The 72,089-nt window shown below is 38.2% G+C and overlaps 1 pseudogene; it reads left to right on the top strand.

The window, feature by feature from the left end:
- The first annotated feature begins 47,659 nt into the window (after nucleotides 1-47,659).
- On the top strand, nucleotides 47,660-68,493 carry LOC132650926 (vomeronasal type-2 receptor 116-like; annotated as a pseudogene).
- Nucleotides 68,494-72,089: the final 3,596 nt, after the last annotated feature.

The following is a 72,089-nucleotide window of genomic DNA, read 5'->3' as shown; positions in this document are numbered from 1 at the left end:
AGGGTTAGGTGTTAGGGTTAGGGTTAGGGTTAGGGTTAGGGACTAAGGGTTAGGGTTAGGGTTATATTACTTTTCAGTTTTCCTGTTATAATAATTGAACAGGCGTCATATATGTGAATTAGTTTACAAAGTTGTGCTTTGCCTTTCTGTTCTTTCAATGGAAACTTGTTTCTGTGCCATACAGTGCGAGATAACACTTTTCAGTTTTCCTGTATTCCTAATTGAGCGAGCGACACACAGGTGATTCCATTTAAAGGTAGTTCTTTGCTTTTCTGTTCTTTCATTTGAAACTTGTTCCTGTGCTGTACAGTGTGATATATCAGTTTTCAGTTTTCCTGTTGTAATAATTGAACAGGGGACACGTATGTGATTTAGTTTACAAAGTTGTGCTTTGCTTTTCTGTTCTTTCGATGGAAACTTGTTTCTGTGCCATACAGTGCCAGATAACATTTTTCGGTTCTCCTGTATTCTTAATTCAGCGATAGACACACATGTGATTCAGTTTACAAAGTAGTGCTTTTCATTTACGTTCTTTCGTGGGAAACTTGTTCCTGTTAGGAACAAGTTCGGGTTAGGGTTAGGATTAGGGTTAGGGTTAGGGTTAGGGTTAGGGTTAGGTTAGGGCTCGGTAAGGGATATGGTTAGGGTTAGGGTTAGGGTTAGGGTTAGGTTAGGGCTGGGAAAGGGATAGGGTTAGGGTTAGGTTTAGGGTTAGGGTTAGGGTTAGGGTTAGGTTTAGGTGTTAGGGTTAGTGTTAGGGTTAGGGTTAGGGACTTAGGGTTAGGGTTAGGGTTAGGGTTAGGGTTAGGGTTAGGGTTAGGGTTAGGGTTAGGTTAGGGCTCGGTAAGGGATAGTTTTAGGGTTAGGGTTAGGGTTAGGTTAGGGCTGGGTAAGGGATAGGGTTAGGGTTAGGGTTAGGGTTAGGGTTAGGATTAGGGTTAGGTGTTAGGGTTAGGGTTAGGGTTAGGGTTAGGGACTAAGGGTTAGGGTTAGGGTTATATTACTTTTCAGTTTTCCTGTTATAATAATTGAACAGGCGACACATATGTGAATTAGTTTACAAAGTTGTGCTTTGCCTTTCTGTTCTTTCAATGGAAACTTGTTTCTGTGCCATACAGTGCGAGATAACACTTTTCAGTTTTCCTGTATTCCTAATTGAGCGAGCGACACACAGGTGATTCCATTTAAAGGTAGTTCTTTGCTTTTCTGTTCTTTCATTTGAAACTTGTTCCTGTGCTGTACAGTGTGATATATCAGTTTTCAGTTTTCCTGTTGTAATAATTGAACAGGCGACACGTATGTGATTTAGTTTACAAAGTTGTGCTTTGCTTTTCTGTTCTTTCGATGGAAACTTGTTTCTGTGCCATACAGTGCCAGATAACACTTTTCGGTTCTCCTGTATTCTTAATTCAGCGATAGACACACATGTGATTCAGTTTACAAAGTAGTGCTTTTCATTTACGTTCTTTCGTGGGAAACTTGTTCCTGTTAGGAACAAGTTCGGGTTAGGGTTAGGATTAGGGTTAGGGTTAGGGTTAGGGTTAGGGTTAGGTTAGGGCTCGGTAAGGGATATGGTTAGGGTTAGGGTTAGGGTTAGGGTTAGGTTAGGGCTGGGAAAGGGATAGGGTTAGGGTTAGGTTTAGGTTTAGGGTTAGGGTTAGGTTTAGGTGTTAGGGTTAGTGTTAGGGTTAGGGTTAGGGACTTAGGGTTAGGGTTAGGGTTAGGGTTAGGGTTAGGTTAGGGCTCGGTAAGGGATAGTGTTAGGGTTAGGGTTAGGGTTAGGTTAGGGCTGGGTAAGGTTTAGGGTTAGGGTTAGGGTTAGGGTTAGGGTTAGGGTTAGGTGTTAGGGTTAGGGTTAGGGTTAGGGTTAGGGTTAGGGTTAGGGACTTAGGGTTAGGGTTAGGGTTAGGGTTATATTACTTTTCAGTTTTCCTGTTTTAATAATTGAACTGGGCACACGTATGTGAATTAGTTTACAAAGTTGTGCTTTGCATTTCTGTTCTTTCTTTGGAAACTTGTTTCTGTGCCATACAGTGCGAGATAACACTTTTCGGTTTTCCTGTATTCCTAATTGTCCGAGCGACACACATGGGATTTAGTGTACAAAGTAGTGCTTTGGATTTCTGTTCTTCGGTTGGAAACTTGTTTCTGTGCTTTACAGTGTGATATATCACTTTTGAGTTTTCCTGTTGTAATAATTGAACGGGCGACACGTATGTGATTTAGTTTACAAAGTTGTGCTTTGCTTTTCTGTTCTTTTGATGGAAACTTGTTTCTGTGCCGTACAGTGCCAGATAACACTTTTCGGTTTTCCAGTATTCTTTTTTTTTTTTTTTTTTTTTTTTTTAAAAAAAACCTTTTATTTGCTTAAAATTTATAATTTAAACTGAGTCTTTTTTTTATTGCTGGGACAAAATGATTTAAGAACAATAGAGTGTGTGGGCACTTATTTACTTACTCCTTATCACATTTTAAAGTTTATGCAGAATTTTGTACTCCTAGGAAAACAAAATCACCAAATTCAATTGTCATGTCAAGGCTAAGCAGACCCTGGAAGGAAACTTAACTATTTATAGACTTGCTTGGATATGCAAGTTTCTGCTTGAGTTTTACTACATTTGATTTTTTTTTTAATTTTTTATTTTTATTTATTTTTTTTTTCAATGCAGTTTATTCAGGAACATTGAACAATCCTCGGACCCCGGGGAAAGCCAGCCCACAGCTTAAATAGCCTCTGGGTAGCCAACCCAGGCGTGCCACGGGGGCAATGCAGATAGGTCCACATACATGGAAGCAAGCCAGATCCTCGGCCTTAGCCAAATGTGGAGTTGTTCGTGTCAGAGAGCACTCACCATCGGGAAGGTGGAAGGCGGAAACCAGCTCCATCTTTAAGGCATAGCATTCTGCAGCTCTCTACAGTTCCCCCTTTTTGTTTTAGACGCATCAGGCAAGAGTAGAGGTCTGATCTCTGATATTAGAAATAAATTGGGACTTTTCGGTTTTCCTGTATTCTTAATTGAGCGAGTGACACACATGTGATTCAGTTTACAAAGTAGTGCTTTTCATTTACGTTCTTTCGTTGGAAACTTGGAACATGTTAGGGTTAGGGTTGGGGTTAGGGTTAGGGTTAGGGTTAGGGTTAGGGTTAGGTTAGGGCTCGGTAAGGGATAGGGTTAGTGTTAGGGTTAGGGTTAGGGTTTGGGTTAGGTTAGGGCTGGGTAAGGGATAGGGTTAGGGTTAGGGTTAGGGTTAGGGTTAGGATTAGGTTTAGGTGTTAGGGTTAGGGTTAGGGTTAGGGTTAGGGACTAAGGGTTAGGGTTAGGGTTATATTACTTTTCAGTTTTCCTGTTATAATAATTGAACAGGCGACACATATGTGAATTAGTTTACAAAGTTGTGCTTTGCCTTTCTGTTCTTTCAATGGAAACTTGTTTCTGTGCCATACAGTGCGAGATAACACTTTTCAGTTTTCCTGTATTCCTAATTGAGCGAGCGACACACAGGTGATTCCATTTAAAGGTAGTTCTTTGCTTTTCTGTTCTTTCATTTGAAACTTGTTCCTGTGCTGTACAGTGTGATATATCAGTTTTCAGTTTTCCTGTTGTAATAATTGAACAGGCGACACGTATGTTATTTAGTTTACAAAGTTGTGCTTTGCATTTCTGTTCTTTCGATGGAAACTTGTTCCTGTGCTGTACAGTGCGATATATCACTTTTCAGTTTTCCTGTTAGAATAATTGAACAGGGGACACGTATGTGAATTAGTTTACAAAGTTGTGCTTTGCATTTCTGTTCTTTCTTTGGAAACTTGTTTCTGTGCCATATAGTGCGAGATAACACTTTTCGGTTTTCCTGTATTCCTAATTGTGCGAGCGACACACATGGGATTTAGTGTACAAAGTAGTGCTTTGGATTTCTGTTCTTCGGTTGGAAACTTGTTTCTGTGCTTTACAGTGTGATATATCACTTTTCAGTTTTCCTGTTGTAATAATTGAATGGGCGACACGTATGTGATTTAGTTTACAAAGTTGTGCTTTGCTTTTCTGTTCTTTCGATGGAAACTTGTTTCTGTGCCGTACAGTGCCAGATAACACTTTTCGGTTTTCCAGTATTCTTAATTGAGCAAGTGACACACATGTGATTCAGTTTACAAAGGAGTGCTTTTCATTTACGTTCTTTCGTTGGAAACTTGGAACATGTTAGGGTTAGGGTTGGGGTTAGGGTTAGGGTTAGGGTTAGGGTTAGGGTTAAGGTTAGGGTTAGGGTTAGGTTAGGGCTCGGTAAGGGATAGGGTTAGTGTTAGGGTTAGGGTTAGGGTTTGGGTTAGGTTAGGGCTGGGTAAGGGATAGGGTTAGGTTTAGGGTTAGGGTTAGGATTAGGGTTAGGTGTTAGGGTTAGGGTTAGGGTTAGGGTTAGGGACTAAGGGTTAGGGTTAGGGTTATATTACTTTTCAGTTTTCCTGTTATAATAATTGAACAGGCGACACATATGTGAATTAGTTTACAAAGTTGTGCTTTGCCTTTCTGTTCTTTCAATGGAAACTTGTTTCTGTGCCATACAGTGCGAGATAACACTTTTCAGTTTTCCTGTATTCCTAATTGAGCGAGCGACACACAGGTGATTCCATTTAAAGGTAGTTCTTTGCTTTTCTGTTCTTTCATTTGAAACTTGTTCCTGTGCAGTACAGTGTGATATATCAGTTTTCAGTTTTCCTGTTGTAATAATTGAACAGGCGACACGTATGTGATTTAGTTTACAAAGTTGTGCTTTGCTTTTCTGTTCTTTCGATGGAAACTTGTTTCTGTGCCATACAGTGCCAGATAACACTTTTCGGTTCTCCTGTATTCTTAATTCAGCGATAGACACACATGTGATTCAGTTTACAAAGTAGTGCTTTTCATTTACGTTCTTTCGTGGGAAACTTGTTCCTGTTAGGAACAAGTTAGGGTTAGGGTTAGGATTAGGGTTAGGGTTAGGGTTAGGGTTAGGGTTAGGGTTAGGGTTAGGTTAGGGCTCGGTAAGGGATATGGTTAGGGTTAGGGTTAGGGTTAGGGTTAGGGTTAGGGTTAGGTTAGGGCTGGGAAAGGGATAGGGTTAGGGTTAGGTTTAGGGTTAGGGTTAGGGTTAGGTTTAGGTGTTAGGGTTAGTGTTAGGGTTAGGGTTAGGGACTTAGGGTTAGGGTTAGGGTTAGGGTTAGGGTTAGGTTAGGGCTCGGTAAGGGATAGTGTTAGGGTTAGGGTTAGGGTTAGGTTAGGGCTGGGTAAGGGATAGGGTTAGGGTTAGGGTTAGGGTTAGGGTTAGGTGTTAGGGTTAGGGTTAGGGTTAGGGTTAGGGTTAGGGACTTAGGGTTAGGGTTAGGGTTAGGGTTATATCACTTTTCAGTTTTCCTGTTATAATAAATGAACAGGCGACACATATGTGAATTAGTTTACAAAGTTGTGCTTTGCGTTTCTGTTCTTTCAACGGAAACATATTTCTGTGCCGTACAGATAACACTTTTCAGTTTTCATGTATTCCTAATTGAGCGAGCTACACACAGGTGATTCTCTTTAAAAGTAGTGCTTTGCTTTTCTGTTCTTTCATTTGAAACTTGTTCCTGTGCTGTACAGTGTGATATATCAGTTTTCAGTTTTCCTGTTGTAATAATTGAACAGGCTACACGTATGTTATTTAGTTTACAAAGTTGTGCTTTGCATTTCTGTTCTTTCGATGGAAACTTGTTCCTGTGCTGTACAGTGCGATATATCACTTTTCAGTTTTCCTGTTAGAATAATTGAACAGGGGACACGTATGTGAATTAGTTTACAAAGTTGTGCTTTGCATTTCTGTTCTTTCTTTGGAAACTTGTTTCTGTGCCATACAGTGCGAGATAACACTTTTCGGTTTTCCTGTATTCCTAATTGTGCGAGTGACACACATGTGATTTAGTGTACAAAGTAGTGCTTTGGATTTCTGTTCTATCGATGGAAACTTGTTTCTGTGCTGTACATTGCCAGATAACACTTTTCGGTTTTCCTGTATTCTTAAATGAGTGAGTGACACACATGTGATTCAGTTTACAAAGTAGTGCTTTTCATTTACGTTCTTTCCTTGGAAACTTGTTCCTGTTAGGAACAAGTTAGGGTTAGGGTTAGGGTTAGGTTAGGGCTCTGTAAGGGATAGGGTTAGGGTTAGGGTTAGGGTTAGGGTTAGTGTTAGTGTTAGGTTTAGGGATAGGGTTAGGTTAGGGCTAGGTAAGGGATAGGGTTAGTGTTAGTGTTAGGGTTAGGGTTAGGGTTAGGGTTAGGGGTTAGGGTTAGGGTTAGGGTTAGGTTTAGGGTTAGGGTTAGGGACTTAGGGTTAGGGTTATATCTCTTTTCACTTTTCCTGTTATAATTATTGAACAGGCGACACATATGTGAATTAGTTTACAAAGTTGTGCTTTGCGTTTCTGTTCTTTCAATGGAAACTTGTTTCTGTGCCGTACAGTGCGAGATAACACTTTTCAGTTTTCATGTATTCCTAATTGAGCGAGCATCACACAGGTGATTTCGTTGAAAAGTAGTGCTTTGCTTTTCTGTTCTTTCATTTGAAACTTGTTCCTGTGCTGTACAGTGTGATATATCACTTTTCAGTTTTCCTGTTATAATAATTGAACAGGCGACACATATGTGAATTAGTTTACAAAGTTGTGCTTTGCGTTTCTGTTCTTTCGATGGAAACTTGTTCCTGTGCTGTGCAGTGCGTTATATCACTTTTAAGTTTTCCTGTTATAATAATTGAACAGGGGACACGTATGTGAATTAGTTTTCAAAGTTGTGCTTTGCATTTCTTTTCTTTCTTTGGAAACTTGTTTCTGTGCCATACAGTGTGAGATAAAACTTTTCGGTTTTACTGTATTCCTAATTGTGCGAGCGACACAAATGTGATTTAGTGTACAAAGTAGTGCTTTGGATTTCTGTTCTTCGGTTGGAAACTTGTTTCTGTGCTGTACAGTGTGATATGTCACTTTTCAGTTTTCCTGTTGTAATAATTGAACGGGCGACACGTATGTGATTTAGTTTACAAAGTTGTGCTTTGCTTTTCTGTTCTTTCGATGGAAACTTGTTTCTGTGCCGTACAGTGCCAGATAACACTTTTCGGTTCTCCTGTATTCTTAATTCAGCGATAGACACACATGTGATTCAGTTTACAAAGTAGTGCTTTTCATTTACGTTCTTTCGTTGGAAACTTGTTCCTGTTAGGAACAAGTTAGGGTTAGGGATAGGATTAGGGTTAGGGTTAGGGTTAGGGTTAGGGATAGGTTAGGGCTCGGTAAGGGATAGGGTTATGGTTAGGGTTAGGGTTAGGGTTAGTTTAGGGCTGGGAAAGGGATAGGGTTAGGGATAGGTTTAGGGTTAGGTTTAGGTGTTAGAGTTAGGGTTAGGGTTAGGGACTTAGGGTTAGGGTTAGGGTTAGGGTTAGGGTTAGGGTTAGGGTTAGGTTAGGGCTCGTTAAGGGATAGTGTTAGGGTTAGGGTTAGGGTTAGGGTTAGGGTTAGGGTTAGGTTAGGGCTGGGTAAGGGATAGGGTTAGGGTTAGGGTTAGGGTTAGGGTTAGGTGTTAGGGTTAGGGTTAGGGTTAAGGTTAGGGTTAGGGACTTAGGGTTAGGGTTAGGGTTAGGGTTATATCACTTTTCAGTTTTCCTGTTTTAATAATTGAACTGGGGACACGTATGTGAATTAGTTTACAAAGTTGTGCTTTGCCTTTCTGTTCTTTCAATGGAAACTTGTTTCTGTGCCATACAGTGCGAGATAACACTTTTCAGTTTTCCTGTATTCCTAATTGAGCGAGCGACACACAGGAGATTCCGTTTAAAGGTAGTTCTTTGCTTTTCTGTTCTTTCATTTGAAACTTGTTCCTGTGCTGTACAGTGTGATATATCAGTTTTCAGTTTTCCTGTTGTAATAATTGAACAGGCTACACGTATGTTATTTAGTTTACAAAGTTGTGCTTTGCATTTCTGTTCTTTCGATGGAAACTTGTTCCTGTGCTGTATAGTGCGATATATCACTTTTCAGTTTTCCTGTTAGAATAATTGAACAGGGGACACGTATGTGAATTAGTTTACAAAGTTGTGCTTTGCTTTTCTGTTCTTTCTTTGGAAACTTGTTTCTGTGCCATACAGTGCTAGATAACACTTTTCGGTTTTCCTGTACTCCTAATTGTGCGAGCGACACACATGGGATTTAGTGTACAAAGTAGTGCTTTGGATTTCTGTTCTTCGGTTGGAAACTTGTTTCTGTGCTTTACAGTGTGATATATCACTTTTCAGTTTTCCTGTTGTAATAATTGAACGGGCGACACGTATGTGATTTAGTTTACAAAGTTGTGCTTTGCTTTTCTGTTCTTTCGATGGAAACTTGTTTCTGTGCTGTACAGTGCCAGATAACACTTTTCCGTTTTCCTGTATTCTTAATTGAGCGAGTGACACACATGTGATTCAGTTTACAAAGTAGTGCTTTTCATTTACGTTCTTTTGTTGGAAACTTGGAACATGTTAGGGTTAGGGTTGGGGTTAGGGTTAGGGTTAGGGTTAGGGTTAGGGTTTGGGTTAGGTTTGGGCTGGGTAAGGGATAGGGTTAGGGTTAGGGTTAGGGTTAGGATTAGGGTTAGGTGTTAGGGTTAGGGTTAGGGTTAGGGTTAGGGACTAAGGGTTAGGGTTAGGGTTATATCACTTTTCAGTTTTCCTGTTATAATAATTGAACAGGCGACACATATGTGAATTAGTTTACAAAGTTGTGCTTTGCCTTTCTGTTCTTTCAATGGAAACTTGTTTCTGTGCCATACAGTGCGAGATAACACTTTTCAGTTTTCCTGTATTCCTAATTGTGCGAGCGACACACAGGTGATTCCGTTTAAAGGTAGTTCTTTGCTTTTCTGTTCTTTCATTTGAAACTTGTTCCTGTGCTGTACAGTGTGATATATCAGTTTTCAGTTTTCCTGTTGTAATAATTGAACAGGCGACACGTATGTGATTTAGTTTACAAAGTAGTGCTTTGCATTTCTGTTCTTTCGATGGAAACTTGTTCCTGTGCTGTACAGTGCGATATATCACTTTTCAGTTTTCCTGTTAGAATAATTGAACAGGGGACACGTATGTGATTAATTTATAAAGTTGTGCTTTGCGTTTCTGTTATTTCGATGGAAACTTGTTTCTGTGCCGTACAGTGCGAGATAACACTTTTCGGTTTTCCTGTATTCCTAATTGAGCTAGTGACACACATGTGATTCAGTTTACAAAGTAGTGCTTTTCATTTACGTTCTTTCGTTGGAAACTTGTTCCTGTTAGGAACAAGTTAGGGTTAGGGTTAGGGTTAGGGTTAGGGTTAGGGTTAGCGTTAGGTTAGGGCTGGGTAAGGGATAGGGTTAGGGTTAGGGTTAGTGTTAGGGTTAGGTTAGGGCTGGGTAAGGGATAGGGTTAGGGTTAGGGGTTAGGGTTAGGGGTTAGTGTAAGGGTTAGGGTTAGGGTTAGGTTTAGGTGTTAGGGTTAGGTTTAGGGTTAGGGTTAGTGGCTTAGGGTTAGCGTTAGGTTAGGGATGGGTAAGGGATAGGATTAGGGTTAGGGTTAGGTTTAGGGTTAGGATTAGGGGTTAGGGTTAGGGTTAGGGTTAGGGGTTAGGGTTAGGGTTAGGGTTAGGGTTATATCACTTTTCAGTTTTCCTGTTATAATAATTGAACAGGCGACACATATGTGAATTAGTTTACAAAGTTGTGATTTTCGTTTCTGTTCTCTCAATGGAAACTTGTTTCTGTGCCGTACAGTACGAGATAACAATTTTCAGTTTTCCTGTATTCCTAATTGAGAGAGCGACACACAGGTGATTCCATTTAATATTAGTGCTTTGCTCTTCTGTTCTTTCGTTGGAAACTTGTTTTTGTGCTGTACAGTGCATTATATCACTTTTCAGTATTCCTGTTATAATAATTAAAAGGCGACACGTATGTGAATTAGTTTACAAAGTTGTGCTTTGCGTTTCTGTTCTTTCGATGGAAACTTGTTCCTGTGCTGTACAGTGCATTATATCACTTTTCATTTTTCCTGTTATAATAATTGAACTGATGACACATATGTGAATTAGTTTACAAAGTTGTGCTTTGCATTTCTGTTCTTTCTTTGGAAACTTGTTCCTGTGCCATACAGTGCAAGATTACACTTTTCGGTTTTCTTGTATTCCTAATTGAGCGAGCGACACATATGTGATTTAGTTTACAAAGTAGTGTTTTGGATTTCTGTTCTTCTGTTTGAAACTTCTTTATGTGCTGTAGAGTTTGATATATCACTTTTTAGTTTTCCTGTTCTAATAATTGAACAGGCGACAAGTATGTGATTAATTTAGAAAGTTGTGCTTTGTGTTTCTGTTCTTTCGATTGAAACTTGTTCCTGTGCTGTACAGTGCGTTATATCACTTTTCAGTTTTCCTGTTATAATAATTGAACAGGGGACACGTATGTGAATTAGTTTACAAAGTTGTGCTTTGCATTTCTGTTCTTTCTTTGGAAATTTGTTTCTGTGTCATACAGTGCGAGATAACACTTTTCGCTTTTCCTGTATTCCTAATTGAGTGAGTGACACACATGTGATTTAGTTTACAAAGTAGTGCTTTGGATTTCTGTTCTTCGGTTGGAAACTTGTTTCTGTGCTGTACAGTGTGATATATCAATTTTCAGTTTTCCTGTTGTAATAATTGAACGGGCGACACGTATGTGATTAATTTACAAAGTTGTGCTTTGCGTTTCTGTTCTTTCGATGGAAACTTGTTTCTGTGCCGTACAGTGCGAGATAACACATTTTGGTTTTCCTGTATTCCTAATTGAGCGAGTGACACACATGTGATTCAGTTTACAAAGTAGTGCTTTTCATTTAGGTTCTTTCGTTGGAAATTTGTTCCTAACGGAACAAGTTAGGGTTAGGGTTAGGGTTAGAGTTAGGGTTAGGGTTAGGGTTAGGGTTAGGTTAGGGATGTGTAAGGGATAGGGTTAGGGTTAGGGTTATTGTTAGGGTTAGTATTAGGGGTTAGGGTTAGGGTTAGGTTAGGGTTAGGGGTTATGGTTAGTGTTAGGGTTAGGGTTAGGGGCTTAGGGTTACTGTCAGGGTTAGGGGTTAGGGTTAGGGGTTAGGGTTAGGGTTAGGGTTAGGTTTAGGGTTAGGGTTAGGGCCTTAGGGTTAGGGTTACGGTTAGGGTTATATCACTTTTCAGTTTTCCTGTTATAATAATTGAACAGGCGACACGTATTTGAATTAGTTTACCACGTTGTGCTTCGCGTTTCTGTTCTTTCGATGGAAACTTGTTCCTGTGCTGTACAGTGCGTTATATCACTTTTCAGTTTTCCTGTTATAATAATTGAACTGGCGACACGTATGTCATTTAGTTTACAAAGTTTTGCTTTGCGTTTCTGTTCTTTCTTTGGAAACTTGTTTCTGTGCCATACAGTGTGAGATAACACTTTTCGGTTTCCCTGTATTCCAAATTGAGCGAGGGACACACATGTGATTTAGTTTACAAAGTAGTGCTTTGGGTTTCTGTTCTTCTTGGAAACTTGTTTCTGTGCTGTACAGTGTGATATATATCACTTTTCAGTTTTCCTGTTGTAATAATTGAACGGGCGACAGGTACGTGATTTAGTTTACAAAGTTGTGCTTTGCTATTCTGTTCTTTCGATGGAAACTTGTTTCTGTACCGTACAGTGCGAGATAACACTTTTTGGTTTTCCTGTATTCCTAATTGAGCGAGCGACACAAAGGTGATTCCGTTTAAATGTATTGCTTTCTTTTCTGTTTTTTCGTTGGAAACCTGTTCTTTTGCTGTACAGTGAGATATATCAGTTTTCAGTTTTCCTGTGTTCCTTATTGGAGCGAGCGACACACATGTGATTTAGTATAAAAATTAGTGCTTTTCTTTCTTGTTCTTTCATTTGAAACTTGTTCCTGTGCTGTACAGTATGATATATCACTTTTCAGTTTTCCTGTTCTAATAATTGAACAGGCGACACGTATGTGATTTAGTTTATAAAGTTGTGCTTTGCGTTTCTGTTCTTTTTATAGAAACTTGTTTCTGTGACGTACAGTACGAGATAACACTTTTTGGTTTTCCTGTATTCCTAATTGAGCAAGTGACACACATGTGATTCAGTTAACCAAGCAGTGCTTTTCATTTACGTTCTTTCGTTGGAAACTTGTTCCTGTTAGGGTTAGGGTTAGGGTTAGGGTTAGGGTTAGGGTTAGGGTTAGGGTTAGGTTAGGGTTGGGTAAGGGATAGGGTTAGTGTTAGGGTTAGGTTAGGACTGGGTAAGGGATAGGGATAGGGTTAGGGTTAGGGTTAGGGTTAGGGTTAGGGTTAGGGGTTAGGGTTAGGGAGAGGGTTAGGGTTAGGGTTAGGGGTTAGGGTAAGGGTTAGGGTTAGGATTAGGGCTAGGGTTATATCACTTTTCAATTTTCCTGTTATAATAATTGAACAGGCAACACATATGTGAATTAGTTTACAAAGTTGTGCTTTGCGTTTCTGTTCTTTCAATGGAAAATTGTTTCTGTGCCGTACAGTGCGCGATAACACCTTTTCAGTTTTCCTGTATTCCTAATGGAGCGAGCGACACACATGTGATTTAGTTTACAAATTAGTCATTTTCTTTTTTGTTCTTTCATTTGAAACTTGTTCCTGTGCTGTACAATGTGATATATCACTTTTCAGTTTTCCTGTTATAATAATTGAACTGGCGACACGTATGTCATTTACTGTACAAAGTTGTGCTTTGCGTTTCTGTTTTTTCTTTGGAAACTTGTTTCTGTGCCGTACAGTGTGAGATAACACTGTTTGGTTTCCCTGAATTCGTAATTGAGCGAGCGACACACATGTGATTTGGTTTACAAAGTAGTGCTTTGGGTTTCTGTTCTTCTTGGAAACTTGTTTCTGTGCTGTACAGTGTGATATATCACTTTTCAGTTTTCCTGCTGTAATAATTGAACGGGCAACACGTATGCGATTTAGTTTACAAAGTTGTGCTTTGCTTTTCTGTTCTTTCGATGGAAACTTGTTTCTGTGCCATACAGTGCGAGATAACACTTTTCGGTTTTCCTGTATTCCTAATGGAGCGAGCGACACACATGTGATTTAGTTTACAAAGTAGTGCTTTGGATTTCTGTTCTTCGGTTGAAAACTTGTTTCTGTGCTGTACAGTATGATATATCACTTTTCAGTTTTCCTGTTGTAATAATTGAACGGGCGACACGTATGTGATTTAGTTTACAAAGTTGTGCTTTGCGTTTCTGTTCTTTCGATAGAAACTTGTTCCTGTGCCATACAGTGGAAGATTACACTTTTCGGTTTTCTTGTATTCCTAATTGAGCGAGCGACACACATGTGATTTAGTTTACAAAGTAGTGCTTTGAATTTCTGTTCTTCTGTTTGAAACTTGTTTCTGTGCTGTACAGTTTGATATATCACTTTTCAGTTTTCCTGTGGTAATAATTGAACGGGCGACAAGTATGTGATTAATTTACAAAGTTGTGCTTTGCGTTTCTGTTCTTTTGATGGAATCTTGTTTCTGTGCTGTACAGTGCGAGATAACACTTTTCGGTTTTCCTGTATTCCTAATGGAGCGAATGACACACATGTTATTCAGTTTACCAAGTAGTGCTTTTCATTTACGTTCTTTCATTGGAAACTTGTTCCTGTTAGGGTTAGGGTTACAGTTAGGGTTAGGGTTAGGGTTAGGGTTAGGTTAGGGCTGGGTAAAGGATAGGGTTAGGGTTAGGGTTAGGTTTAGGGGTTAGGGTTAGGGTTAGGGTTAGGGTTAGGGGATTAGGGTTAGGATTAGGGTTAGTGTTAGGGGTTAGGCTTAGGGTTAGGGTTAGGGTTATATCACTTTTCAGTTTTCCTGTTATAATAATTGAACAGGTGACACATATGTGAATTACTTTACAAAGTTGTGCTTTGCGTATCTGTTCTTTCAATGGAAACTTATTTCTGTGACGTACAGTGCGAGATAGCACTTTTCAGTTTTCCTGTTATAATAATTGAACAGGGAACACGTATGTGAATTAGTTCACAAAGTTGTGCTTTGCATTTCTCTTCTTTCTTTGGAAACTTGTTTCTGTGATATACAGTGTGAGATAACACTTTTCACTTTTCCTGTATTCCTGATTGAGTGAGCGACACACATGTGATTTAGTTTACAAAAGTGCTTTGGATTTTTGTTCTTCATTTGGAAACTTGTTTCTGTGCTGTACAGTGTGATATATCACTTTTCAGTTTTCCTGTTATAATAATTGAACAGGCAACACATATGTGAATTAGTTTACAAAGTTGTGCTTTGCGTATCTGTTCTTTCAATGGAAACTTATTTCTGTGACGTAAAGTGCGAGATAACACTTTTCAGTTTTCCTGTATTCCTAATTGAGCGAGCGAAACACAGGTGATTCCGTTTAAAAGTAGTGCTTTGCTTTTCTGTTCTTTCGTTGGAAACTTGTTCTTGAGCTGTACAGTGAGATATATCACTTTTCAGTTTTCCTGTATTCCTAATGGAGCGAGCGACATATGTGATTTAGTTTACAAATTAGTGATATTCTTTTTTGTTCTTTCATTTGAAATTTGTTCCTGTGCTGTACAGTGTGATATATCACTTTTCAGTTTTCCTGTTATAATAATTGAACAGGTGACACGTCTGTGAATTAGTTTACAAATTGTGCTTTGTTTTTTGTTCTTTCGTTGGAAACTTGTTGCTGTGCTGTACAGTGCGTTATATCACTTTTCAGTTTTCCTGTTGTAATAATTGAACGGGCGACACGTATGTTATTTAGTTTACAAAGTTGTGCTTTGCTTTTCTGTTCTTTCGATGGAAACTTGTTTCTGTGCCTTACAGGGCGAGATAACACTTTTCGGTTTTCCTGTATTCCTAATTGAGCCAGCGACACACAGGTGATTCAGTTTACAAAGTATTGTTTTTCATTTATGTTCTTTCGTTGGAAACTTGTTCCTGTTAGGAACAAGTTAGGGTTAGGGTTAGGGTTAGGGTTAGCGTTAGAGTTAGGGTTAGTTTAGGGCTGGGTAAGGGACAGGGTTAGGGTTAGGGTTAGGGTTAGGGTTAGGGTTAGGGTTAGTTTAGGGCTTGGTAAGGGATAGGTTTAGAGTTAGGGTTAGGGTTAGGGTTAGGGGTTAGGGTTAGGGTTAGGTTTAGGGTTAGGGTTAGGTGTTACGGTTAGGGTTAGGGTTAGTGGCTTAGGGTTAGGGTTAGGGTTAGGGTTATATCACTTTTCAGTTTTCCTGTTATAATAATTGAACAGGCGACACATATGTGAATTAGTTTACAAAGGTGTGCTTTGCGTATCTGTTCTTTCAATGGAAACCTATTTCTGTGAGGTACAGTGCGAGATAACACTGTTCAGTTTTCTTGTATTCCTAATTGAGCGAGCGACACACAGGTGATTCTGTTTAAATGTAGTACTTTGCTTTTCTGTTCTTTCGTTGGAAACTTGTTCTTGTGCTGTACAGTGAGATATATCACTTTTCAGTTTTCCTGTATTCCTAATGGAGCGAGCGACACATGTGATTTAGTTTACAAATTAGTGATTTTCTTTTTTGTTCTTTCATTTGAAACTTGTTCCTGTGCTGTACAATGTGATATATTACATTTCAGTTTTCCTGTTATAATAATTGAACAGACGACACGTATGTGAATTAGTTTACAATGTTGTGCTTTGCGTTTCTGTTCTTTCGATGGAAACTTGTTACTGTGCTGTACAGGGCGTTATATCACTTTTCAGTTTTCCTGTTATAATAATTGAACAGGCGACACATATGTGAATTAGTTTACAAAGTTGTGCTTTGCATTTCTGTTTTTTCTTTGAAAACTTGTTCCTGTGCCATACAGTGCAAGATTACACTTTTCGGTTTTCCTGTATTCCTAATTGAGCGAGTGACACACATGTGATTTAGTTTAAAAAGTAGTGCTTTGGATTTCTGTTCTTCTGTTTGAGACTTGTTTCTGTGCTGTACAGTTTGATATATCACTTTTTAGTTTTCCTGTTGTAATAATTGAACGGGCGACAACTATGTGATTAATTTACAAAGTTGTGCTTTGCGTTTCTGTTCTTTCGATGGAAACTTGTTTCTGTGCCTTACAGTGCGAGATAACACTTTTCGGTTTTCCTGTATACCTAATGGAGCGAGTAACACACATGTTATTCAGTTTACAAAGTAGTGCTTTTCATTTACATTCTTTCGTTGGAAACTTGTTCCTGTTAGGAACAAGTTAGGGTTAGGGTTAGGGTTAGGGTTAGGGTTAGGGTTAGGGTTAGGGTTAGGGTTAAGTTTAGGGGTTAGGTTTAGGGTTAGGTTTAGGGGTAAGGGTTAGGGTTAGGGTTAGGGTTAGGGGCTTAAGGTTAGGGTTAGGGATAGGGATATATCACTTTTCAGTTTTCCTGTTGTAATAATTAAACGGGCGACACGTATGTGATTTAGTTCACAAAGTTGTGCTTTCCTTTTCTGTTCTTTGGATGGAAACTTGTTTCAGTGCCTTACAGTGCGAGATAACAGTTTTCGGTTTTCCTGTATTCCTAATGGAGCAAGCGACACACATGTGATTTAGTTTACAAAGTAGTGCTTTGGATTTCTGTTGTTCTGTTGAAAACTTGTTTCTGTGCTGTACAGTATGATATATCACTTTTCAGTTTTCCTGTTATAATAATTGAACGGGCGACACGTATGTGATTTAGTTTACAAAGTTGTGCTTTGTGTTTCTGTTCTTCCGATAGAAACTTGTTTCTGTGACATACAGTACGAGATAACACTTTTCGGTTTTCCTGTATTCCTAATTGAGCGAGTGACACACATGTGATTCAGTTTACCAAGTAGTGCTTTTCATTTACGTTCTTTCGTTGGAAACTTGTTCCTTTTAGGGTTAGGGTTACGGATAGGGTTAGGGTTAGAGTTAGGTTAGGGCTGGGTAAAGGATAGGGGTAGGGTTAGGGTTAGTGTTAGGGTTAGGGTTAGGTTAGGGCTGGGTAAGGGATAGGGTTAGGGTTAGGGTTAGGGTTAGGGTTAGGGTTAGGAACTTAGGGTTAGGGTTAGGGTTAGGGTTATATCACTTTTCAGTTTTCCTGTTATAATAATTGAACAGGCGACACATGTGAATTAGTTTACAAAGTTGTGCTTTGCGTATCTGTTCTTTCAATGGAAACTTATTTCTGTGAATGTTTACCAAGTAGTGCTCTGCTTATCTGTTCTTTCGATGAAAACTTCTTTCTTTGCCGTACAGTTCGATATATATCACTTTTCAGTTTTCCTGTATTCCTAATTGAGCTAGTGACACACATGTGATTCCGTTTATAAAGTAGTGCTTTGCTTTTCCGTTCTTACGTTGGAAACTTGTTCCTGTGCTGTAGAGTGCGATATATCACTTTTCAGTTTTCCTGTATTCCTAATTGAGCGAGCGACACACATGTGATTTAGTGTACAAAGTAGTGCTTAGCTTTTCTGTTTTTCCGTTTGAAACTTGTTCCTGTGTTGTACAGTGCGATATATCACATTTCATTTTTACTGTTATAATAATTGAACAGGCGACACATATGTGAATTAGTTTACAACGTTATGCTTTGCGTTTCTGTTCTTTCGATGGAAACTTGTTTCTGTGCCGTACAGTGCAATATATCACTTTTCAGTTTTCCTGTATTCCTAATTGAGCAAGTGATACATATTTGATTCTTTTTACAGTGTAGTGCTTTGCTTTTCTGTTCTTTCATTGCAAATTTGTTCCTGTGCTGTAGAGTGCGATATATCACTTTTCAGTTTTCCTGTATTCCTAATTGAGCGAGCGACACAAATGTGATTTAGTTTACAAAGTTGTGCTTTGCATTTCTGTTCTTCTGTTGGAAACTTGTTTCTGTGCTGTACAGTGTGATATATCACTTTTCAGTTTTCCTCTTATAATAATTGAACGGGTGACACGTATGTGAATTAGTTTACAAAGTAGTGCTTTGCTTTTCTGTTCTTTCGTTAGAAACTTCTTCCTTTGTTGTACAGTGCTATATATCACATTTCCGTTTTCCTGTTATAATAATTGAACATGCGACACATATGTGAATTAGCTTACAAAGTTATGCTTTGCTTTTCTGTTCTTTCGATGGAAACTTGTTTCTGTGCCATACAGTGGGAGATATCACTTTTCAGTTTTATTGTATTCCTAATTGAGTGAGCGACACACATGTGATTCCCTTTACAAAGTAGTGCTTTGCTTTTCTCTTCTTTTGTTGGAAACTTGTTCCTGTGCTGTACAGTGCGATATATCACTTTTCATTTTTCCTGTTTTCCTAATTGAGCGAGCGACACATATGTGATTGAGGTTACAAAGTAGTGCTTTTTCGTTTATGTTCTTTTGTTGGAAACTTGTTCCTGTTTGGAACAAGTTAGGGTTAGGGTTAGGGTTAGGGTTATATCACTTTTCAGTTTTCCTGTTATAATAATTGAACAGGTGACACGTATATGAATTAGTTTACAAAGTAGTGCTTTGCTTTTCTGTTCTTTCGTTGGAAACTTGTTACTGTGCCTTACAGTTGGAGATAACACTTTTCAGTTTTCCTGTATTCCTTTTTTTTGTTTGTTTCTTTTTTTATTTTTTTATCAGTTACATTTTATTAACTCTGTATCCCAGCCGTGTCCGGATCCCTCATTCCCTCCCGGTCCCTCCCTCCTTCCCTCATCTCCACCGTGCCCCTTTCCAAGTCCACCTGATAGGGGGGACCTCCTCCCCATTCATCTGATCCTTTTTTATCAGGTATCTTCAGGACTGGCTGCAAAGCCCTCCTCTGTGGCCCAACAGGAGTGCTCCTCCCTTCGGGGGTGGGGAGACCAAAGAGCCAGTCATTGAGTTCCTGTTAGAAATAGTCCCTGTTCCCCTCACTTTGGGAAACCAATTGGTTACTGAGCTACCACAGGCTACATCTGAGTGGAGGTTCTAGGTTATATCCATTCATGGTCCTTGGTTGAATGTCAGTCTCAGAAAAGACCCTGTGCCCAGATATATTTGGTCCTTGTGGAGCTCCTATCCTTTCCCCATCAGACTAATTCCCCTTCTTTCTTATGATTCCCTGTACTCTGCCAAAGGTTTGGTCATGAGTCTTTGCTTTGAAAACACTGCTAGTTAGAGTCTTTCAGATGCGCTCAGTAGACTCCTGTCATACGTTCAATGCATATCCCATCTGTCTTTCTAAATGAGGATTGATCATCTTACCCCATGTCCGCTCAATTGATTATCTTTTTTAGGTGTATAGATTTCATTATGTTTATCATATCTTATAGGTCTATATAAGTGAGTATATCCCATGTTTGTCTTTCTCCTTCTGGGATATTTCACTCAGAATGATCTTTTCTAGATCCCACCATTTGCCTGCAAATTTCATGATTTCCTCCTTTTTCATTGCTGAGTAGTATTCCATTGTATAAAAATACCACAATTTCTGTACCCATTCCACCGTTGATGGACATCTGGGTTGTTTCCAGGTTCTGGCTATTACAAATAGAGCTGCTATAAACATGGTTGAGCAAGTGTTCTTTTTGTGTACTTGAACGAACTTTGGGTATATACCTAGCAGTGGTATAGCTGGGTCTGGAGGAAGCACTATTCGTATTTGTCTTAGAAAGCGCCAGATAGCTTTCCAGAGTGGTTGTACCAGTTTACATTCCCACCAGCAGTGGAGGAGGGTTCCCCTTTCTCCACAACCTCTCCAGCATGTGTTATCGCTTGAGTTTTTCATCTTGGCCATTCTGATGGGTGTAAGGTGATATCTCAGGGTCGTTTTGATTTGCATTTCCCTGATGGCTAATGAGGATGAGCATTTCTTTAAGTGTTTTTCTGCCATTCGATATTCCTCTGTGGAGAATTCTCTGTTTAGCTCTGTTCCCCATTTTTTAATTGGATTACTTGGATTGCTGCTTTTCTGCTACTTATTTCTTTGTATATACTGGATATTAGTCCTCTGTCAGATAAAGGGTTAGTGAAGATTCTTTCCCAATCTGTAGGCAGTCGTTTTGTTTTGATGACGGTATCCTTTGCTTTACAGAAACTTTTCAGTTTCATGAGGTCCCATTTATTGATTGTTGCTCTTAGAGCCTGTGCTGTTGGTGTTCTGTTGAGACATGGTTTTAACACAGCCCAAGCTGTCCTCCAGCTAACAGGGTAGCCTAGGCTGGCATCAAACTCTGAATTTTCCTACCTCATCTTACAGAGTGCAGGGAAAACTAGTGTGTAATACTGAGCTTACAAATACTCTCTCTTTCTGCATTGCACTCATTAAATTTCCGAAGCTGTCAAGAAAATCTAAACCATTACTAAAATCTCATTTGATAAAAACCCAATGAAATGCTCCTGGCATCCACATCCCTCTATTCTTTTACCCCATTTTTAAAAAGATGTTCTTCTACTGCCAGTTTGTGTGCTGGCTTCTGTTGAACAGCATCAACATGAAATAGACCTCCTCCTGAGACTGTAGCTCAGTTGGTAGAGTGACTAACTACCATTCATGAAGCCCTGGGTCTGATCCTCTGCACTTTTGTAAGAGAGATATGATAGTAAACACCTGTAGTTTCCAGCATAGGGGAGGTGGAGGCAGCAAGACAGAAATTTAAGGTCATCCTCAGCTACATAGAGAGATTTTGGCCAGTCTAGGTTACATGGAACCATGTCTACAAAGGGGAGGAGCACCTGACCAGATGGGTCATGAGTTTAAACTGATAGTGGCTCTTGCACAGTACCTTAGTTTGCTTCCCAGCAACCATATCTCATTGCTCATGGCCACCTCTAACTCCAGGTTTAGGGTATCCAATGCAGGGTAATTATTTTGAAAACTAATTTAAATTATCATATTCATTTATTTTTTTATTTGTTTGTTTTTGTTTTTCAAGACAGGGTCTCATTATGTAGTCCTGGCTGTCCTGAAATTACTCTGTAGACCATGGCTGAACTTGAACTCACAGGTATCTGTCTGCCTCTTTTTCCCCAGGGCTGGGATTAAAGACTGTATTTTTTTGTTTATTTGTTTGTTTTAGTTCCTTTCCTATGTTTGTCATCTGAGGAGATCAGAAGAATTCATGGGATCCTGTAGAGGTGGACCAGGTGCCGTGAGCCAGCTTAAGTGGATACTGTGAATTAAACTTAGGTTTATTTTTGGAATAGCCGGAAGTATTCTTATCCACTGAGCCATTCCTTTAGCCCTCTCAGTTTTTTTTAAGTTGATATAAGTAAATTTGGGGAATCTGAGGATTTAGCTCAATGGAAGAAAGCATGCTCTACATGTATGAGAGCAAAGATTTCATCCTCCATGCTGCAAAAAAAAAAATGCTTGTTTTGTTTTGCTTTATATTTTCAGACAGGACTTCTTTTAGCCATTGATAGTCATAAACTCACTAGCCAAGGATATCCTTGAACTTCTGATTGTTCCACCTGTACCTCCTAAGGGCACTGATTACAGGTAATACCACTGTGTCAAGTTTTATGTGGTGTTGGGCATGAACCCATAGCTTCATGCATGCTAGGCAAGCACCATGCCAACTGAGTTCTATCCCCAGCCATTTTTTTTCTGTGAAGTCACAGAAAAAAATAATCTCATTGCATTTTCTAAAACCTCTCTTTAATCTTTAATACTCTTGGCACCCTTCCACCTGTGGGACAGATTGTTCACTTTGCCACATGTTGACTAAGGCTGTACGGTATTCACCTTAATTCCAGGAGGAGGAGGGAAATTGCCTACTGAGTGCTGGAAGACAAAAGGTAGGCTATGAAACGACAGGCGTAAATGATACTGAAATAAAAATCTCTGAAGATCTGGAAAAGGTGTGGCCCCCAAATGGAATCCAAGGCCAGAAATCACTGAGCCCGTCCCTTCAGTACACTGTAATCCCAAGGCAGGTGCACATGTCACTTAAGACTCACTGGCCAAGGTGGCAGCGCCAGGAGAACACTACTTCTGAGGACCAGGACAACATTTTCTGTACAGCAACCAATTGACTGAACTCTGGGCCCTAAAACAATAGTGATCATGTTTCCCAGGTGAGAGGAAACCCCCACAGTGTGGGAATCAGTCAGGTCCACTCTCAGCTCACCCAGCCAGAACCCGGAAGAGATCCCAGGTCGTGCAGCCACTAGGTTGCCAGACCAGAGCCACATGCCTGTGTATCCTGATCACCTTCCCAGGCTGAATGGTGGGTACAAAAACACCAGAGAATGGGAGTCCCAGTTGCGAGAAAAACCCACAGGGAAGGAAGGAAAAGGATCTAGCCTCCGGTCAGCCAGTCTTTCCCTGGAAAAGATCTCACAGAATGGTGGGTGTGCACCACCAGCACTGAACTGGGCTCCAGCTGTGAGCACAGAGACTTGCTGCATGCCCAACTCTCCATCACAGACAGAACTGTGCACTGCAGGGCAACAGAGGCTGGGAGTCCCTGTTGGGAGAAAACCCCACAGGAAGGAAGCAGATGGGGACTGAATTAGGTCATCCAGTATATCCCTGGAAAAGGTCCCATAGACTAGCAGGCACTCGTGCTGTCAGCCCAGAGACCTGCTGTGCACAGTTGTTCAGTAGAGACAGAACTGTGTGCCCCAGGGCACTAGAGACTTGGAGTCCCTGTCAGGGAAAAAAACTTACAGGGAAGGAAGCAAATGCAGATGGATGGAGGCCACCCAATATATCCCTGAAAAAGGTCCCACAGACCAGCGTGCCTGCCAAGCCAGGGACCTGCTGTGCACCAGCTAGCCTGCTGCTCCCAGGAGAGCGGTACTCACCTGCCACTGATTACCACTTGGGTACTGGGGCACAGAGCCCCAACCTCAGACCTACAGAAGCCTGGGATCCCCGAGATCAACCCCCAGATACTTCTCCAAGGGGCAACCAGTTATCCCTAAACAAACCATACCACGGGCTACCCAGGTTACAGCAACAGCTCACTAAATTACAGCAAGAAACCCAGAAGCAGGGCAGCTGTGACTTCTCCGAGTGAGAGGAGAGCCCTCTCCACTAACAAGGACCACAGTTACCACTCAGGTCTGTACACCTGAGGTGATCTGTGACAACTCCTGAAAAACACCGGCCATTCAGTGACCATACCCAAAAAGCTGAGGAGGCTTCCTTCAGAAAAAAAGAAACATTCCTGCCAATGGGATTCTCTCCACCACAGGATTCCAGGGACCACCAAAAACTAACACCCAACACCGAAGATAGCCCAATGGGTAGAGCCAAGGTAAAAGCTCAACCAACAAAAGACAGAGCAGTATGGCATCTCCAGAACCCAGTTATACAAAGGCAAGTAGCCCTGGACACCCCAGCATAACTGAAATTCAAGAAGATGACCTAACATCTATGCTCATGAAGAGGAAAATAGAGGAAACAAAATGTGTAAAGACCTAGAAGAACATAAAGACATAACAGCTTATGACCATTTGTAAAGAAATAGAGGAAGATAAATACAAACAGATTATGGTCATCTGTAAAGAAAGATGGGAAGTTGCAGCCAGTTTGTGGCCTTTAAAGAGGAAATATTTAAATCACTGAAAGAAATAAAAGAAACAGAGGATTGTTCAAACAAACAGCTGAAGGAATTGAAGGAAAATACAGTCAGACAGGTGAAGGAAATCAACAAAATGGCTCAAGATCTGAAGATAGAATTGGAAAAATTAAAGAAAACACAAATGGAGGAAATCATGGAGAGAAAGAACTTGGGGAAGAAAATAGGTACTACACAGGTAAGCATAACTAATAGACTTCCAACAAGAGATGGAAGAAAGAATCTCAGGTGTGCAGGATAAAATGGAAGAAATCAATGTATCCCTCAAAGAAAATGTTAAATATTAAAAATTCCTGACACAGACCATCCAAGAAATTCATGACAACATAAAAAGACAAAACCTAAGAAGAATAAGAATAGAGGAAAAAGAAGACTCCCTCCTCCAAGGCCCAGTAAATATTTTCAACAAGATCATTGAAGAAAATTTCCCCAACTTAAAGGAGAGGCCAATAAGAATACAAGAGGTCTACAGAACACCTAATAAATCAGACAAGGAAATCTTCCCATCACATAATAATCACAACAGTAAGTATACAGAACAAAGAAAAAATACTAAAAGCTGCAAGGGAAAAAGGCCAAGTGACATATAATGGCAAACCCATTAGAATCACACCTGACTTCTCAACAGAGACTATGAAAGCCAGAAGAGCCTGGATGTATCCATCCAGACCCTAAGAGAACACAGATGTCAGCATAGGCTACTGTACCCAGCAAAACTCTCAGTCCTCATAGATGGAGAAAACAAGATATTCAATGACAAAAATTTCAACAATACCTACACACAATTCCAGTGTTACAGAAGATGCTAGAAGGAAAAATACAACCCAAGAAAACGAACTACTTTCAAAAAAAACAAAAACAAAAACAAAACAAAAACAAAACAAAAACAAAACAGGAAATAAATAACTTCACTACAGCAAAACAAAAACAAGTAGCCAAACACACTATCGTAGCCAACATCAATATCAAAGGATCTAAGAGCCACTGGTCATTAATCTCCCTCAACATCAGTGGACTCAATTCTCCAATAAAAAGACACAGACTAACAGAATGGATGCGTAAACAAGACCCAACAATCTGTTGCATACAAGAAACACACCTAAATCACAAAGATAGACATTACCTGAGAGTAAAGGGCTGGAAGACGGTTTACCAAGCAAATGGACCCAAGAGGCAAGCAGGAGTAAGTAAGCCATTCTAATATCTAATAAAAGATATTTTCAACCAAAATTAATCAAAAGAGATAGAGAAGGACACTTCATAATCATCAAGGGAAAAATTCACCAGGAAGATATCACAATCCTGAACATCTATGACCCAAATGCAAGGGCACCCACATTTGTAAAAGAAACTTTAATAAAGCTTAAACCACACATAGACCCCCACACATTAATAGTGGGAGACTTCAACACCCCACTCTCAACAAAGGACAGGTCAACAAAACAGAAATTAAACAAAGAAACAATAACTCTGACAGGTCATGAATCAAATGGACCTCGTGGACATCTACAGAACCTTTCACCCAAACAAAAAAAAATTACCTTTTTCTCAGCACCTCATGGAACCTTCTCCAAAGTAGACCATATAGTGGGTCACAAAGCAAGACTCAACAGATATAAGAAGATTGCTTTTTTATGACAACAACTACATTTCAACTAAACATAAAGTTTAAATACATGGATGAAGTGTTGTTAATAAGGCACTTTAAAAAATACATATTAATATTTTTGCTTCAATAAAGAAACAAAAAGTTATCAGCATTCTCTTTTGTTTAAATTAGCACAGCTTTTGATTATCTGAAACCAGAAAATTATAAACATCTAAAAAATATTTTTCTTAGTTACGCTGGAATCTGCATCAGTTAATAGTGTTAATTCACTCTAAACTTAATAGTTAACACTCTAAACAAATAATTCAGAGTCAATTATATACTTATAAAGTCAACAAAAATAAGAAAATGTGTAACTACCCCATTTTTTAATTGGATTACTTGGTTTGTTGGAGTTTAACTACTTGAGTTCTTTATATATTCTGGATATTAGCCCTTTGTCAGATATAGGGTTGGTGAAGATCCTTTCCCAATCTGTAGGCTGTCATTTTGTTCTGATGACAGTGTCCTTTGCCTTATAGAAGCTTTTTTTTTTCCTGGGGTCTCATTTATTGATTGATGATCTTAGAACCTGTGTTCTCGATGTTCTGTGCCAGTGAGGTCAAGGCTCTTCCCCTCTTTTTTTTCTAATAGATTTAGTGTGTCTGGTTTTATGTTGAGGTCTTTGATCCACATGGACTTTAGTTTTGTGCAGGGTGATAAATACGGGTTTATTTGCATTTTTCTGCATGTAGACATCCAGTTAGAACAACATCATTTGTTGAAGATGCTATCTTTTTTCCATTGCATGGTTTTGGATTCTTTGGAACTTTTCTGGCATGAACCAAGTGGCAGTCTCTCTGATCCCCTCCCGTTTATTAGTTGATGGTCTTCATGTTTTTTGCATGTTCCATTTTAGTCCTGATCAGAAAATTCTTTCCTGAAAATTCCAACGTATCTCTTATTTTTCTTTTGTTAGTTTCAGGATATCATGAAAAAGATTGCAGTTCTTCTATGATACCTCTGGAATTGTTTTGTGCATGGTGAGAGATATGGACAGTTTCATTTTTATGTGGAGGTAAATAGTTCAGCAAGTACTACTGAAGGTGCTCTTTTCCCTAATTTTCAAAAGCTGTAGGAGTGCAGCTTTGTGTGGTGGTCCTCAATTCTATTCCAATGGTCAGTAAGCCCATTTTTAAGACAGTACCATGCTGTTTTTATTACTATAGCTCTGTAATGTAACCTGACACATGAAATGGAGATACCTGCAGAAGTATTTTTGATGTTAAAGACAGTTTTTGTTGTTTTGGATTTTTTTTCTTACAAATGGATTTCAAGAACATTTTCAGTTTCTTTGAGGAACTATATTGGAAATTGGTGGAGACTGCATTGAATATATGAATAGCTTTTGGTAGAGTGGGCATTTACACAACATTATTCTTATAAAACCCTAAGCATGTGCAGTCTTTCCATCTTCTGGTTTCTTATCTAATGTCTTAAAATTTGCCTTGTGTTTGTTAGGTGCATTTGATTTATGGTGTCTTTAAATTCCACAGTTCCTTGGATTAGTTTGTTTCCAGATAACCAGTTTATTAGCAGAAGGAATTATTGATTATCACTGTTTTGGAGCAAATCTGTTGTTTCATATGTAATTTTTTCTTTTAGGAAACTGAGTACACTTGTTTTTGATGTCTGTGTGTTGGGATTGTAATATCTTTTTGTTTGTTTTTTTTCCCCAGACAGGTGTCTCTGTGTAGCTCTGGCTCTCCTGGACTTGCATTTTAGGCCAGGGAGGATTTGAACTCACTGTGACCAAGCCTCCTCTGCCTCCAGGATTGCTGGGATTACAAGTGCACACTGCCACCACTACCAAACTGATTGTAATATCTTTTGGTGGATTTTTCTTGAATGAGTATGAAGTGCCCCCCTAACTACTTTTGTCTTGAAGTACATTTGGTCAGACAATAAAATACCTATATATATGGTGGTTTTCTGGTTCCATTTCATTGGAATCTTATCAAGTCTATTTCCACAAGTAAGTGTCTGTATTTAACGTTGATGTAAGGTTCTTAGAGGCAGAAAACAGATGTATCCTGTTTCTTATCCAGTCTGGTAGTTCATGCGTATTTATTGAGAAATTGAGACCAGTAATATAGTTATTATGAAAGCTGTGTATTGATTTTTGTTATTTTCTTGATTTCATGCTTTTTTCTTGAATATATTTGACAATTAAACATTGTACATGCAATATTTTTTAGTACCTTGTGATATCTTGGTCATTCTTCTTTTTACATTGATATATTCCTCCTAATTTTTTTCATAGTGCTGTTTTGTACACATGAATTCTTTTAATGAGTGTTTACTGTAAAAGCTTATTCCTCCTGCAGTTTTAATACATATTTTTGTTGAGTATAACTTCTTGTCTAACAGTTACGATGTTTCAGGGGTTAGAGTATATCCTTTGATTTCCTTCTGTGGTTAAGTTTATGTGAAACTCTTTTGTATTATTCTAATAAGTGGGCTACCTTTTTAAGTTACTTTATCTTCCTCAGTGTAAAATTTAATACCATTTTTAAATTTTGTGTTTCTAGTATTTTAACTATACTACATTGTTAAAATCTCTATGCCAATCTCCCTCTTTCTCTCTCTGTTTGGCAGGGTTCCAATGTTCAGGATATGACTTGTGACAGGATGAAGAATCCCTGTTCAATTTATCTCTTGAGTGGTCAGGTAAAAGGGACTGGATACACTGTTGCTAAGGCAGAAAACTTAACCTGGCCACCTGTTTTGTTTTCACTGATTGAACTTGTCAAAATCTGCTCTGGCCCAAACTGGAAGAGTCCTACTCAGTTAGGTTCTGAATCTATTCACTTATTTGTGGATCGATAGGAAAAGGAAGAAAAAAAAGGAAAGTAAGCACAGACTGTTCCTATACACATGCTCAACAGAAAGGGTAGATGAAATTAAAACCTTATAGTTCATCTTAAACAAATTTTCAAGAGTTTACATATGATGATGTTGTTGCTTTTAGCTAGCAACTCCTCTGTAGAAACTGCGTCAGGCTTCTGGTCCCACAGTACACACCCATATATACATATAGACAAACAATCAGACATATGGATTTGTACATATTACTACACACATTCCATGGTTGATAAAAGTGGAGCTCCTGACCTGCAAACAATTGACATACACTCATATAAAATCACTGGCCATAAAAAACTCATTTATTATCTATTTATACTTTTATATTTCTGAGGCAAAGGAATTACCTCATAGTCAATAAGACAATTGATCACAAAATAAGATGAATTCTAAAATACAACAGTTTACACATTTTAAAACTAAACATTTCTTATTTATGTATCCTTTACATGTGTTCATAGTTTAGAATGACAAAGGCTGAAAAGGGTCTCAAAGTTCCAAGAATATATGTATTTTCAGTTAGGACTAACCTGGCTACACCTTTCAGCTCTCTCTAAGTTTATACTGAGTTCAAGATAATAATTCTTTTTTGCTTCAAATTCTAAGAAACAACGTTTATTTAAAATGATAGTATGCCATTAGTTGACAAGGTATAAGAAATTACAACAAAATAGTTTATATTTAATGGCATCAATATTTGTACTTGATTTAGACATTTTATGGTAGCTCTATTATATTTTGGGTTCATGGGAAGTTTAAAATGACTTGCCTGTACCTATGGTGTATACCAGGGTTCGTGGCATCATCTGGAATAAAGGCTATCTGAGAGGTCACAAATGTGCCTCATATCTGTCTCCTAGTAATGTATCTGGAGGTTCACAAAGCTGTTTATTGCAGTCATAAACATTCTAAAGTTGTTTTAGAAGTTTGAAAGCAATTTAACTTTAAAATTATTTGAATCAAATCAGGAATTCCATAATTAGGAAATAATCCAGTTAAAAAGCAGTACATCTTCAATAAGATTGTTCAATTAGAGTGGGTAAATCCCCAGAAAGTGATGGTTCAAACCATGCCAGGTTTTAGGGAGATGCAGCAGTGCACAAATGATGGTGTTGTTAGAGGTTGGAATCAGTTCTGTGGTGCATGACAGTACAGTCCTTGCAAAATACAGGATTCCCTTCCAGAGAGCTCTCCTACCTACTGAACTTTCCCAAATCAGTGGCTCTTGACATCATTTCAGATGCTGGAAGCATTTCTGTGGCTGCATCACAGTACAGATGCAAAATACTGGACAACCTTCCAGAAGGCTCACATTCCTAAAGAGCTCCTTTTACAGAAGGGCTCCTGACAATACGTCATGGAGAATTTGTTTTCTAGTCTTATGTAATTGGCATTCTGTAGTTCTCTCACAACTTGGTAGGCATCCCTTTTATTAGCTTTTGGAAATTTTCTTCAATACCTTTACTGAAGATACTTTATATGACTTTGCTAATGTTTTTTTTTTTTTTTTTTTTTTCAATGCAGTTTATTCAGGAACATTGAACAATCCTCGGACCCCGGGGAAAGCCAGCCCACAGATTAAATAGCCTCTGGGTAGCCAACCCAGGCGTGCCACGGGGGCAATGCAGATAGGTCCACATACATGGAAGCAAGCCAGATCCTCGGCCTTAGCCAAATGTGGAGTTGTTCCTGACAGAGAGCACTCACCATCGGGAAGGTGGAGGGCAGAAACCAGCTCCATCTTTAAGGCATAGCATTCTGCAGCTCTCTACAGTTCCCCCTTTTTGTTTTAGACGCATCAGGCAAGAGTAGAGGTCTGATCTCTGATATTAGAAATAAATTGGGACTTTGTACAGATGTTCATTTAGGTGTCATCCACCCAAAGAGCATCGGACCCGTCCGATACCTTTTTCTCAGAGGCGGGACCTGGGGCATCAACCCGCATGCAATCAGACATGCTCTTCTCTGGGTCCAAAGCGGCTGACCCTGAGTGCAGTGCTTAGCCTCGCATCCTGAGCGTATCATTTTAGCTTTTTATGGTATCCAACCATGCTTGGGGAGAATGCCTTGCTTCAATGGCTGTAAAGGCCTGAATGATCATGGCTGCATCACACTGTTGTGAGACTTTATGCTCCTCTTTTTATAAATATACTTTAGGTGTTTGATATTTTCTTTGTATCCCCAAACTCTGTCATTTCCATTCATATATGCTTTTAAGTTTCTCATTTTCTTTTATTGAGTCTTCTGGTTCCTCTACTTGGTCTTCTTTCCTAAACTCTCTCTTTTCAACAAGATCAATTCTGTTAGTGTGACTTTACACTGAGATTTGTATTTCCTTGACTGGGTTTTCCTATTTAGCATTGTTTCAGTTTGAGTTTTTGAAAAAAAAATTAATTTATTTTATTTTTATTATTAGTTACATTTTATTAACTCTGTATTCCAGCTGTATTCCACTCCCTCATTCCCTCCCAACCCTACCCTCCCTCCCTCATCTCTTCCCTGCCCCTTTCCAAGTCCACTGATTGGGAAGGACCTCCTCCCCTTTTATTTGTCCCTGTTTTATCAGGTATTTTCAGGACTGGCTGCAAAGTCCACCTCTGTGGCCTATCAGGACTGCTCCTCCCTTGTGGGGTGGGGAGGTCAAAGAGCCTGCCATTGAGTGCCTGTCAGAAATAGTCCCTGTTCCCCTTACTGTGGGAAACCAATTGGTTAATGAGCTACCACAGACTACATCTGAACAGAGGTTCTATGTTATATCCATACATGGTCCTGGGTGGAGTGTCAGTCTCAGAAAAGACCCCTTTGCCCAGATATATTTGGTCCTTGTGGAGCTCCTATCCTTTCCACGTCATAAAAACTCCCTTCTTTCATATGATTCCCTGCACTCTGCCAAAGGTTTGGTTATGAGTCTTAATATCTGTTTTGATACACTGCTAGGTAGAGTCTTTCAGAGGCCCTCTGTGGTAGGCTCCTGTCCTGTTACTTGTTTTCTCCTATGTCTAATGCCCATCCCATTTGTCTTTATAAGTGAGGAGTGTATAGATTTCAGTATGTTTTATCATCTTGTAGGTCTATATAAGTGAGTATATACCGTGTGTGTCTTTCTCCTTCTGGGATACCTCATTTAGAATGATATTTTCTACATCCCACCATTTGCCTGCAAATTTCATGATTTCCTTGTTTTTTTATTGCTGAGTAGTATTCCATTGTGTGAAAATTGCCACAATTTCTGTATCCATTCCTCCGTTGATGTTGATGGACATCTGGGTTGTTTCCAGGTTCTGGCTATTACAAATAAAGCTGCTACAAACATGGTTGAGCAAATGTCCTTGTTGTGTACTTGAGCAAATTTTGGGTATATGCCTAGCAGTGGTATAGCTTGGTCTTGAGAAAGCACTATTCTTAATTGTCTGAGAAAGCACCAGATTGACTTCCAAAGTGGTTGTACCAGTTTACATTCCCACCAGCAATGGAGGAGGGTTCCCCTTTCTCCACAACCTCTCCAGCATGTGTTGTCATTGGAGTTTTTTATCTTAGCCATTCTGATGGGTGTAAGGTGAAATCTCAGGGTCGTTTTGATTTGCATCTCCCTGATGGCTAAGGATGTTGAGCATTTCTTTAAGTGTTTCTCTGTCATTCTATATTCCTCTGCTGAGAATTCTCTGTTTAGTTCTGTATCTCATTTTTTAATTGTATTACTTGTTTTGTTGGTGTTTAACTTCTTTAGTTCTTTATATATTCTGTATATTAGCCTTCTGTCAGATGCAGGGTTAGTGAAGCTCTTTTCCCATTCTGTAGGATGTCGTTTTGTTCTGATTGATGGTGTCCTTTGCTTTACAAAAGCTTTTCAGTTTCATAAGATCCCATTTATTAATTATTAATCTTGGAGCTAGTAGTGTTGGTGTTCTCTTCAGGACATTGTCTTATGTGTAAATAAAGTCAAGGCTCTTCCCAATTTTTTCTTCTTACAGGTTTAGTGTGTCTGGTTTCATGTTGAGTTCTTTGATTCACTTAGACTTTAGTTTTGTGCAGGTTGATAAATATGGGTCTGTTTGCATTTTTCTACTTAGACATTCAATTAGACTAGCATAATTTGTTGAAAATGCTGTTTCTTTTCCATTGTGTGGTTTTAGGTTCTTTGTCAAAATTTAAGTTTTCTTAGATGTGTGGATTTATTTCTGGGTTTTCTGTTTGAGTACAATAATCTACCAATCTGTTTGTATGCCATTACCGTGCCATTTTTATTAGTGTTGCTCCATAGTACAGCTTGAGATCTGGGATGGAGATACCTCCAGAATTTCTGTTATTGTACAGGATTGGTTTTAGGAATTCTATGGTTGTTTTTTGTCTTTTTAATTTGTTTTGTTTTGTGAAATTGAGAATTGTTCTTTCAATGTTTGTAGAAAATTCTGTGGTATTTTTACGGGAATTGCATTAAATCTGTAGATTGTTTTTGGTAGCATGGACATTTTCACTATGTTAATCTTACAGTTCCATGAGCATGGGAGATTTTTAAATCTGTTATTGTACAGGATTGTTTTTAGGAATTCTGTAGGTTTTTTTTATTTTGTTTTGTGAAATTGAAAATTGTTCTTTCAATGTCTGTAGAAAATTTTGTGGTATTTTGATGGGAATTGCATTAAATCTGTAGGTTGCTTTTGGAAGCATAGACATTTTCAATATGTTAATCCTACAGCTTCATGAACATGGGAGATCTTTTCATCTTCTGATATCTTCTTCAATTTCTTTCTTTAGACACTTGAAGTTTTTTTTCCCCTGTGCTTCTTTCATTTTTTTGGTTAGAGTTACACCAAGGTTCTTTAAGTTCTTTGTGGCTATTGTGAAGGGAGTTGTTTCCCTAATTTCTTTCTCAGCCTTTTGTCTTTTGTATAAGGAGGGTTTCAGATTTTTTTTTGAGATATTTTTTATCCAGCCACTTTGCTGAAGGCATTTATCAGCTGAAGGGGTTCTCTGGTAGAATTTTTGGGGTCACTGATGATCTGCCAATAGTGATACTTTGACCTCTTCCTTTGCAATTTGCAATTCCTTAATCTTAATCTTAATTCTTCCTTTGAAATTCCCTTAATACCCTTTAGTTGTCTTATTGCTCTATCTAGGGCTTCCAGTACGATGTTGAAAAGATACAGAGTGGGCAGCCTTCCCTTGTCCCTGATTTCTGTGGGATTGATTTAAATTTCTGTCCAATTAATTTGATGTTGGCTGTAGGGTTGCTGTACGCTGCTTTTACTATGTTTCGGTATGTGCCTTGTATCCATGATCTCTCCAAAGCTTTAAACATGAATGGGTGTTGAACTTTGTAAAATGTTCTTTCAGCATCAAAGGAGATGCTCATGTGTTTGTTTACGTTTTCAGTTTGTTTTTATGGTGGATTACATTGATTTTTTTTTTTATGTTTAACTACTCCTGCATGGCTAAGATGAAGCCTACTTGGTTGTGGTGATCGATATCTTTAATATGCTTTGCATTCAGTTTACAAGTATTTTATTGAGTAATTTTGCATCAATGTTCCTAAGTGAATTTGGTCTAAATTTCTCTTACTTTGTTGGGTCTTTGTGTGGTTTTGCTATCAGCATGACTGTGGCCTCACAGAATGAGTTTGGCAACATCCCTTCTGTTTCTGTTTTGTGGAACAGTTTGAAGAGTATTTGTATTAGCACATAGTTGAAGGTCTGGTAGAATTCTGCACTGAAACAATATGGCCCTGGGTCTTTTATGGATCGGAGATTTTTGATGAAACCTTCTATTTCCTTATGTGATATAGGACTGTTTAATTTATTTACCTGATCTTGATTCATCTTTGGTAAATGGAATCTGTCAAGCAAATTTTCCATTTAGTTACATTTTCAAATTTTGTTGCATATAGCCTTTTGAAGAAGGACCTAATGATTCCTTAAATTTCCTCAGTGTCTGTTGTTATCTTCTCCTTTTCACTTTTGATTGTGTTGATTTGTACAATGTTCCTTTGCCTTTTAGTTAATTTGGCTAAGGGTTTGTCTGTCTTGTTCATTTTCTCAAAGAACCAGTTCTTGAATTTGGTGATTCTTTGACTCGTTCTCTTTGTTTCTAATGTATTTATTCCATCCCTGAGTTTGATCATTTTTAGTTGTATACTCTTCTTAGGTGGCTCTGCTTCTTTATTTCTAGTATTTTAAGGTGTGCCATTAAGTTGCTTGTTTGAGATGCCTTGAATTTTCTTATGAAGGCACTTAGTGCTATGAACTTTCCTCTTAGTACTGTTTTCATTGTATCCCATAAATTTGGGTGCCTTCATTTTCATTGAGTTTTAGGAATTCTCTGATTTCTTCTTTTTTATTTCTTATCTGATCTTGCTGTTGTTGAGTAGAGAGTTGTTTAGTTTCCATGCATATGTAGGCATGTTGTTATTTCTGTTGTTGTTGAGGTCTAGTTTTGGGCCATGGTGGTCTGATAGGATACAAACGATTGTTTAAATCTTCCTATATCTGTGAAGGCTTGCTTTGTGCCTGGCTGTATAGTCAGTTTTGGAGAAGGTTCCACGAGGTGCTGAGAAGAATGTATACTCTTTTGTGTTTGTGTGAAAGTGTCTATAGACATCTATTAGGTCCATTTGATTTAAGACCTCTGCAAGTGTCATTATTTCTCTATTTAACTTCTATCACAATGATCTATCCTTTGGCAAGAGTGGGGTGTTGAAGTCTCCCTCTAATAAAGTATTGGGATCAATGTGTGATTTAAGATTTAATAAAGTTTTTTTGACATATCCTTGTGTTTTGGTGCATTGATGTTCAGGATTGTGATGTTCTCCTGATGTATTTTTCCTCTGATGAGAATGAAGTATCCTTCTTCATCTCTTTTGATTAATTTTGGTTGAAAGCCTATTTTATTAGATATTAGGATGGCTACACAAGCTTCCTTCTTGTGTCCATTTGCTTGGAAAACTTTCTTCCAACTCATTACTCTGAGGTAGTGGCGACTTTTGTTGCAGAGGTGTTTCTTAAATGCAACAGAATGTTGGATCCTGTGTCTGCAACAAGTCTGTTTGTCTGAGTCTTTTTATCGGAGAGTTGAGACTATCAATGTTAATAGATATTAGTGACCAATGATTTTTAGTTCCTTTTATTGTTGAGTTGTTGATGATTTTGTGTTTGTGTGTTTGCTTTCTTTTGTTTTTTGATGTGAGGTGTGTTTATTCTCTGTATTGGGTGTACTTGATCTCATTGGGTTGAAATTTTCCTTCTAGTATCTTCTGTAGGGTTGGATTGCTGCATGTATATTGTTTAAATTTAGTTATGTCATGGATGATTTTGTTTTCTCCATCTTTGTTGATTGAAAGTTTTGCTGGATATAGTAGTCTGGGTTGTCATCTATGATCTCTAATCTCTGCATGATATCTGTCTAGGCCCTTCTGGCTTTCATAGACTCTGTTGTGAAGTCTGGTGTGATTCTGATAGGTTTGACTTTATATGTTACTTGGCTTTTTTCCCTTGCCACTTTTAATAATTTTTTTTTTCATTTTTCTGTAGATTTAGTGTTTTGATTATTATGTGACAGGAGGAATTTCTTTTCTGGTCTAGCTTATTTGGGCTTGCTGATTTTGTCATATGTGAGCCAAAGTGTTGGAGCAATGGCAGGTAGATCTCTTTGCCTAGAACTGCCCCAGTGTCCCACAGGCTTCACTTAGATGGTGGGGAATAGAACCTTAGTCCAAAGCCTAGGTTAGCTCTGCTGTGTTCACTGTCTGTGCTGTGCTGGCTGATTCTGACCTGGGTGAGCCACACAGAAGAGGATTAGGCATAAAGGAGCTGTACGTTCTCCACAGCACCAGAATGTATCCCCTCCAATGGGCAGAGAGAGTCAGTTACACTAACTGCTGTGACTAGGAAGGTGTCCAAAGAATGTTGAGTGTGGTCTCCCGGGTTTGGAATCAGGAGCCTTTATTACCGAGAAGGTGTCCACAGTACTGTGATGGTAAGCATCCAGGTTTGGAGTCTCACCCACAATACAGGCAGTGAGTGCCCAAGGTCAGAGCTGTCTTACTCTGATTCTAGGAAGATATCCACAGAAAGTGGTCTTAGGCAGTGGGAGGCAAGTTATCCACAGATGGAGTGTTTTGGCAGGTGGGTGGCCTAAGGCTGTAGGGTTGGACCCCAGTGTGCTTGCTGCTTGTCCCAGAAAAGTACTCACTGATAGGGGGAGGGGTTCCAATGGTTTCCTGTGCTTCCGGGTCAGATCCAAGCCCACTGCTCCTGCCAGTATTTTAGCATCAATTTTCATAAGCTAGATAGGTATGAAGTTCTTTTTTTGTTGGATCTTTGTGTGGTTTAGGTTTCAAGGTTACTGTGGCCTCATAGAATGAGTTTGGCAATGTACCTACACATGCATGTCAACTAAACAACTCTCTACCCAATGACAGATTGGTCAGGGAAGAAAAAAAAAGAAATTAGACACTTCTTGAAATTCAATGAAAATGAAGGCAAAATTCACACAACTTATGGGACACAATGAAAGCAGTGCTAAGAGGAAAGTTCATAGTACTAAGTACCTTCAGAAAGAAGTTTGAGACATCTCATATAAGCAACTTAAAGGCTTACCTGAAAGCCCTAGAAAAAGAAGAAGATGGAATACCCAGTAGGAGCAGACAGCTGGAAATAATCAAACTCATGGCTGAAATCAATCAATTAGAAACAAATAAAACAATTCAAAGAATCAATGAAACCAAGAGCTGGTTCTTTGAGAAAATCAACAAGATAGACAAACCCTTAGCTAAACTAACAAAAAGGCAGAAAGAAAATATCCAAATCAGCAAAATCATAAACAAAAAGGAAGATATAATGACAGACACTAAGGAAATTCAAAGAGTAATTAAGTCTTACTTCAAAAGCTTTTACACAACAAAACTTGAGAATCTAAATGAAACATAATTTTCTTGATAGATTCCATTTACGAAAGCTAAACTAAGATCAGGTAAATAAATTAAACAGTCCTATATCCCTCCAAGCAAATAGAAGCCGTCATCAAATGTCTTCCTGTCAAAAAAAATGCCAGAGTCTGATGGTTTCAGTGCATAATTCTACCAGATGCTCAAAGAAGAGCTGCCACCAATTCAAACAATTCCACAAAATAAAAACAGAATATTTGTTACTTTTAAACTTAATAGATTTGTCTAGAAACTTCACACAAAATGAATCGGAACAAGAGATATTGTATATATCATAATTTAAAAGTGGTAAGTAAGAATGCAATTGTATTTAGCAGGATGAGATCATGAAAACCACAAAATTGAGGAGCACTGTGACAGTCTACAAAGACTAAAGTAGGACTGTAGAGACTAACAATAAAAATATTTTAAGTAAAATTCTATTATGAAGAAATCTTAAATCAAAACACCAGGCACCAAAATTAACCAGACCAGAATTCTGTACATTTCAGAGAAATTGTATACATTTAATATGTGCATTCTGAGTCACATTAACAAATATAAATATCATGTATCTTTCATGTTTATTATCTATAATATGTATCAGGAAGCTACAAGATTGTATACTACAGAACTTAATGTCAAGACTCCATTGCTGAAGATACCAGAAAACTTGAGTTAATGAACATGGAGAAATCAAGCTATTAATCACCTGGATGCTTTATCTTTGCTGGCTATATTTCATAGTGCTGGAAGGTGCTATATATCCTACCAAAGGAAATAAAGGTAATATCACTTTATCTGTGAACCAAGAGGGATACAGTTATGATGGGCCTTATATGATATACAGTCTGGTTCAGTAATAGGCACACATATTTTATGTGTAATTAATCTTTCTCTGATTCGATTTTTAAGGTCCCCTCATGATATAGAACACATGCTTGGCATTCAAAATCGCCATAATCTGTGACTAGGTAGGTCATAGACTCAAGTGGTGTACAAGTTTATGACATACTATGGTTTTCAAAACATGAATCTAAAATAAAGTGGTGAAGTCTTCCATTTCTTTATCACTGCTGTGTGTGTGGAGGATTGGAGCCCCTCTGCTACTTTATCATGAACTATGAAGTAGTGATTGCAGTCTATAATGTGTTTGCAATCCTTTACTTACATGCATAAAGTTGTGTAAAATGATATATATCATATGTATGTAGATATACATTTGGATCTATGCTGTCCTTTGGCAAGAACTACTATTTATTTTTCTTGTTTCTCACAATTTCAACAATGCCCTTCCATCACACATTTAATTTTATTTTGGTCTTTAAATATATATTGTTTAATATTTTAGTGCAAACATTTTGGTCATATTCACCAACACCACCACTTCCATATCCGCCTACATTAAGCCCCCTACCTATCTGACTTTGTGTTTCCTTTATTCTCCCAGTCAAGGGCAGTGAGTGTTCTATAAGTACTATTTTAACTGGAGCCTTCTTGTGTGTGTGGATGGCCACCTAGTGATCATAACAGTGAAGAAACTCTCTTCACTTTTCCAGTAACTCGCAAATCTCAGTAACTCTCTTTCCCAGTAACTATCAAATCCCAATCAAATTTCAGCTAGCAGTGATATTTTCTTCCCCTCTCCTTCTTCATGCTGGTATTTTGTTTTGTTTAAGTACACATGATCTGGCACATCTTTTCATAATTATTGTGAATTTACATGTGCAAGTAGCCTGCTGTGGACAGAAAATGTTGTTTTCTTGAGGTTATCCAAGCCTCTGGCTCTTACAATCTACCCAGGTCTCTTCAGCCATGACCCCTCATCCTTATTGAAATGGGTGTGATATGTAAGCCACATTTGTGTCTGAGCACTTCATAGTCTATTATGATATGTACCATGAGCAGTTTCTATACCTTGAACAGTCACTGATTTCTGCATTATTTTCCATCTACTGCAAAAAGAACAAAAGCTACGCTGATGAAGGCTCAGGGATGCACTAATCCACGGTGCAACAACAAATGAGTTGATTTCATATATAGTCCATTTTGTAGAATAACAGCATTAAGTTCAATCCTTGGGTCTTTGCTGTATCTAGTCACAGATTCTGGCTATTTTTATGGTGCCAAGTGTGTGTTCCATTCCATTGAGGAGACCTTAAAATCAAATCAAACAAAGGTTGATTCCATATATAATATGTTTGCCCATTATTGGACCATAGTACATATGATGTAAAGCCCATCATAACTACATACCTCATAGTTCATGGAAGAATAGGAGTTGGTGTTACCTTTATTTTCATTGGTAGCAAGTGTAGAACCTTCTAGCATTATGAAATATAGCCAAGATAGATAAAACATCCAGGTGATTAATAGCTTGATTTCTCCATGTTTAGCAACTCAAGTTATGTAGTATCCTCAGCAGTGGAGTCTTGACATCAAGTTTGCAAGTTTCCAATATCGTATCTTCCTGACACACATTATAGATAATAAATATGAAAGATGAATGATATTTAAATTACCTTTTTATTAATTAAAATTTATATAATTTGTATCCTGGCTGTAGTCCCCTCCCTTGTCTCCTCCCAGTCTCCCATTTGCTCCTCCTTTTTCCCCTATGTCCCTCCACTAGTCCACTGATAAGAAAGGTCCCTCTCCCCTTCTCTCTGATCCTGGCCTATCAGGTCTCATCAGGACTGGCTTCATTGTCCTCTTCTGTGGTTTGGCAAGGCTAAATCCCACAAGGGGAGGTGATCAAGAGTCTGGCCAATGAGTTCATATCAGGTGTTTTTTTGAAATTTTACTTTATTTATTTTTAATAAATTACACTTTGTATCCCAGCTGTAGCTCCCTCTTTCATCCCATCCTAATCCCACCCTCAATCCCACAACACCTCCCAGTCCCCTCCCAAAGTGCACTGGTAGGGTGGTCCTCTTGCTTTTCCATTTGACTCTAGCCTATCAAGTCTCATCATGTCTGGCTGCATTGTCTTCCTCTGTGGCCTGATAAGGCTACTCCCCCATTAGGGGGAGGTGAGAAAAGAGCCAGCCACTGAGTTCATGTCAGAGACAGTCCCTGTTACTATTATTAGGGAGACCACTTGGAGACTGAGCTGCCTTGGACTATATCTCTTACCTCCATACATGGTCCTTATTTAGAGTATCAGTCTCAGAAAAAACCCCTGTGCCCAGATGTTTTGGTTCTGTTGCTCTCCTTGTGAAACTCCTGTCCACTCCAGGTCTTTCTATCTCCCACTTCATTAATAGGATGCCCTGCCCAAAGTTTGGCTATGAGTCTCAGCATCTGCTTAAATACTCTGCTGGGTAGAGTTCTTCAAAGGCCATCTGTGCTAGACTCCTGTCCTATTCCCTATATTCTCACACTTCCAATGTCCATTAAATTTGCTTTTCTTAAGTGAGGATTGATCATCTTTCCCAGGCTCCTCCTTCTTGCTTAGCTTCTTTAGGTCTACAGATTTTAACATGATTATCCTATTTTATATGTCTAATATCCATTTATTAGTGAATATACACCATGTGTGTCTTTCTGCTTCTAGGATACCTCACTCAGAATGATCTTTTCTACTTCCCACCATTAGCCTGAAAATTTCATGGTTCCCTTGTTTTTAAAAACCGAGTATTATACCATTGTGTAAGTGTATCACAATTTCTGTATTTATTCCTCAATTGAGGGACATCTGAGTTGTTTTAGATTCTGGCTATTACAAATAAAGCTGCTCCAAAAATGGTGAGCAAATGTCATTTTTGTATACTAGAGCATATTTTGGATATATGCCTAGGAGTGCTATGGCTGAATCTTGAGGTAGCACAATTCCTAATTGTCTGAGAAAGTGCCAGACTGATTTCCAAAGTGGTTGTACAAGTTTACATTCCCACCAGCAAAGGAGTAGGGTTCCCCTTCCTCCACATCCTCTCCAGCATCTGTTGTCACTTGAGTTTTTGATCTTAGCCATTCTGATGGATGTAAGGTGAAATCTCTGGGTCATTTTTATTTGCATTTCCCTGATGACTAAAGATGTTGAGCATTTCTTTAAGTGCCATTTTATATTCCTCTATTGAGAATTCTCCTTTTAGCTCTGTATGCCATTTTTTAATTAGATTACTTGTCATGTTGGTGTTTACCTACTTAAGTTCTTTATTTATTCTGGATATTAGCCCTCTATCAGATATAGGGTTGTTGAAGATCCTTTCCCAACTGTACTATATTTTCTGTATCTAGTACTCTGGTTAGGGACATGTAGGGTTTTCCAGATTCTGGCTATTACAAATAAAACTATGAAGATGGATGAGCAAAGGCTCTTATTGAATGGTGGAGCATCTTTTGGGAATATGCCAAGGAGTTTTATAACTGCGTCTAGAGGAAGTACTATTCTAAATTGTCTGAGAAAGCACCAGATTGATTTCCAAAGTGGTTGTAGAATTTCCAACAGAAATGGAGGAGGGTTCCCCTCTCTCCACATCCTCTCTAGCATGTGTCTTCACTTGAGTTTTTGATCTTCATCTTTCTGATCAGTGTAAAGCGAAATCTCTGCGTCGTTTTGATTTGCATTTCCTGATTACTAACAATGTCGAGCATTTCTTTAAGTGTTTATCTGTCATTCAATATTCCTTGATAGAGAATTATCTTTTTAGCTCTGTACCCCATTTTTTAATTGGATTACTTGATTTGTTGCTGTTTAACTTCTTGAGTATTTGTAGATTCTGGATATTATCCATCTATCAGATAGAGGGTTGGTGAAGATTCTTTTCCAATCTATAGGCTGTCCTTTGGTTCTGACAACAGTGTCCTTTGCATTACAGATTTTTAGTTTCATGAGGTCCCATTTATTGATTGTTTAGGATCTTAGAACCTGTGCTGTTGGTGTTCTGTTCAAGAAGTTGTCTCTTGTACCAATGATTTCAAGGCTCTTCCCCACTTTTTCTTCTAACAGGTTTAATGTGTCCACTTTTATACTGAGGTCTTTGATCCCCTGGGTGATAAGTATGAATCTATTTGCATTTTTCTACATGTAGACATCCAGTTTTACCAGCACCAATTGTTGAAGATACTGCCCTTTTCTATTGTATGGTTTTGGGTTTTTTGTCAAAAAGCAAGTATCCATAGGTGTGTGGGTTCATTTCTGAGTTTTCTATTCTATTCCACTGATCCACCATTCTGTGTCTATGCCAATACCATGCAGTTTTTATTACTATTGCTCTGTAGTACAGTTTGAGATCACGGATGAAGATACCTCCAGACTATCTGTTGTACAGGATTGTTTTAGTAAGTCTGTTTTTTTTTTTCCATATGAAATTGAGACTTGTTCTTTCAAGGTCTGTAAAGAATTGTGTTCGTATTTTTATGGGAATTGCATTGAATCTGTAGATTGCTTTTGGCAGGATGTCCGTTTTTCACTGTGTTAATCATACTAATCCATGAGCATGGGAGATCTTTTCATCTTCTGATCTTCAATTTCTTTCTTCAGAGACTTGAAGTTTTTTCTAACAGGTCTTTCCCTTGCTTGGTTAGAGCCAGACTAAGGTACTTTATGTAATTTGTGGCTCTTGTGAAAGTTGTTATTTCCCTAATTTCTTTCTCAGCACATTTGTCATTTGTATACAGAAGGGCTACTGATTTTTTTTTATTTAATTTTGTGTCCAGCCACTTTGATGAAGGTGTTTATCAGCTGAAAGAGTTCCTGAGTAGAATTTTTTGGGTCATTCATTATATTGTCATATCATCTGCAAATAGTGATACTTTGTCATCTTCCATTCCAATTTGTATCCCTTGTTCTCCTTTAGTTGTCTTATTGCTCTAGCTAGAAATTCAAGAACTATGTTTAAAAGATAACAAGAGATTGGCCAGCCTTGCCTTGTCCCTGATTTCAGTGGGATTCATTTAAGTTTCTCTCCATGTATTTTGATGTTGACTATAGACTTGCTATATATTGTTTTTACTGTATTTAGGTATGTGATTTTTATCCCTGATCTCTCCAAGACTTTAAGTATGAATGGTGTTGGATTTTGCCATATGTTTTTTAGGCATCTAAGGAGATGATCATGTGGTTTTTCTCCTTCAGTTTGTTCACATGGTGGATTACATTGATGGTTTTCCATATTTTGAACCACCCCTACATGCCTGGGATGAAGCCTACTTTGTCATGTTGGATGATATCTTTATGTTTTCTTGAATATGGTTTGCATGTATTTTAGAGTATTTTTGCATCAATATCCAAAGAGAGATAGGTCTGAAGTTCTCTTTTTTTGTTGGGTCTTTGTGTGGTGTAGGTATTAAGGGCTTCATAGACTGAGTTTGGCAATATTCCTTTTGTTTCTATTTTGTGGAATAATTTGAAGAGAATTGGAGTTAGCTCTTCTTTGAAGGTCTGGTAGAATTCTGCACTGACACCATTTGTCCCTAGTCTTTTTGTTTGTTTGTTTGTTTGTTTAAGAGAGACTTTTGATGACTCCTTCTATTTCTTTGGGGTGGATAGGACTATTTAATGTATTTACCCAATCTTGATTTAATTTTTAATTTGGAAAAGAAAATTAGAGATTTCATTTAGATTTTCACATTTTGTGGTATACAGGTTTTATAGTAAGACCTAATGATTGTTTGGATTTCCTCAGGGTCTATTGTTATGTCCCCCTTTTCATTTCTGATTTTGATGATTTGAATAGTTTCTTTCTGCCTTTTCATTAGTCTGGCTGTGGGTTTGTCTATCTTATTGATTTTCTCAAAGAACCAGCTCTTGGTCACATTGATTCTTTGATTTTTTTAATTTTTACTTTTTATATTAATTATAGGTTCCTCCTCCCCTTCCATCTGACCCTAGACAATCAAGTCTCATCAGGACTGGCTTCTTGTCCTCCTGTTTGGCTTGGCTCCCCTCTTAGGGGGAGGTGATCAAATGTTCATAGCAGCTTTATTCTTAATAGCCACAACCTGGAAACAACCCAGATGTCCCCCAACTGAGGAATGAATACAGAAATTGTGGTACATTTACACAATGGAATACTACTCAACAATTAAAATCAAAGAATTCATGAAATGTGCAGGCAAATGTTAGAATCGAGAAAAGATCATCCTGAGTGAAGTAGTTAACAAGCATAAAAACACACATGGTATATACTTACTTATTATTGGATGTTTTCTTTGTTTCCAATTCATTAATTTCACCTCTGAGTTTGATTATCTCTGATAGTAGTTATTACTTTTAAATTATGACATCACAATATTTTCATTTTGTTTCATATTTTTGTGAAGTTCCTAGACAAATTTATTAGATTTATAAGAAACATAACTCAGAAACACAATCTGTACATCAGAGCAGATTCATAGAAAAGGGCTTTAGGTTTGGAAAGAAAAAAAAATACAATGTACTTGGAGCCTGTGTGCATGTCAGATATGTGAGAGAAATGCAGTTTTTCAAAGGAAAATTTTTTTAGAAAAGGAATAAGAAATCACAAAGACAGCATCTTCAACAAATGGGCTGGTCCAACTGGATGTCTACATGTAGAAAAATGAAAATAGATCCATATTTATCACCCTGCATAAAACTAAAGTCCAAGTGGATCAAAGATCCAGCTACACTAAATCGGTTAGAAGAAAAAGTGGGTAAGACGTTGGAACTCATTGGCACAGGAGACAACTTCCTAAACAGAACACCAACAGCACAGGCTCTTAGAGCAACAATCGATAAATGGGACCTTATGAAACTGAAAAGCTTCTGTAAAGCAAAGGATATAGTCATCAAAACAAAATGACAGCCTACAGACTGGGAAAGGATCTTCACCAGCCCTACATCTGACAGAGGGCTGATATCCAGAATATATAAAGAACTAAAGAAGTTAAAAAGCAGCAAATCAAGCAATCCGATTAAAAAATTGGGTACAGAGCTAAACAGAGAATTCTCAGTGGAGGAATACAGAATGGCAGAGAAACACTTAAATGCTCAATGTCCTTAGCCATCAGAGAAATGCAAATCAAAACGACCCTGAGATTTCACCTGACACCCACCAGAATGGCTAAGATCAAAAACTCAAGTGACAACACATGCTGGAGAGGTTGTGGAGAAAGGGGAACCCTCGTCCATCATTGGTGGGAATGCAAACTTGTACAAACACTTTGGAAATCAATCTGGCGCTTTCTCAGACAATTAGGAATAGTGCTTCCTCAAGATCCAGCTATACCACTCCTAGGCATATATGCAAAAGGGGCTTAAGTACACAACAAGGACATTTGCTCAACCATGTTTGTAGCAGCTTTATTCGTAATAACTAGAACCTGAAAACAACCCACATGTCCCTCAGTTGAGGAATGGATATAGAAATTGTGGTACTTTTACACAATGGAATACTACTCAGCAATTAAAAATGAGGAAATCATGAAATTTGCAGGCAAATGGTGGGACCTAGAAATGATCATCCTGAGTGAGGTATCCCAAAAGCAGAAAGACACACATGGTATATACTCACTTTTATAGACCTATAAGATAGGATAAATATACTGAAATCTATCCACCTAAAGAAGATAAACAAGAAAGAGGAACCAGGGTGTGATGATCAATCCTCACTTAGGAAGACAAATGGGATGGACGTTGGATGTAGGAGCAAACAAGTAACAGGACAGGAGTTGTACCACAGAAGGCCTCTGAAAGACTCTACCTAGCAGTGTATCAAAACAGATATTAAGACTCATAACCAAACCTCTGGCAGAATGCAGGAAACCAAAAAAAGGGGGGGAGTTAATACGACCTGGAAAGAACAGGAGTTCCACAAGGACCAAATATATCTGGGCACAGGGGTCTTTTATGAGACTGATTCTCCAAACAAGGACGATGTATGGATGCAACCTAGAGCCCCTGCTCAGATGTAGCCCTTGGTAGCTCAGTATCCAAGTGAGTACCCTAATAAGGGGAACAGGGACTGTTTCTGACATGAACTCGATTGTGGGCTCTTTGACCTCCCTGCCTCCCAGGGAGAAGCAGCCTTGCTAGGCCACAGAGGAGGACTTTGCAGCCAGTCCTGAAGACACCTGATAAATCAGTATCAGATGTAAGGGGAAGAGGTTCTCCCTTATCAGTGGACTTGGAAAGGGGCAGGGAGGAGATGAGGGTGGGAAGGTGGGATTGGGAGGGAAAGAGGGAGTGGGATACAGCAGAGATTCAAATTTAACAAACTGTAACTAATATTAAAAAATAAAAATTAAAAAAAGAAAGCACAAAGAATCAGCAATACAAACAATGTAGAAAAACAGCAACAGAAAAAACTGTGACTAGAAAAACATAATTACGCAAAAATTCTACATCTAAGGGTACACTCTTTGTTTCTTTTCAAGTATGTAGAATTTAATCTTCTTTAATGTAGAATTAATCTTCTTTCCTATAGATCTTTCCAAAATATAAAAAAATATTACTTTTCCAGAAAACTCTGAAAATATATTAATATGTAGCATTTCTATAGAAGATCAATTTACTAAATAGAAAGTTAAGAAAACTTTTTTTGTGAACAGCACACTTTGACACTAAATGAAATGCTATTCCTGGTGTGTGGGACTTTTGGCATCATGAAGAATGTGAAATCTTTCCTCACCATATTATTGTTAGCATTATTATTACATAATAAGATAAATTGCTCCAGGTGCAAGTGTGAGGATCTAAGTTCAGATCTCCCCCCAAACATAAATGTACTATTATAATCCAATGATCACATAGCAGGAAGAACCCAAGAGAGGAGACCCTCTACAAGTTTGCTGTTCACAGTGGCAGGCTTATGTGGTGAAAACAATGAAGTCAGTTAGTGTGGTACTCTGCCTTCTGCACAGCAGTGGGTAAGGAGAGGCAGAAAGAATCTTAGTGATTTCAAGGCCAGAGTATGTTCCAGGTCAGCCAGTGCTACATGGTCAGACTCTGTCTCAGTCAATCAAATAAGTCAGTCAGTCAGTAAGTGAATAATTAACAAATGATAAAGAACCACTGTGAAATAATGTGGACAGCTAGGACTGACCCTGGATATTCTTTCTGCCTTGCACTAATAGTTATTGACACTCATAAACCTGTACATGCACAGAGAGACTCACATCTACAATAGTGTTGCACAGTTCATCAATACACAAAATGTTAACATAAATTTAAATATGGATTCACATGAATTAATCCCAGTAATTGAATGCAGAGACAAGAATATTCCCATGAGATCAAGGGCATCCTTGTCTACATGCTGTGTTCCAGGCCACACTATTGAGAAAATATCATAGAAATGGCAACTGCAGCAATATATTATTTGAATTAACTTTGTGCTATACTTTAAGTAAGTTATTTTCTAAAACCTGAGTGATTGTATCAAGACATAATGACATTTCTTAATTGTTAAAGTAGAAGGGCCAAATTCCAGACACCAAAAGTTGTGATGTTTTGTCAGAACCCAATTTCTTATTCATGGACAGTTTAAGTTTATTTTTCTGCACATAAAAGATAAATAAAGCAATGTAATAAAAAATTATATTTCCTGAGACCATAAATAATAAAGGTTAATAATGTAGGATCTTACCTAGTCTTATCTACTTAAATTGCCCATGTTAATTCCAATCATTCATGAGAATATACTTAAAAAAGTGTTGTATAGAAACATGGGCTTTTGAGTTATAAAAGCCATTGCACTAAATATGTGGGTTTATATTCTATGTCTTTTTCCTATATGTTTTTGTATTGTTTTGTTTTAATCTGTTCAGGTATGAGTTTAAGAACTACCAGTTTGTTCTGGCCCTGGTACTTGCCATTGAGGAAATGAACAGAAACCGTATTCTTCTTCCCAACACAACTCTGGGCTTCGCTCTGTATAATGCTGCACCTTTGGAAACGAGTATCCTTTATGCTCCCTTTATTTGGCTCACACGTTGAGGGTACCTCTAGCTAATTTCAACAGTGGACTGAAGAGAATGTCATCTGCTGCACTCACAGGAACATCATGGAAAATATCTTCCCACCTTGGGAAACTGTTTCAAATTTACAAAATACCACAGGTGAGGGCTGGGGTGTTGGAACTCAGGGTCAAATGTCAGTTTTGATAGTATTGGTTGATTGAAAATGTAAAATAGGAGGTCTAGGATAAGTCATCTAACAAAGTAAAGTACAAAGGTGCTTCATGATAGATCCACATTTCCATTACTTGAAATATAAAGAAGGAGAAGTTGATGAGAACAGCTACCTTACTGAAACTTGAGAATAGTCAGTAATTTTTTTGGAAAAGTCTCCGTTTGGGTTTGCCTTTTAAAATATGACAAAACCATCTTCATACCAACTGTTTATGCTTGTTGATTCAGGACTGATAATCTGTTTGATGCCAATGTTTTTCTTCTTTTTTTTTTTCAATTTTCTTTTTCTACAGCTCACTTTTGGACTTTTTGATTCTAGCTTAAATAACAGAGGTCAGTTTAATTCTATCAGATGGCCCCCAAGGACACATTTCTGTCACTTACCATAGTTTCTTTGATGCATCGTTTCAAATGGTCCTGGGTTGGTCTGATTCTCCGATGGCCACCAGAGAGAATCAGATTCTTTCAGACTTGAGAGAAGATATGGAGAGTACTGGCATCTGCATAGCCTTTTTGAAAATGATTTGTGGTTCCTGGAATTCATATTCCAGTGCATTATGGAAGGATCTGGTAATGATTCCGGAATCATCAGCAAATGTGATATTTATGGGGATGTTGTTTCTTTGCAAGGTTTAATGCGACATATTGAGCAGCAGTTAGTGACATGGAAAGTCTGGATCTTGAACTCTCAATGGGATGTTGATCACAATTATGGTAGAGTCATTTCATGGGAGTCTCATTTTTTCACACCACCATGAAGAGATGGTTGACTTTACAAATTTTATTTAAACAGTTAATCCCTACAAATATCCAGAAGACACTTATCTTCCTAAGTTTTGGTTTCTGTTCTTCAAGTGCTCATTTTCTGAGTTCGATTGTCAACTTTTAGAAAACTGCCAACCCAATGCTACTTTGGAGTTACTGCCAAGACACTATTTTGACCCAGTTATGAATGCAGAGAGCTTCAATATATACAGTGCTATGCATGCTGTGGCCTACAGTCTCCATGAGATGAATCTTCAGCAAATACAGACATAACCACATGTTAATGGAGATGGAAAGGAATTCTTCCCCTGGCAGGTAATATCCCTTCCTGTGTTGTTTTAACATCAGCAATGTGAGGTATTTTTAGGCATTTAGGCATTTAAATTAGGTATCACAGGGTTTTTAGAATACATTGTCAACAAGCAAGGATGTATTCCTCAGAGCAGAGGTAGTAGCAGTAGATCCTTAAGGTTTAAAATGCTTCTGAGCACTACCACAGGATTATGAAGTTAAGGATCACTTTAATGTGTACTTTCCACCCCAGGGCCCTCGTCTAAGGATGGCAGCTTTGTATATATTCTGAAAGTTGGTTAGCTTTCCAAAGGAACTTGAATCAGCAGAATCCACATTACGTTGTTTATTGCTGACTTAGTTGTTCCTAGTGCAAGGTTTTATCTTGAAGAAAATGTGGTTTCCAAATTTTAATGCATTTCAGTCCAAGTATTGTTCATTTACTCAGCCACACGGATACCTCCTTTAAGGTGCTTTTTATTCTAGTTCCCACCGATGGCCTGCAAATGTCATGATTTCCTTATTTTAATTGCTGAGTAGTATTCCACCATGTAAATGTACCACAATTTCTGTATCTATTCCTCAGTTGAGGGAAATATGAGTTGTTTCCAGATTCTGGATATTAAGAATAAAACTGTTGTGAACATTGGCAAGCAAATGTCCTTGTTGTATACTTGAGCACATTTTGGATATATGCCTAGGAGGAAGTATAGCTGGATAGCTGGATCTTGAGGTAGCATTATTCCTCATTGTCTGTGAAAGCATCAGATTGATTTCCAAAGTGGTTGTAAAAGTTTACATTCAAAACACCAATGGTGGAGGGTTCCCCTTTATCCACATCCTCTCCAACATATATTGTCACTTGAGTTTTTGTTCTTACACATTCTGATGGATGTAAGGTGAAATCTCAGGGTTTTGTGATTTGCATTTCCCTGATGACCAAGGACATTGAGCATTTCTTTAAGTGTTTCTCTGCCATTCGATATTCCTGTATTGAGAATTCTCTGTTTAGCTCTGTACCCCAATTTTTATTGGAGTACTTTATTTGTTGCTGTTTAACTTGTTGAGTTCTTAATATATTCTGGATATTAGCCCACTATCAGTTATAGGGTTGGTGAAGATCATTTCCCAGTCTGTAGCCTGTCATCCTGAGTGAGGTATCCCAGAAGCAGAAAGACACACATGGTATAGACTCATTTAAAAGTAGATATTAGACAAATAATATAAGATAAATTATATGAAAATCTTTATACCTAAAGAATCTAAGAAAGAAGGAGGACTCTGGGTAAGATGACCAATCCTTATGCAGAAAGGGAAAGGTGAAATACATTAGAAGAGGGAGAAAACAGGGAACAGGACTGAAGCCTACCACAGAGGGCCTCTGAAAGACTCTAACCGGCAGGGTATCAAAGCAGATGCTGAGACTCACAGTCAAACTTGGAGCAGAGTACAGGGAATCTTATGAAAGAAGGGAGAGATAAAAAGATATGGAGTGAACAGGAGAGCTACAAGAAGAGCAACAGAACCAGAATATCTGGCCATAGGGGTTTGTTCTGAGACTGATACTCCAAAGAAGGGCCATTCAAGGAGATAACCTAGTACCCCTTCTCAGTCTTCAAGTGGTTCCCTAGTAAGGGGAACAGGGGCTGTCTCTGACATGAAGTCAGTGGCTGGCTCTTTGATCACATCCCACTGAGAAAGGACTTCCTTACAAGACCGCAGAGGAAGACAATGCAGACAGTCCTTATGAAACCTGATAGGCTAGGGTCAGATGAAAGGGAAGGAGGACCTTCCTTATCAGTGGACTAGGGAAGGCGCAGAGGACTAAAAGAGGGACATAGCAGGGGTTTGGGAGAGAATGAGGGAGGGTCCTACAGCTTGGATACAAATTGAATAAATAGTAATAAATAAAAAATAAATTTTAAAAATTATCCTTTTATAATGATTCTTTGTACTACTTTTTAAATAAAATGTTTTTAGTATCTTAGATGTACTTCAAACTATATTCCTACATCTCTTTCAGTTCCTTTATTTCCTAAAGAATGACCTACTGAAAAATCTCTTGAGAGGTCACAAAATACTGGATGGGAGAAAATGCCTAGATTCAGAGTATGACATTCTCAATTTTTGGAATTTTCCAAAGGGTCTTGGATTAAAGGTTAAAGTATGCACCATTTTCATATGCACCATTTTCTTCAGATGCTCCTCTTGGTCAACAGTTGTCTATGTGAGCAGATGATTCAATGGCCTACAAAGTTTATAAAGGTGAGTCATGACTTATCTCATTTTGATCTTTAATAAAAACAAAAGTAGTTTTCAGGATGTTATGATCTTTTGACACTTATTCAGTACCAATTATTATTCAGCAACCATTTAGGCAGTTAAACAGCCAACATAAACTGTTTTCTCATTTCCTGACTCTGATCAATGGAAAAGTTTGTTTTTAAATCTTAGTATGCCAACATATTTCTTATGAATAAGTTAAGTTTCTGTCATAGCCTGAAAACACTGATAGAAGATTTATTTAGTGACAGAGCCTTAGAAATTTTAGTGAGAAGTAAAGTGGCATTTTTTTTTCAATGCAGTTTATTCAGGAACATTGAACAATCCTCGGACCCTGGGGAAAGCCAGCCCACAGCTTAAATAGCCTCTGGGTAGCCAACCCAGGCGTGCCACGGGGGCAATGCAGATAGGTCCACATACATGGAAGCAAGCCAGATCCTCGGCCTTAGCCAAATGTGGAGTTGTTCGTGACAGAGAGCACTCACCATCGGGAAGGTGGAAGGCAGAAACCAGCTCCATCTTTAAGGCATAGCATTCCGCAGCTCTCTACAGTTCCCCCTTTTTGTTTTAGACGCATCAGGCAAGAGTAGAGGTCTGATCTCTGATATTAGAAATATATTGGGACTTTGTACAGATGTTCATTTAGGTGTCATCCACCCAAAGAGCATCAGACCCGTCCGATACCTTTTTCTCAGAGGCGGGACCTGGGGCATCAACCCGCATGCAATCAGACATGCTCTTCTCTGGGTCCAAAGCGGCTGACCCTGAGTGCAGTGCTTAGCCTCGCATCCTGAGCGTACCATTTTAGCTTTTTATGGTATCCAACCATGCTTGGGGAGAATGTCCTGCTTCAATGGCTGTAAAGGCCTGAATGATCATGGCTGCCTCACACTGTTGTGAGACTCTAATCTTGCATATATACCACAGGCAAACCAAGGGGTAAAGTGGCATTTTTATTGTCAGCCTTTAAAAAAGATAGATTAGGATGACAAGTGAGTGTGTGTGTGTGTGTGTGTTTGTGTGTGTGTTTGCTTTGCTACCTCAAATAAATAGTCAACAAAACAACTGAAGGGAGAGCAGGTTTGTTTTTGCTGACTCTGTGAGCAATCAGTCTTACCCTAGTGGGAAAATAATGTTTTAGGAGCCAGAGAATGTGATGACACTAAACTCACAGTAGCCAATTAATTATTGACCCCCATTTTGTGGTAGCTTTTTCCACATCAGGTAAATGTTTCTCTACAACTCCTCACAGAAATGCCCAAAGACTTGTTTCCATGATGAATCCAAGCCCTATAGAGTTGTCAATCAACATTCACAACTACATTGGATATTAAAGTTCCCTAGTAGCCAGTAATATTGAGACAGTTTAAATCTGAAGTCATACTGTGACCTTCTAGAACACTACTTTAATGACAACAGCTTCATATATTGAACCAAGGTTTAAATATGTGGGTTTTGTATTGCAAAATGTTCTAAAATTAGTATCACTAATACCCATTACCTTTCATTTTATGTGTAAGCATTTCCAGATTAATATTTGATAATACTTAGAAACATGCCACTCACTCAAAAATTTCACAAAAATCCAAACATTTGCTAATAGTTTTCATTTCTCTTAGATTCCACAGTCTGTGTGCAGTGAGAGCTGTATGCCTGGATTAAGGAAGTCTGCCCAGGAAGGCAAGGCTGCTTGCTGCTTTGATTGTACTCCTTGTGCTGAAAATAAGATTTCCAATGAGACAGATAAATACAGGCTGATAGAGAACTTCCCAACTTGTCCATAGAAGTCTGAAATACCTAAGCCAAAGGAAAAGGACTAGCGAGAAGATATAGACTTTTGTTCCTTGATTAGAAATTTAAAGTTTCCCAAGAGGAAACAAAAGAGTCAGAGACACACTCATCCTCAAAGTCAGAAGTCTCATTGTCATACTAAGCTAAAATACATGCAGAAGACCAGGTGTACTCATGTAGGCCTTATGCTTGCTGTTTCGGTCTCTGTGAGTTCATATGCACCATTTTTGTAGTTGATTCAGAGGGCTTTGTTTTCCTGGTGCCTTCCATCCCCCCAACTTTTATAATCCTCCCACCTCCTGCTCTCAGTGGAATCCCTGAGCTCTGCAGGGAGGGCTTTGATGGAGACCTCCAATTTAGACACTCTTCACACAGTCTGGCTGTGGATTTCTGAATCCACTCTGAATTCTTGCCAGAGGAAACTTCTGATGATGATGATTGGATAAGGCATTCAACTATGAATGTAGTAGAATATCACTAGGATATTCTAATTAGGATATTCCTAATCATTAGGCATCATTTTATTGAGGTTTTCTTAGATCAGTTATATTTCATTTTACCCTAGGTTCTGGAATATCCAATCTCCTGCTCTTGGTTACCCAAGAAGTGTCATTCATGCTCTGCTTCTCCTTGAGTGGTCCTTAAATCAGATCAAATAATTCTTGGCTACTTCCATGACTTCTTTTTCATTTTTCATTTATTTATTTTTAATTTATTACAGTTTCTTCACTTGGTATTCCAGCTGTAGCTGTCTCCCTTGTCCCTGTCCAATCCCACCCTCTTCTCTTCTCCCCCTATGTCCCTCCCCCAGTCCACTGATAGGGGAGGTCCTCCTCCCCTTCAGTCTGACCCTAGCCTATCAGGTCTCATCAGGACTGGATGCATTGGTTTTTGTTGTTTTTTTTTTCCTGTTGCCTGGAAGGACTGCTCCCCCATCAGGAGGAGATGATGAAAGAGGCAGTCATTGAGTTCATGTCAGAGACAGTCCCTCTTCTCTGACTAGGGAAGCCACTTGGAGACTGAGCTGACATGGGCTACATCTATGCAGGGGTTCTAGTTTATCTCCTTGCATGGTCATTGGTTGCAGTATCAGTCTCAGAAAAGATCCCTGTGTGTGTGGTCAATGGAATGTTGTTTGGTTGTTATTAATCTAAGGGCTACTCTCCACTTTGAAGTGGTACTCAACAAACTTGTCTTTATAGGTCTGGATTATCTCACTCAGGATGTTTTTTTTTTTCTCGTAATATCCATCTTTTTGCTAATTTCATAATGTCTTTTAAAAAAACAGCTGAGTAATAATCTAATGTGTAAGTGTACCAGATTTCTTTATCTATTTTTCTGTTGAGGGATATCTAGAATATTTCTAGTCTCTAGATATTATGGATAAAGCTACAATGAACATGGTTGAACAAGTGTTATTGTGGTTGGATGTTGCATTCTTTGGTTATATGCCCAAAAGTTATATGTCTAGATACTGTGATAGATCAATTCCCAACATTCTGAGGAACTGCTGTATTCATTTACTTAGAGCTATTTTTGTATTCACATCAACATTTAAGAGATGTTCTTACTCCACATCCTTGCCAACATGAGGTGTCCATTATGGTAGAAATAGGAATGTCAAAGTATTTTTGATTTGCATTAGATATTTTGATGCCTAAAAATATTGAACACTTCTTTAAGGTTTTTTTTTTCCAGCTATTTGTATACCTCTATTACACACTCATTGTTTAGGTCTGCACATCAATTTTATTTTTGTTTTTTTGAAATCAGGTTTTTTAAGTCCTTTATATAATCTTTACAATTAGTACTCTATCAGATGTGAAGTTTGTGTAAATAATTTCTCTTTATGTAGGAAGCTGCCTGGCTTAAATAACTGTGTCCTTTGCCTTACAGAAATTTTCAATTCCATGAGATGCCATTTATTAATTGTTCACCTTGGTGCCTTTCCTTTCAGTGTTCTAGTCAGAAAAGCTTTGCCTGTTCCAATGCATTCATGGCTATTCCAAACTTTATCTTCTATACAGTTCAGTGTATCTTCTTTTATCTTGAGATCTTTTATCCACTGATAGTTGGGTTTTGTGCAAGGTGATGAATTTGTTATTTGCATTATTATATTATTATATATTATTATATATATTATATATATTTTATAGTAATCTAGTTTTAGTACTATCATTTGATGAAGATGCTGTTTTTTTATCCTTGTAGGTAACTTTGGATATTTTTATAAAAATATCAGGTAGTAATATGTGTTTGGATTTATATTTATTTCTTTAAAAATTTTTAATTATCTTTTATTAAAATTTGTTCAATTTGTATCACAGTTGTGGTTCTCTTCCTTGTCTACCTCCAGTTCCACCTTCCCTCCCTCTTCTTGCCATATGCCCCTCATCTAATATGCTGATAAGGGAGGTCCTCTTCCCCTTTTCTTTTGACTCTACTATCAGGTCTCATCAGGACCATTGAATTGCCTTCCTCTGTGGTCTAGCATGACTGAACCCTGCAGGGGTAGGTGATCAGAGAGCCTGCCACAGAGTTCATTTCATAGAAAGTCCCTGCAATCCTTATTAGGGACTCCACTTGGATGCTGAGTCTATGGGCTACATATGAGAGTGGGTTAAATGTCCTCTACACGTCCTTGGTTAGGTTATCAGTCTCTGCAGGCCCCCTTCCAGGGCTCAGATTTTTTGGCTCTGTTGGTCTCCTTTTGGAGCTTCTTTCCCCTCCTGGTCTTTCTATTTAATCCAGGCATTTTGCCCAAAGTTTGGCTACGAGTTTCTGCCCCTGCTTTGATACCTAGATCAGTACAGACTTTCAGAGGCCTACAATTGTAGGCTCCTGTCCTGTTACCTGGTTTCTCCTGCTTCCAATGTCTATCACATTTAACCTTCTGAATGAATATTGAGCATCTTCCCTAGGGTACTCCTTCTTGTTTACTTTCTTTAGGAGTATAGATTTTAGTATGTTTATCCTATATTATATGGCTAATATCCACTTACAAGTGAGTATATACCATGTGTGTTTTTCTGCTTCTAGGTTACCTAACTCAAGATGGTCTTTTCTAGTTCCCACAATTTGTCTGCAATTTTCATGATTTCCTTGTTTTTAATTGTTGAGTAGTATTCCATTGTGTAAAGTACCACAATTTCTGTATCCATTTCTCCATTGAAGGACATCTAGGTTGTTTCAAGCTTTTTATTTTTAATAATATAGCTGCTACAAACATGGTTGAAGAAATGTCCTTGTTGTTTACTTCAGAATATATGCTCATCTAATATGCTGATAAGGGAGGTCCTCTTCCCCTTTTCTTTTGACTCTACTATCAGGTCTCATCAGGACCATTGAATTGCCTTCCTCTGTGGTCTAGCATGACTGAACCCTGCAGGGGTAGGTGATATACTTAAATTTACTTTGGATATATGCCTAGGAGTGGTATAGCTGGATCTTGCAGCAGCACTATTCCCAATTTTCTGAGAAAGCACTAAATTGATTTCCAAGGTGATTGAACAAGTTTAAATTCCCACCAGCAATGGAGAAATGTTCCCTTCTCCACATCCTTTCCAGCATGTGAGTTTTTGATCCTAGCCATTCTGATGGGTGTGAGGTGAAATCTCAGGGTTTTTTATTTGCATTTTCCTGTTGACTATGTATGTTGAGCATTTCTCTGTTTCTCTGCCATTTGATATTGCTCTATTGAGAATTCTCTGTTTAGCTCTGTACCCCATTTTTAATGGGATTAATTGGTTTGTTGGTGTTTAACTTTTTAAGTTTTTTATATATTCTGGATATTAGCCTTCTGTCAGCTGTAGGATTGGTGAAGATCTTTTCCCAGTCTGTAGTCATTTGGTTCTGATGACAGTGTCCTTTGCTTTATAGAAGCTTTTCAGTTTCATGAGGTCCCTTTTATTGATCTTAGAGTCTGTGCTGTTGGTGTTCTCTTCATGAAGTTGTCTCATGTAACAATGAGTTCAAGGCTCTTCCCCACTTTTTCTTCTAATGGGTTTAGTGTGTCTGGTTTTATGTTGAGGTCTTTGATCCACTTGGACTTTAGTTTTGTGCAGGGTAATAAAAATGGATCTATTTGCATTTTCTACATGTAGCCTTCCAATTAGGACAGTACCATTTGTTAAATATGCTATCTTTTTCCATTGTATTGTTTTGGCATCTTTGTCAAAAATCAAGTATCCATAGGTGTATGGGTTTATTCTGGGTTTTTTCTATTTTATTTCATTGATTCACCAGTCTGTTTCTATGTCAGTACCATGCAGTTTTTATTACTATTGCTCTATAGCACATGTTGAAAACAGTTTGTACCGGATTGTTTAAGCAATTCTGAATTTTTTTCCCCATATGAGACTTGTTCTTTCAAGTTCTGTAAATAATTGTGTTGGTGTATTGATGGGAATTGAGTTGAATCTGTAGACTGCTTTTGGTAGGATGGCCATTTTCATGTTAATCCTACAGATCCATGAGAATGGGAGCTCTTTGCATCTTCTGATATCTTCAATTAATTTTTTTATTTTTTATTCATTACAACTTATTCACTTTGAATTCCAGCTGTTAGCCCCTTCCCTCATCTATTGCTAATACTGCCCTCCCTCTCTCTTCTCCTCCCATGTCCCCCCTTGCATCTGACCCTAGTCTATCAGGTCTCATCAGGACTGTCTGCATTGTCTTCCTCTGTGGCCTGGTTAGACTGTCCCTGCCTTCAGGGGGAGTTGGTGATCAAAGAACCAGCCACTGAGTTCATGTCAGAGACAGCCCCAGTTCCCATTACTAGGGAAACCACTTGAAGACCGAGCTGCCATGGTCTACATCTGTGCAGAGGTTCTAGGTTAACACCATTCATGGTCCTTGGTTGTAGTATCAGTCTCAGAGAAGATCCCTGTGCCCAGATTTTCTGGCTTTGCTACTCTCCTTGTAGAGCTCCTGTCTCCTCTACATCTTTTGCTCTCCCCCTTCTTTAGAATCCCTGCACTCTGTCCAGAGTTTGGCTATGAGCCTCAGCATCTGCTTTAATACCCTGCTGGATAGTCTTCTTCAATTTCTTTCTTCAGAGTTTTGTACTTTTTAATATAGGTATTTCATTTGCTTGATTAGTCACACCAAGACACTTTGTTATTTGTGGCTATTGTGAAGGGTGTTGTTTCCCTAATTTCTTTCTCAGCCCATTTGATTGTTGAATATAGGAGGGCTTCAGATTTTTTTGAGTTAATTTTGTATACAGCCACTTTGCTAAAGGTGTTTATTGGCTGAAGGAGCTCTCTGATAGAATTTTTGTGACTTCTTCCTTTCCAGTGTCTATTCCCTTTATCTCCTTTAGTTGTCTGAATGCTCTAGCTAGGATTTCGAGTACTATTTTGAAGAGATATGGAATAGGGGGCAGCCTTGCCTTGTCCTGATTTCATTAGGATTGATTTAAGTTTCTCTCTCTTTAGTTTTTTGTTGGTTCTAGGATTGCTGTATATTTCCTTTACTATGTTTAGTAAGTGCCTGTATAACTGATCTTTCTAAAAGTCTAAACATGAATGAATGTTGGGTTTTGTGAAATGCTTTTTTGGCATCTCAGAAGATGATCATGTTTTTGTTTTGTTTTGTTTTGTTTTCTCCTTCTGTTTGCTTATGTGCTGGATTACATTAATGGATTTCAGTATATTGAACCACCTCTGCACACCTGGAATGAAGCCTACTTGGTCATCATTGATGATATCTTCTATGTGGTTTAGGATTTGGTTTGCGAGTATTTTATTGAGACTTTTTTTTTCTTTTATTGTGTCATGTTCATAAGAAGAGATGGGTCTGAAATTCTACTTTTTGTTGGATCTTTGTGTAGTTTAGGTATCAATGTGACTGTGTCCTCATAGAATGAGTTTGTTAATGTTACTTCTCTTCTTATCTTCTGGAATAGTTTGAAGAGTATTGGCTTTGGGTCTTCTTTGAAGGTCTGGTAGAATTCTTCCATTTCTTTGGGCCATGTAGGACTGTTTAATCTATTTACCTGATCTTGGTTTAACTTTCCTAAATGGAATCTATCAGGAAAATTGTCCGTTTCATTTATATTTTCAAAATTTGTGACATAGGCGTTTGAAGTAAGACCTAATGATTCTCTAAATTTCCTCAGTGTCTGTCATTATAACCCACTTTTCATTTCTGATTTTGCTGACTTGGATAGTTTTTCTCTGCCATATACTTAGTTTGGCTAAGGGTTTGTCTATCTTGTTGATTTTTTTCAAAGAACCAGCTCTTGCTTGATTCTTTGAATTGTTTACTTGTTTCTAATGTATTGATTTCACCCTGAATTTGATTATTTCCAACCCTTTACTCCTCTTGGGTGTGTCTGCTTATTATTTTCTAGAGCTTTCAAGTGCCATTAAGTTCCTTCTATGAGATATCTCCAACTTCTGTCTGAAGGCACTTAGTGCTGTGACTTTTTCTTTGATCGCTACTTTCATTGTGTCCCATAAATTTGGGTAAGTTGTGCCTTCATTTTCATTGAGTTACATTGAGTTTCTTTGTTTTATTTCTTCCATGACTAAACTGTCATTAGGTAGAGAGTTGTTTAGTTTCCATGCATGTGTAGGCTTTTTGTTATTTCTGTTGTTGTTGTTGTGGTCTAGTTTTAGGCCATGGTGTTCTGATAGGATTATTTCGATCTTCTTGTATCTGTTAAGGCTTGCTTTGTGTTTGACTATGGAGAATGGTCAACTTTGGAAAAGGTTGTGTGGGGTGCTGAGAAGAAGGTAGACTCTTTTGAGTTTGGGTGAAAATTTCTGTAGGCCCATTTTATTTGGGACCTCTGTAAGTGTCATTATTTCCCTATTTAGCTTCTGTCTTGATGATCTGTCCCATGGAGAGAGTAGAGTATTGAAGTCTGCCACTATCAAGGTGTTGGGATGGTTATGTAATTTGAGCTTTAGTACTGTTTCATTTACAAATACCAATGCTCTTGTATTTGGGGCATAGATGTTCAGGATTGTGTTGTCCTCATGGTGGAATTTCCCCTTTGATGAGTATGAAGTTTCCATCCTCATTTTTTTTATTAATTTTGTTTGAAAGTTTATTTTATTATATATTAGAATAGCTACCCCAGCTTTTTTTTCTGGGTCTGTTTGCTTTAAAAATATTTTTCCAGCCCTTTATTCTGAGGTAGTTTCTCTCATTCTTGCAGTGGTGTGTTTCTCGGATGCAGCAGAATGTTGGATCCTGTTTCTGCAACCATTCTGTTAGTCTGTGTCTTTTTATGGGCGAGTTGAGTCCATTGATGTTGATAGATAAACCAATAAATGCTAGTTCCTTTATTGTGGAGTTGGTGGTGATAGTGTGTTTGTGTGCTTGTTTTCTTTTGACTTTGTTGTTGTTGTTGTGAGGTTATCTATGTTCTTTATTTTCTTGGGTGTAGTTGTTTTCGCTAGATTGAAGTTTTCATTCTAGTATCTTCTGTAGGGCTGGGTTGCTATGAAGATGTTGTTTAAGTTTAATTTTGTCATGGAATATTTTGTTTTCTTTATCTTTGGTGATTGAAATTTTTGCTGGGTATAGTAGTCTGGTTTGGCATCTGTGTTCTCTTAGAGTCTGCACGACATCTTCCTAGGCCCTTCTGGCTATCATGCTTTCTGTTGAGAAATCTGGTGTGATTCTGCTAAATCAACCTTTACATTTTACTTGTCCTTTTTTCCCTTGCTGCTTTTAATATTTTTCTTTGTTCTGTAGATTTAGTGTTTTGACCTTGGAGCCTGGGATTTTTTTTTTTTTGGTCTATTCATATTATTTTTAGATTTTTTTTCTTTTCATGATGTCCTTGATTTCTTGGATGTTTTGTGTTGGGAACTTTTCTGATTTTACTTTTTCTTTGAAAGAAGTTTCAATTTCTGCAATTGTATCTTCAGTGCCTGAGATTCTTTCTTCCATCTATTGTATTCTGTTGGTGATGCTTACCTTTTTTGGCTCCTGGTCTTTTCTCTAAGTTCTCCAGCTCCTGAGTTTTCATTGTTTGTATTTTTTCATTGATTCTAATTCTAATTGATTCTAATTCATGTCTTGCACCATTTCCTTCATCTGTTTGAATGTGAATTCCTATCTTTCTATGATGGCATCCATTTTTAAATTTGTTTCCCCTTTATGTGTCTATATTTGGGTTGCTATTTTTTGTTGGTATTTCTTTGAGAGCTTTGTTTCTTTCCTCTTTATGTGCCTCTATTTTTGTGTAGCTGTTTAAGAGTTTTGTTCATTTCTTATTCACGTGCCTCTAATAATTCAATAAGCATAGCTTTACAATAATTTTCCTGTGATTCCAATGAATTAAAATATCTATGTTTTTTGGAGGTTGCTGGTGAATCCGTGATGTCCTAATTTATGTTGGATGTGTTCTTAAGCCTGCCTCTAGCCATTTGATGATCAGTAGCCTTTTCTGTTTGTTCCTTAGAGCCCATACTGCAGACTGTGTCTGTCTTTCTGTGGAGTCCAGGGAATTCTTCAGGAAGATTAGAGAGGTCCACTGGTTTGAGAGTGGGTGTTGGTGTTTCAAATGCAGCTAATCGAGGAAGGTTGCAGGTGCAAATGTGCAAGTGCAGGAGTGTGGGTGTAGGTGTGTCTGCCTGGAGAAGTGAAGTATAAGGACAAAGCTTAAGTACAGGTGAGGGTTCTGGCATATTTTGCAGGCTCAGTGTGCATGTCCAGGTGCCATGAATGGCTCAGTGGCCCACAGGCCTGTCCAAGCATTGTGCTTCAATCCCTCAGATCTGCCTAAGCTGCACTGTCTTGGTTCTAGGAAATGTTTGTCTGGACTCCACTGGGAAACCCAGAGAACAGGGGCTTCAGTGTTGAGGTTGTTGTCCCAGACATCCCTATGTTGCCCATAATGGGGGTGTGTGTCAGAGGTATCTGATGTCTGGCTGCGAGTGCAGAAAGACCCATTTTCCAGGCTCTGTATGCACTCTCTTGCAGAAGCACTCACTGGCAGGCTGTGTGGAAAGTGCTGAGGACCTGCGAACTCACTCACAGGCATGTGTGGGAGCACTAGGGCCCATGCACACTCACTTGCAGGTGGGTGTGCAAAGCATAAAGGGCCCATGAACTCACTTTCAGGCTTGTGTGGGAAGCACAGAAGTCCTGAGCACACTCACTCACAGGTGTATGTGATAAGCACAGAGAGCCCACAGATTTCTACTTTCAGATTTGGGTCCCTGTTTGGCTTTTAGAGTAAGGAGGTGCCCCATACCTGGGGTTATGCACTCCCCACCTCTGTTGCACCACCAGGGCAAGCTGAGCAAGCGAAGGTGCAGCTGGGAGTGCAGGGTTCCATAGTTGGCCACTTTTCAGACCCGGAGACATCCACGAAGAGGATGGATCCAGGGTGTCCCAGCACATGGGTCTAGCCCTGGAAACCTCAAAGTCAATGCTCTGGCTTCAGCTAACCATCCACTCACAAGTTTTCAAGTTTTTGGTGTTCTGCCCTTCAGAAATGGTGTGCACTGGTTGCCACCATCTTGGAACTCTCAGATAGATAGATAGATAGATAGATAGATAGATAGATAGATAGAGATCTATTCAATTACCAATATGTCTGTCAATATTTCTGTTTTTATGCCAACACCATTCATACTATATCTCTTAGTACAAATTCCAGTCAGAGGTAATGATATCTCCTATAGTTATTGTATTGTTCAAGACTGTTTTGAGTATTTTGGCTTTGTAATTTTCACGTATGAAGTCAAGATTTATCCTTGCATAATCTGTAAATAATTGTGTTGGAAATTTTAAGGGGAGCGCATTGAATCGGTAGATTGATTTTGGTATGGTGGTCATTTTTACTTTGTTATCCTATTTATTCATAACCATGGAAGAATTTTCCATTTTCTCATAGCTGCTTCAAAGTTTTTTTCTTCAAAGACTTGAAGTTTTACCACATAATTATTTCCCTTGCTTATAGTTACACTAGGAAATTTAATATTATTTGAGGCTATTGTGAAATATCATGGAATTTTATTTGTGTTAATATGTAATATTACCCATCTCTTTTGATTAGATTTGCTGTGTAGTCTATTCTTTAGATATTGAAATGTCTACACAAGCTTCTCTCTTTTAATTTTTAAGTTATTTATTTATTATTTATTACAATTTATTCATTTTGTATCCCTGATATAGCTTCTACCTTGTCTCCTCTGAGTCACACCTGTCTTCCCACTTCTACCCATTTACCTCTCCCATTCCCCTAATACACTGACAGGGAAGAACCTCCTCCCCTTCTATCTGACCTTAGTCTATCAGGTATCACCAGGGCTGGCTGCATCATCTTCCTCTGTGGCCTGGCAAGACTGCATCCCCTAGAAGGAGGTGATTAAAGAGATGGCCACTGACTTCAAGTCAGAGACAGCCCTGTACTTGGAAATCACTTTGAAGCTGAGCACCTATGGACTTCATCTGAGCAAGGTGTCTAAGAAATCTCCATTCAAGGCCAATGGTTGGAGTTTCAGTCTCTGCATGTCCACTATGGGCCCAGGTGTTTTTGGCTCTGTTGGTCTCCTTGTGTAGCTCCTGTCTCCACATCTTTGTAACTCCCCCTTCATAAGTTTCCGTGCACTCTGCCCAAAGTTTGGATATGAGTCTCAGCATCTCCTCTGACAACCTGATGGGTAAAGTCTTTAAGAGGGCCTCCCTGGCAGGCTTCTGTCCTGTTCCCTGTCTTCTTTTACTTCAGTCTTGTTTGCCCTTCTGAATGAGGTGTCAATCTCTTCCCTAGGGTCTTCCTTGTTTAGCATTTTAGGGCTAGAGATTTTACTATGTTTATTCTATATAATGTGAAGAATATCCACTTATAAATGAGCATATACCTTATTTGTCTTTTTGTTCTGTGTTACCTCACTCAGGATGATATTATCTAGTTCCCAGCATTTGCCTGCAAATTTCATGATTTCCTTGTTTATAATTGCTGAGTAGTATTCCATTGCATAAATGTACCACACTTTCTGTACCCGTTCCTCTGTTGTGGGAAATCTGGGTTGTTTCCAGATTCTGGCTATTACTAACAAAGCTGCTATGAATATATTTTGAGCAAATGTCCTTGTTTTATGGTTAAGCATCATTCGAATATATGCCCAGGAATGGTATAGGTGGATCATGAAGTAGCACTCTTCTTATTTTCTCAGAAATGCCAGATTGATTTCCAAAGCAGTTGTACAAGGTTACATTCCCACCAGCAATGGAGGAGGGTTCATTCTCTTCCACAACCTCTCCAGCATGTGTCATCCATTGAGGTTTTGAGTTTAGCCATTCTGATGGGAGTGAGGTGTTAAAACTCTAGCCTTTTCTTACACACTGCACTTGTCTAACTCAGTTACCTTCCAAAACATGTATGTTGATAGCCAGGTCAAAGCAGTTTCTTAAAAATAAAATGGCCTTGTGTAGACAAACAGTCCAGGAAGTGCAGAGGGGCATATAGCCCCCAAAACTGCATTTAACTTCCCAGTTTTCCAAGAAAATCCTATATACAACCAGAAAGTCCTCATGCCTATTTGCAGGAACCCAATAGGTCAAACATTCCAGATAGTTTCCACAGACAAACGAACTACCGACTCTTCAAAATATAGTCTGGGAATGCCCTGCATGATATCCAGTATTGTTTTGTCAATCCAAAACTAAAAGGAAGTACCAGTTCAGTGATTTTGACACCCAGTTTTACCTTATTTCTTCACTCTTTGTCTATGGGCTAAGCCAACAAAGCTCCATTTGGTAAACCTCAGACTGGTTATATTTGCATGTCTCTCAGTCCTATTGTGACTTCAATATACATTGAACAATGGCTATTTATAGCCTAAATTTGAAACTTTCAATTTTAAAGTCTAAATTGATTTAGAATAGTTCATAAGATGGAAAAATTTCTGAAATGTATTCAGTATATCCCAGGTATGCTCCACCCTACTAATGCTTATTACTCTTCTCATCCTTAACTGTCCCTTTACCAGTTGCACGAATTTTTTTTTCATTTTTCTGTGACATATTTGGTTTAATCTTCATGACCTTTGGATTCAGAATGTGCCTTGGAGCCAGATACAGTCATCACTTGTTACACATTTACCTCTCCTTTTTAAAAATATCTTTACAGGCAATACTTTAACAGGGAAGGGAACAGTAATTCTCTCATTCTTCATCTCATCCTTATGAAGAATCAACCAGCGACATTATCCGTAATTATTGAGAGTTCTTTAGTGCAATACATATGATGCCTAGACACAATTAGCAACCATCATCTTGTGTACATTTTGCATTTATTTCCATTATATTTCTTGAATGTTGGAATAGATGGTTTAAAAGTCATTCTTTATGGATGGGCATTAATGCATCACTCATTCTCAGGATCTTTCACAGTCATATTTCTTGGCCTTCTTCATAGATCACAGCAAAGAGAGGCTTCTTAGAGTAAGAATGAGAGTATTACTTTTCCATGTGCATAAACAAGAACATTTAGAAGTTTGTTTGTTTGACAATAAGTACATTAAACTAATTGGCAGCATCAAGTTCCTCCTCTTATGATATGGTCTCCCACCTCCTGAAATTGTGTGTGGTCTATAGGACCAGGTATGTAATACTTTTTTGATAAATGTCCTTCCCTGTATTTCAGATATATGGTAAGTGCATAAATATATTCAATATGCACAGAGTAGGAACACGTCAGTCATGAATGCAATATCCTGTCTTTGTGACTATATTTTGAAATACAGTAAAATATGAGTGAACACATACATGGTCAAAATTAAAATTTCAAACTAACAATGATTCAATATTGCAGAATATGAAAACCTTATTTTTAAAAAAAAGATGTTATCCACATATATATATTAGTTAATGAAACATATAAATAAAAGCTTAAAGCATACATTGTACAATAGAAAAGCAACAAAAACCACTCATAACAGAAGCAAAGGAATAAGCTCTGAGTGTGAAATTATCTTGAGAAAAAATTACTATTCAAGATCACTAAAGAAAACATATATCAAAATACAGATTTGATTTTTCTGACAATAAACTTGATAATGTTTAGTTCAAAATGTAAAATAGAAAATTATTTGATGAAGTGATAATTTTTAGAAATACAGAAAGGTTTAATATAATAAAAATATTTCATTGCAAACCAAGGAGTATATGTTATTAATTCAAGATAAATGACACAAATGTTAGAAGCAGAGTATTTCAAACTTCTTTTTTGAATATATAGAAATACTTCAAAAATTTTCTTCTTTTATGTTAAACATAAGGCTATAGTTAAATGTAAAAACATATATTAGTGAAGGTTTTAAGCTTCAAGGATATAATGGTATTTATTATTTCAAAATCATACATAATATGAACCAAATTGGGTGTATCCAGGGGATTTGGGGAAAATAATTTAATATGGGTCCTGAATCTTAGAACAGTATATAAGAAATTAATTTCAAAGCCTATTGTCCATACTGTACAAAATATACACCTAGAAATTAGCAATTTCTTCATAAAGTGAAGTATGAATAAAATTAGCATTGTACAATATTATTCTGTCATCTTATGACTTATAAAATAGATGCTGGCTTGCTTCCATGTATGTGGACCTATCTGCATTGCCCCCGTGGCACGCCTGGGTTGGCTACCCAGAGGCTATTTAAGCTGTGGGCTGGCTTTCCCCGGGGTCCGAGGATTGTTCAATGTTCCTGAATAAACTGCATTGAAAAAAAAATAGATGCATGAAGCCATAAATTCAAGCCAAACATACAAAAACAGCAAAGATCATTGGGATTCTTTGATTTTTGTCACCATAGACAAAAATGGCTTCATAGATTTGAGATGATTCACAGGCAACCTGGTATTTCTTTCTGAAACAATAAACAATAAAGGAGGTGAATCAGGAAACATTTTGATGAGCTGAGGCTGAGTAACAACTTAGGGGAAAAGGGAACACCTGAGGATTGATTCACAGTCACCTTTATTTCTGAACAGATATCGACCAGTGTGTGATGTGTCCAGAAAGTCACTATGCAAACTCAGAGAAGAGTTACTGCCTCCAGAAATCTGTGACCTTTTTGTCCTAAGACTTCTTGGGTATGGCTTTCACCACTGCAGCACTGTGCTTCTCTGCACTCACAACTGTGGTTCTTGTAGTCTTTGTGAAGCACAGAGACACATGCATTTTCAAGGCCAATATTCAGGCTCTCAGTTACATCCTGCTATTGACACTCATCATCTACTTCCTCAGTTCCTTGCTCTTCATTAGCCCACACAACACAGCCACCTGCATCTTGCAGCAGACAGCATTTGGAATTCTGCTCACTGTGGCTCTCTCCACAGTACTGGCCAAAGCTATCACAGTTGTTATTGTATTCAAGGTCACTGTTCCAGCTAGATTGGTGAGGTGGTTAATGGTATCAAGGACCCCTAACTTCATCATTCCCATCTGCACACTGATCCAACTTGTTCTCTGTGGAATCTGGCTGGTTACCTCTACACCATTCATTGATCATGATGCTCATGCTGAACATGGCCACATCATCATTGTGTGCAACAAAGGATCAGCAGTTGCCTTTCACTGTGTCCTGGGATACCTCTTCTCCTTGGCACTTGGGAGCTATGCCATGGCCTTCTTGTCTAGAAATTTGCCTGACACATTCAGTGAAGCCAAGTTCCTGTCATTCAGCATGCAGGTATTCTTCTGTGTGTGGGTCACCTTCCTCCCTGTCTACCACAGCACAAAGGAGAAGATTATGGTGGCTATGGAAGTCTTTTCTGTGTTGGCTTCCAGTGCAGCACTCCTTGGTTTGATCTTTGTCTCCAAGTGCTACATAATTTTGTTAAGACCAGATAAGAACTCCCATCTTGATATCAGGCACAAAACCCATTCAAAAAGGAATTTTAACTTAAAATTTAGTTAAAATGAAAATTAATCTGTTAGTAAATTATAAACAAAAAATAAAACCAGTGCTACACTATTATAAATCTTTAATTATGTATAATACCATGTGAATATTTAATTAATTGTACTAAAATCTCTTGAAATGGAACCATTATTTTAATCTTATGTTTGAGATTTATGTTTTACACTTTTTCACTAATAAAATTTCTTTATGTTTCTTTCTTTTAGCTGAATCCCCATAATTAGAACAGTGTGGCATAAACTCATGGATAGATGATTTCCTTTGGCTACAAAGTGCTAGTTTTGAAGTTGTGTCACCGTGTGTCAGCCATGATGTATTTGTTTTATCCTTCTCTCGTTAAAAACAAACCATTAAATTTTGTGTAATTATTTCATTTTTGAACTCCAGAAGATTCTGTTTTTTCACAGGTTATTTTCAATGAAATTCAGAAGAAATTTTATAGTTTAGCATGACTGTATAAGATCCTATTTTCTCATATTAGGGAAAATAAAAGCTCTTACTATGGGGAACTACACCGGATGCCTGATTTGTAACTAGTAGTTGTTTAGATACACAGAGATCAGAAAAGAGATATGACTGACTGATCAGGTGGTTCATATTGTGTTATGAGAACAAGGCATTGGAGTAGAGGCAAGCAGAGCAGTAGGAACTATGGAAGATGGAATTATTAACACTCTACAGCAGAATAATATGGAGGGTATATTCTTCATTGTAAAAAATTAAACGTCTTTCTTAGAGGAGTAGAAGTTGTGGATAATGGGCAATGGAAATGGGAATATCATTTTAAATGACCTCTTTGAATATGATCATAGAAACCACATTTGGATATTCAAAATATCTGAAGAAAACTCATGTCTCTAAAAACAGGGGTGTTAGAGTCTCTTATGTTGGTAACATCCTTGATGCCGAAAATATGAATGAACAGTAGCTGAAGCATTTGGACATGTGAAATCCCTTACAGGTTTTCTGTTTGAAGCTTTGTTATCTTTGTGGTATGATTTAGAGGTAAGTTTTCAGAGGTTTGTTAGATAGTTTTAACTTCAAGAATCTGAGGCAATTTAGTAAGTGAGACTACAGAAAGTGACTAGTCTTCCCTCAGCAGAAGTGGTTGTTTGTTTTTAATAACAGAGATAAGACATTTTTCAGTGGGAAAAGGGGTATTTTTGAACAGGGATGGATTCACATAGAGTTTATGTAGGGGTTTTTTTTGGTACAGATGCAGATTTAAATATAGATTCAGATGCCTTCATGCTAGTCTCTACCTCCTCAGACATTTCTGTCTTCCTGGGACATGTTATCTATTATATATTTGGAAATTGTCTTGTCCTGACTACCATAATGCATGTTGGAATGGATGACTGATTTAGGCAAGGGCAGTGAATGTGAAGAGGCTGGGGTTTCAATGTAGAATCAGATTTCAGCCAACCTTTGTAGAAGGTACTTGGCTTGATGTACTTATGTGCCAATCCAGGGTTACCTGAATTAGGTCAGAGGGAACATTGTCTATCTAGCAAAGGTTAGTGCAGTCAAAGTAAGATTGATGATTGACAAATTTATTGCATGAAATCAGATTTTTACATATTTATCAGAAACAGAATGTAATTGCAGCTCCCCTGAAGAATACAGTCATAGTTGCTGACATTTGCAAACTATACAGGGCACACAGGATTAGTATATAAGACTAAAAGTTCTTTCAAGCTTCAATATGCTTTTCTGACTTCTAGGAGATGCACAGATACACAGGTGTCCTGAATGCTTCAAAGCCTGAGGGAGTGCTTCAGGTCTTGGGAACTGAAATGGACAGTGTCTTAGGAGCTCCTGACTATAAACTGAAAATCCCATGGCACATGCTTCTCAAGGCATCTAGATCAGACCAACTCCATGATTCCCCAGAGTTATCTCTTTTTTTATTTTTTAATTTCAAAGTATGGAATTCAAACTTCAAAGCAAGCATGGAGTAGCCAATCAACCTCAAGGCTATAATGTTGTCCAGCATAATCAACAAAAAAAAAAATTTCCAGAGACATTGCTGTGCACCACATTTTAGAAGTCCAACTAGAATCAGAAAAAATAATGAACAAAAGTTTTTGCTAGTTTTTGCCCAGCAATAAAGGAGGGTGATTCATCTAAATTTCAGTGTTGAATAGCTAATATTTTATCACCCAAGCATGAACATCAATGTTGTCGTGTGACCATCTCTGCCAACGAAACCATATGATCATCAGTAACTTATTCAAAAGAGACAATATAGCAAAAAACAGCAATTTATCAGTCACACCCTTCAGCCTTAGATTTCACCAACTATCTTCCTTCAGTCACTAGTTTCTACATCTGAGAAGTTGGTAGAAAGACTGTTTTTCAGGGCTCCATGACTCCATTACCCCATTCATGAGCATATTTTAATTTCCACAAACTGGGGACAAAATTAACATCTCCACACATATGATTTGGCAGTAATCCTCTGGGAGTTTACATCACAAGAAGGTAGAAGTTTTATATTAACTCTTACACATAAAGGACATTTGTTCACAATCAAGGGAGCCTGCACTTTAGTTAGTGAAAAGTGATATTTCAATCCTGAAACATTCTGATGAAATTATTCCTGGGATTCTTGTGCTCCCTGTGGTTTGTTACTTCCTAGGAAAACAGGCAGTGTCAAAAGGGAATATTCCTTTGCATTTCTCACTGATGAAAGTCCTGAAAGATTAGAATGTGATCTTATATGACAATAAAAAAAACTGGACATTCCTGTGTTCTTAATTTCTGTTGAATCAATTTTACTAAATCATGAGTGGAGGTGCCCGGTGAAGAAATCCACCCTTATTCTAGATGCTGCACTGCCATCACTGGTACTGTGTGTCAGAATATAAGTTGGGAGGTTGAAGGTAATATTTTAAGGCAATGCAATCATGTGTAATTCCATTTGTTGTACAGAAGCACTTATATGAAAAAAAAATCAGTGAATCATCTTTGGTGACATCTACAAATACTACTTTGTGTGGAGAGTATCCTCTGAAGCCTGATGTGTTTTTAAAATACAGCCACTGTCATGACTGATTTTTCTTCCTGTTGTTTGACTGCCCATATTACATTACTGTTTCCCCCAAGAGGGCTACAGTAAGAAATATATTCAGCCTTGAGTATATAAAGGCCCTATATTAGTACAGAGACAATATAATCATTAATACCTTCTTTATTTCCAAAGGGACACATGGCTGACTGTCTTAATTAAAATTCTAATACATCAGTTGCTTGAAAATAATTACTGCTCTCTGTCCATCAACGATTAGGTGACTGAGAGCCTACAAAAGATGAGAAAAAAAGACTCTTGATTTGGCTCATCAGACCCCTGTCTAATTTTAGAACGCTCTGTCTTTCTTTCAGAATCTATTAACTTACAACATGCATGCAGTGCCAAAGCATTTATTTGCCCATAAGCCTCTGGATATGTAATGTGTCATTACATGTATCATTACTATACAAGCCTTCTCCTGGTAACATCTCCAAAGTTATAGTTACATTGTTTCGGTGATTTCTGTCAGTGTAGTCTTCACATGTTTCTTTTTTTTTCTTTTTTTTGCATCCCCCCATAAGCCCCTCCCTCCTCCCCTCCCAAACTCACCCTCCCGCCTCCCTCTGCATGCATGCCACTCCCCAAGTCCACTGATAGGGGAGGTTCTCCTCTCCTTTCTGATCTTAATCCATCAGTTCACATCAAAAGTGGCTGCATTGTCCTCTACTATGGCCTGGTAAGGCTGCTCCCCTGCAGGGGGAGGTGATCAAAGAGCAGGCCAATCAGATTATGTCAGAGGCAGTCCCTCTTCACATTACTATGTAACCCAATTGGACTCTGAACTGCCCTGGGCTACATCTGTGCAGGGGTTCTGGGTTATCTCCAAGAATAGACCTTGGTTGGAGTATGAGTCTCTGGGAAGTTCCCTGTGTTCAAATTTTCTGGTTCTGTTGCTC

This window comes from Meriones unguiculatus (genome assembly GCF_030254825.1).
Source record: "Meriones unguiculatus strain TT.TT164.6M chromosome 13 unlocalized genomic scaffold, Bangor_MerUng_6.1 Chr13_unordered_Scaffold_34, whole genome shotgun sequence".
Taxonomy (NCBI): domain Eukaryota; kingdom Metazoa; phylum Chordata; class Mammalia; order Rodentia; family Muridae; genus Meriones; species Meriones unguiculatus.
Note: the sequence above shows the minus strand (reverse complement) of the source record. Positions and strands in the feature narration are given on the sequence as shown.